Here is a 72,089-nt window from a genome sequence, read left to right as displayed (position 1 = left end):
ACAGAAGGAAGGAAACCAGGTGTGCTGGCATGTGCTGGCCTTTTGACCTGGAGCTGCTTTGGCAAGTGCTGGCCTTTGGAATAGGATCTGTACTATGCTCTAGATATTGGTGGATGCTGTGACAAGTGCTGGCCTTCGAGGCAGGAGCTGTACTATGCTCTGAATGTCGATGGAGGCAGAGAGCGGAGTGGCTCTGAAGGAGGAGTGGATATGAAGGAGCCTGTTAAATGTATGCTCTGCCTGGTAGCTCTTCTTGGAAGCCCTTCCCTGGGGGTGAGGAGGTTATTTCGAGTTGGTGGCCGCTTGCGGAATTGACATTTCTGTGGGACTGTGGATCTGTTCGGTTTGGGACTCCATGGTTATTATTCATTGGCTGTGGCTGCTGTGCGGCATTGACTTTCCAGTGGGGCTTTGACACTGTAAGGATTTGCAACCCTGTGGGCATCATGTATTGCCTGGCACTGGGTGGATGGCTTAGAAGCTCTTCCCTGATCTTGGAGGCCTGTGACTTTTTGGATAGTGATTGTTTTGGATATTTACACCTGATTGCAGCTATGGACAACATCCCAGGCCCTGCCATTGTTCTGTCCCAAAGTGGAGAGCCCACCATTAGATGGACAGACTGGAAGGAGGACATCCTCAAGTTCATGCTTGGCATGTATGGGCCCAATTATTCCATTGAAAGGAAAGATGCCCTGCTGTATCACTGTCTTGGTCATGGTGGACAGGAGATCTTATGCAAGCTTCCCTTAATGCATTTGAATTAAGCCTCACCAAGCTAGATAAGCATTTTGAGGTAAAAGAACACAACATTTAGGCCTGTTACCATTTTGCGGCGAGAGAGCAGAAGAAGGGGGAGAGCATAGAAGAGTTTCTAACCATCTTAGAGGGTTGTCCTTGAAGTGTCAGTTTACTCTGTGCTGCCGGAGCTACACTTTGGGGGCCTACTTGTGATAACGTGCTCTGACGACAAGGTGCGTGATGAGCTTTAGCGGGAGAAGGATCCCAATCTCGACAGGGCGATAGAGATTGCCAAGCAAGTTGCATCAAAGTGATATGATATGATATGATATGGCATTTGTAACGCGCCTATACACAAGTGCTATGTAGGCATGGTAGCAGGGATTCTGACAATTAATCAGATGTGAATGTTATGGACCATAAGAGCATAGCCAAGTTGGTGAACACACGGTCGAAAGATGCTTCAGATGAGAGGGATGTGAATGTGAGACCAAGGGACACGGATAGGGGCTGCACAACCACGACCCCTTCTATGTGAGATGTGCAGCATCCTCAGTGTGACAGAGACTCTTCATGCCCCTCAGGCTGACCAGTGAGATGTTGCTACCGGTGCAACAGCATGCAACATCTCACCATTGGACAGAGAGTGTCCTGCTGTTTTTGTTGAATGCAGATTGAGATGATGTGGAAGGAGCGGTCACATGGTCAAATGTTGTAGATTTCCGACATCTTGCTCTGGAACTGTGAGTGAGAATGTTGCAGATAGATGCAATTTGGAAGTGTATGATGGGTTGGAAGTTATCCAGATGGTCAACACTCTATGTGAGGTGAGGATTGAGAACCAAAGGCCAGCAATCTAGTTACTGAAGTGGGGGTGGAGATGCTTATTGATACTGTGGCTGACTACACCCTGATAAGAACGGAATCATGGGAAAGAAATTTGGCATGCAGTGCATTGAAGGAATCCGGGGTCAGAGCTAACGCCTATGGTGATAGCCCCTTTTGTTTTCATAAGGGAGTTGCAGTCAACCCTGATGTTTAAGGTAAGGCATACAGGTAGTCGGGTGTGTTTCACTAATATTGGTGTGAATCTTCTTTTGAGCTGTCCATTGGCACTCTGGTTTGAACTAGATCCTAGTGAGAGCATGTTTGAACGCAGTCTTGGAGGTCTCAGAGTGTTTATCTACAGGATCAGATTGAAGGGAGGGGCGTTTCATTTCGCAGCCAAGCTCAATTCTATGCCTCTATCACTTTGAAATTAGGTGAATTTGGAATTTGGAATAAAAGATATTTCTCAAGGATGGTGTCATAGAACCTGCAGAAGCTTCAGAATGGGTGAGCCCCATTGTAGTGTTATGAAAGGGCAACAGGACCATCAGGTTGTGCATTGATCTCAGGGAGATCAACAAGAATGTGGTGACGTAAATATTCCAACTGACAAAGATTGATGAGATGATTTTGGACTTAGCTTGTTCGAGGGTTTACTTCTTGTTGGATTTGGGGTTGGTGTGCCATCACATCCGCATGAATCCCAACTCTGAGAACATACTGACGTTTATTACACACATTGAGTTGTTTTTGTGTGCCAGAATGATGTTTGGTTTTGTGTCTGCAGCCAGTGTCTTCCAGAGAATAATGCACACCCACCTGGGTGATATCAAGGGGGTGAAGCTTTACCAGGATGACATTTTGGTGTGGTGCTGTGATAGGAATGAGCATGATGTGAGCTTAAGATTGGTTTTGCAGAGACTACGATTTGCTGGTTTAACTTTGACATCGGGGAAATGGAAATTTGGGAAGTTCTCAGGGGATTACCTACAACACTTTGGGGCAGGACATAAAGCCCAGGCTTAGCGCTGTCGAGACGATTGCTGATATGTCACCCCTCAAGACTGAGTCAGAGGTGACCTCATTGTTGTGGCTCATTTAATATTATTCCAAGTTTGGGAAGGGTTTGGTGGATAAGTCCATGGCTTTGAGGAGGTTCACTAGGAGAACAGTCAAATTTAAATGGCCTTCTGCCTGTGAGGAGAGTTTGGGGTGGTCAAGCAGGACATTTTGTCTTCACCTGTGTTGCAGGGGTTCAGAGAGAGTTGGAAGGTTATTTACACTGCTGCCTCTAAGTTTGGTTTGGGAGCGGTGGTCACACAAGAGTCAGGCACATTGTAACCCACAGTTGCATTTACCTGTTGCATGCTAAAGGATGTTGAGGGGTGCTATTTTGTTAAAGAGCAGGCGGCACCTGCTGTAATCTGGGCCGTTCTTAAGTTCAGAGTGTATTTGTTTGGCAGGCAGTTTGTGATACACACCTATCACAAGTCATTGGTCTCTATTTTCAACAGAAAATGTCTGGATGGGGTGTCAAGGAGGATTTCGAGACGGATCACGGGGCTTCAGCGTTTAGATTTTCTGGTTGAACATGTTAATGGCAGTGAAAACGTGACTGCCGATGCTCTCTCCATGAACCCGGTTAGTGACGAGATTGGGGGTGAGACCATGATGGAGGATGATGTCAGAGACATTTTGGTGGTGGATGACAGTTTACAGGAAAGGCATTGAGCATCAGCGTGTGTAGAGGATGAGGAGTACCAAATAGTCAAGAGACTGATTAAAGACAGGTGGTACGGTGACAATCACTCATTAGATGCCAATCTTGATGTCTACAGGAGAGTGAAAGAGGAGTTGAAGCTTGAAGGAGAATTTTTGAATTAGGCCATAGAGGCCACATGGGGATTTGTAGGACAAAATCTATCATTAGGGCAGATTTCTGGTGGCCAACCATGGATGCCTTCATAGAGATGCAGGTCAAGGATTGTGACACATGTTTCAGCAGTGACCAGGTATTGGAAACACGGGTGCCACACATGGTGGTTCCCCAGGTGGGGTAGTTGCCATGGGGCACCATTGCAATTGATCTGTTGGGTCCTTTGACTGTTGCTGGTTCCAGGGACAGCTACATAGTGGTGGTGATGGATGTGCTTTTGAAAATGGCCCGAGGTCGGGGGTCATGAGAGATGCCACTTCCAGGAATGCCATTACATTTTTGTAAAATCTGTTTTGTAAGGAAGGTTTGCCCTCAGAAATTCTTAGTGACAATGGACCACAGTTTACTTCGAAGGAGTTCCAAGAGTGGTTCCAGGAGAGGGGAGTGAAGCCCAAGGGGACTACGTTATACCACCCACAAAGCAATGGGTGCGTGGAATGCTTTAACCGCACCCTCATGGATGGGATACATTTGTCTGTACAGAACAACAGGGATTTGCAACAGGATTTGCTTGTGAGGATGTTCCAATACAGGGTGAAGCCCCCCCACCACAAGGGTTACCCCCTTCGATGGAATGAGGGGCCACAAGCCGAACACACCGCTGACCCTGGGTTGCCTGGACCACTCGAGGATGGTGGATATGAATGCCTGGGTGTTGGTAAGAAGGTGTAGGAATGTGGTTTAGATGTCAACGTGTGATATGACTCCAAGTATGGGTGCAAATTGAGGGAGACGATGAAAGGTGACCACATCAGGGTCAAACTGCCAAGGAAAGGGGAGAACTGTGCCTCAAAATATTCAGGCCTCAATATGGTTAACAGGCATTGTGGGAATGCGATCCGGTTGAATGGTGGGGATGCTTGGAACAAGAGGAGGGTGGTCAAGGTCGATTATAGTCATGGTCAACCTTTGACAACTCCAGCCAATTACTTTTAGTTTTGATATCACACTTACCTAGTATGTCTTAATTTTTCCTTGCCCCATCCTTTTCTCCCCTCCGTCCCACCTATCCCATCATCCCTGTGTTATTTCACCACCCAAGGAAGGGAGATGTGTTATATAGCTTAGTATGTATGCCATTGCACTGTTCCCCTGACAGCCTGAAATGTTGCTGCTTGGCTATTACATTGCTCCCCTGAAAGTCTGGAATATTCCTGTTTGAAGGCAGGGTGAAATCTCCAGAGTGTGGAATGAGTGGCCAGTGAGAGAGCGAGGCTGAATGGAAGGAGCAGTTTGCAACTGGCGTATTCTCTATCACTTTTCCTCAATGCAGTTTACAGTAGTTACCTTCAAGTAGAGTGGTATCCAGCTTTATTCCACATGCATTCTTGCCACATGTTACTGGATTTTGATCTCAGACGTCTGTAGCTCACACAATTTGCTAGTTTTTACAATAGCTTGCCCATATACATGCATTATATGGCAGGCATAGCCACCATTTGGCAAATGTTGACATTATATGCCCAGGTATTCGCACAACTAGATAGATAGTACCTATGCCCCTTTCCAGCCACTGATGTCTAATACTCATGTACTCTCATTACATGTCAGCTTTTGTGATTATATGACAATGTACTCAAACTATTTAGCAGATGTTATAACTTGCAAAAGTACTCACATGTATCTATGTATGTTTGAAATGTATGAAGTGCACCCCTCTTTGGTGAGCAACATTATACTGTACAGAGTGGACACACCCAGGGGGTTACAGACCGTGAACACAGCTAGCAGACAGAAGGCATCTGCAATCATTGTCCTTCATAGTCAAGTATCTAAAAATACTATGCAAATATTATGGACTTTCCCTTCAGAACTGCTAATAAAAGCTACTGATTTTTAGACAGTTTGTGTATACAATATCTTGTAAAATGCTATGTTTGGCCTCTATTTTACCTTAATATTTTCAGGTGAGAGGTCCTCGCTTTTATAAAAATTCACAACTGGTTTTGATGGGTTAACATATCAAAGTTGTGGGCTAATTTGGAGCAGTGCAGAGCTGTGTAAAGCTTTCTAATTATATCTATATCTTCTAAAACATATTTTAATCCCTGTGCTCAGATGTGCCTTGATAGGAATGGTTAGCTCTCTGAAATACACTGTTAAAACAGGAATGCACACTATCACCACTCCTGTTTAACCTCCTTGCAACTGATGAATCAAGGGCCTTGAAAAAAGTGATATTTGGTTTCTGTTCCATTTTGGGGGTAACAATTATGAGGGTAATTCATAGAATTTCGCAGTGTCGCAAGCGGCTGGCGCAGAGTGTCCGCGTGCGATTGTCTGCGCCAGGCACGTGCGCTAAAACTGATTTCCGTGCACAGCGTATTCATGGATTTTAGGCTCCCAAACCAGCCGTGGCGCAGAGTATCGCAGCGACCCTGCAGCAGCGCCAGTAACGCCCCCAAGAACGCCTTCGCGCAAGGAAAAGCCATCAAAATCGCTAAATCATCGCAAAGGGCTGCGCTAACCCTGGACCAGTTTACAGGGCTGCCAAACAAGGAACGCAAAGCGGGTAACGTACATATCAGGGGTACGCGGGAAGTTGTACACGCGATTAGCCAGGGTACGTGTATTACAGGGGTACGCGGGAAGTTTAACACGCGATTGGCCAGGGTACGTGTATTAGAGGGGTACGCGTGAAGTTTTACACGCGATTAGCCAGGGCACGTGTATTACAGGGGTACGCGGGAAGTTTAACACGCGATTGGCCAGGGTACGTGTATTAGAGGGGTACGCGTGAAGTTTTACACGCGATTAGCCAGGGCACGTGTATCACAGGGGTACGCGGGAATAATCACACGCGATTTGGCTGGGTAGGTGTATTACAGGGGTACACGGGAAGTTTTACACGCGATTTGGCTGGGTACGTGTATTACAGGGGTGCGCGGGAATTATCACACGCGATTTGGCTGGGTACGTGTATTACAGGGGTGCGTGGGAAGTTACACACGCAATTAGGCTGGGTGGGTCCTCACAGGTGTTCCCTGTACACCCTCCACGGCCCCTGCAGGCAGCCCACAAAACAGGGGACTACCCTGCACACCTGCTCATGTCCCCCTGCACCCCCACCCCCCAGCCACCAGGGGAAGCCTCCACCAGGCCCCCACCCATGTCTACCACCACCCCCGCCCCCCAGCCACCAGGGGCAGCCTCCACCAGGCCCCCACCCATGTCTACCACCCCACCCCCACCCCCCAGCCACCAGGGGAAGCCTCCACCAGGCCCCCACCCATGTCTACCACCTCCCCCGCCCCCCAGCCACCAGGGGCAGCCTCCACCAGGCCCCCACTCATGTCACCCACCACCCCCACACCCCAGCACTGTGGGGCACCTGCCAGCAGGCCCCCACCCATGTCCAACTCATGTCTCCCACCACCCCCACCCCCCAGCCACCAGGGGCACCCTCCACCAGGCCCCCACTCATGTCCCCCTGCACCCCCACCCCCCAGCCACCAGGGGCACCCTCCACCAGGCCCCCACTCATGTCCCCCTGCACCCCCACCCCCCAGACACCAGGGGCACCCTCCACCAGGCCCCCACTCATGTCCCCCTGCACCCCCACCCCCCAGCCACCAGGGGCACCCTCCACCAGGCCCCCACTCATGTCCCCCTGCACCCCCACCCCCCAGCCACCAGGGGCACCCTCCACCAGGCCCCCACTCATGTCCCCCCGCACCCCCACCCCCCAGCCACCAGGGGCAGCCTCCACCAGGCCCCCACTCATGTCTCCCAGCGTGCTACGTGTATTACAGGGGTGCGCGGGAAGTTCCACACGCGAATAGCATGGGCGCATGCATTTCAGGGGTGCGAGGGAAGTTTTACACGCGACTTCAGCAGGGTACGTGTATTACAGGGGTGCGTGGGAAGTTACACACGCGATTAGGCTGGGTGGGTCCTCACAGGTGTTCCCTGTACACCCTCCACGGCCCCTGCAGGCAGCCCACAAAACAGGGGACTACCCTGCACACCTGCTCATGTCCCCCTGCACCCCCACCCCCCAGCCACCAGGGGCAGCCTCCACCAGGCCCCACCCATGTCTACCACCACCCCCACCCCCCAGCCACCAGGGGCAGCCTCCACCAGGCCCCCACCCATGTCTACCACCACCCCCGCCCCCCAGCCACCAGGGGCAGCCTCCACCAGGCCCCCACCCATGTCTACCACCCCACCCCCACCTCCCAGCAGTGCAGGGGCACCCTCCACCAGGCCCCCACTCATGTCCCCCTGCACCCCCACCCCCCAGCCACCAGGGGCAGCCTCCACCAGGCCCCCACCCATGTCTACCACCACCCCCACCCCCCAGCCACCAGGGGCAGCCTCCACCAGGCCCCCACTCATGTCCCCTATCACCCCCAACCCCCAGCCACCAGGGGCAGCCTCCACCAGGCCCCCACTCATGTCCCCTATCACCCCCACCCCCCAGCAGTGCAGGGGCAGCAGGCAGTCAGGCAGCAGCAGGTGGGAGTGTGCTCGGGCTCTGGGGGGCAGTAGTTCGGCCTTCCGGGCAGGAGCGTGGTATTCCATGTGCGTACGCGTGGCCAGCTTGGTACGGAGTGATTTTGCACGTGAAAATCCTGCACGTCAGCGTGAAAACTGAGGAAAGGCCCTCAGCGCGTAAGCGCGTCTGTGACGTGACCCGCACAGGTGTTTCCCACACAGCACGTGATGACAGAGCACACGTGGAAAGACTGCACGTCAGAGTGTAATCGCGTGTGATTGGTGGAAATGGCCCTACACGCAGAAGTGACAAAGCGTGTGATTGGTGGAAATGGCCCTACACGCAGAAGTGACAAAGCGTGTAATTGGTGGAAATGGCCCTACACGCAGAAGTGACAAAGCATGTAATAGGTGGAAATGGCCCTAGCGCGTACACGCCGCGTAAGTGACGCTGGACGTGTGGGCCTGTATAAAAGGTACGTGTAGAACACGTTTTCCTTGTACGTGCTTTACGTGGAGAGCAAGTGGGTGAATTCTGTACTTCTTGTCGTTTCACACGCGATTTACTTCACGGCGTTTCTAGTTCGTATTCCCTGTTACCTCTGACAGCTTTTTCTCTTTTTTCTCTTTTACTGGTTTACCTGGGCCTGTTCCCTCAAACAGTTTTCCCTTCTACTGTTGTCCTGTCTCCTCAGACAGCGGACAAATCTTCTTTTGGCGGGGGTGTTGCCAACCAAACGTGCTCCTTTTACACGCTCGTTTACCTGGCAGACAGTGAGTCACGCACGTATCTAACATCTGTGCTAGCCCCGTGTGTAGCCTACCCCTTCAGAGGTCATTCTAGGCTGCGTGTGACACGCATACGTTCATTCTTGTGTTTCTGGGTGCCACAGCGTAGTGCAGGTTTTTCTTTCTGCACACGTGGTCTAGGAGGGGTTGCTTGCACGTCATATCCCTTTTTTGGGCCTCCTGTGCGTAGCGTGACCCGTCATCTTTCCCCAGGGGTTACATTCAGCCTTGCTAGAGCACTAGGGTACAATTACCATCTGGTACCCAACCCCTTTGACCCCCAATTGCCCAGGACAATAGTCTACATCCACTCCCATACGCACATTAACATCAGTGCCATGGCTGGGAGGCGAGGATTCCGTAAGGGTGGCAAAGGTGGAAGAGCCACAAGTGGTGGCCGTGGTGGATCCGGTAGGGGACGTGGTCGTAACTTGCAGGGTGAGCCTGTCCCCCCATGTGTGGAGGACCAGTCACGGGCACCCATAATCCCCCCCCCTCCCATTGAGGCTGATGTGGCTGACACCATCCATGCTCAGCCCTTGTTGGACCAGCCCATTGTGGCACCAGACCTGGCTGACTCCATGGCTGACTTCCAGGTCAGCAGGGCTACGACACGTGCGCTGGTGCACGTTGATGCCATCATGCCACGTGGATCTGGGGCAGCAAGGTCATCTGCTGCACCAAGGAGGCAGGGCGGAGAGGCTGCAGGGGCAGCTGCGGCTCCATCCACCCCAGCCCTCACACACCCAGCCAGGACAGTGTCGGTCCGAGTCCATGCTGCTGACATTTACCCTGACACCATCACACTAGAGCTAATGCCTGCACCAACTCCCATGCTGAGTGTGCAATCCCACACTCCTGATACAGAGTCCACCAGGGCTCCTGCCCCTAGTGTCCAGAGCGGCGCAGGACACTCAGGATCACCACCACCTTCCAAGCGGAAGAGGAAGAGTGCTCGTCAGGCACAGGCTGATGCCCCAGACACGGCTACACAGTCCGGCCCGTCCAGGAAGCCCAGCTTCACGGATGACGAACTGAATGCACTTGTCGAGTATGTGTCCGGACATGACAACGAGATGGTCATTGTTGCAGGATCCAAGACCACACCTGCACAACGCCAGGCACACTGGCAGACCGTTGCGGACATCGTAAGTGCCCTTGGAATTGTGAGGCGCACAGCCAATGATTGCTATAAGCACTGGAATGACCTAAAGCGCAGGGCAAAGAGTAAGCTGGCCTCAAGTCATGCCGCAACTCTAGTGACTGGAGGTGGGTCTCCAGTAGTAGACATGGAACTCACTCCACATGAGTCAGTCGCTGGGACCTACGTCACGGAGGAACAGATCCAAGGCGTGGGAGATCTGGCTGATTACGAGGCATTGTCCGGTGAGTGCACATGCATGTGTGTGTCATCCATGTGCATGGTGTGTGTGTGAGGGCTTCTGTTCGGGTGCCAGGTGAGAGTGTGTGCGCCTGAGTCGTATGGGTCAGCCATGTGCTTCATGCAATCCTTCCTGCGCAGCTGCATTTGGCCATAGCAGTATCCCTTCTGCCAACAGTAGACATCTAGCCCAACTGCATGCCAGTTGCCCTTGAAGTGTCACCTTGCCACAACATATTTGCTTCTTTTTCACTGTTCATTCAGTCAGTTTGTTTGCATTCCACCACTTTCACTAGGCATGTCGCTGTCCACTAGTCACATGTCTGACATGGGTATGGTAAAGTGGAGTGACTTTGTTACCTGGATATCATTTGTACACACATGTCCCTGTGCAATTGGACCATTTCAGACTGGCAGCTCCAGGTGAAAAATCTGACCTGTTAGAATTAGAAAAGCTATTACATGCGGGAACTGGACTGAATGAATAGGTGCTGCCCTCCTCTCCATCTTCACTCAATAGCAATGGCACATGCCATCTGTGTGATGGCATGTGTGTTTCACCTGCCAATCACAGGCCAATGTGTGATGCCACTGCCAGGCAGCATGCAGAAAATGTGTTCATCTTCCATCTTGGTGTCATCAGTGTGTGCCATTTGCCTGGACTTCATACGCAGTGAGGGTGCATGCATGGGAGGGTTTTAGTCATGTGGGACATGTGTCAATCAAGTACTGGTTCTCTTGCTTCTCAGCCCTCAATGTGTGCCATGGTGCTAATGCCTGTTTCCATTTCTTTGTTTTCATGTCTTTGCAGGGGAAGACGCACCTGATACTGCTGGGGTTGTGGAGATGGTGCAGACCCAGGAGGGGTCCGAGGGCCGACCAACCACCAGTGAGGGACGTGGTGTGGTGGTGGGGGAGAACCCACAAGTGCTGCAGGTCATGCTCTCAAGGGGTGTCTCTGGCTGCACCTCCCCCGAGCTGTACTCAGGTGTTGATTCGGATGAGACCTACGTGCCGTCGCAGGTGAGTGTTCCAGGGAGGGATTCTGTTCTGTCTCACCCACCTGCACCAGGGTCAGAACCCTCCATGGGGATGTCAGTGTTGGCAGCTCCGCCTTTGGTGGTTACGGATGCAGGGTCACACTCCGCGACATCTGATCCTGTTCCTGGGCCAGCAGATCAGAGGGGGAATGCAGTCCTGCAGCCTCAGGCAGTGCCAGCACAGCAAGGCGCAGTTCGCCTTGCCCCAGACAGGTGTGGTGCCCGCCGACGTGGTGGCCGTATGCCACCTGGCAATACCGCATGGGAGCAATCCATTTACGGTATGGCAACCCAACAGGCTGCATCATCCGAGATGATGGCTCAGGCCATGGATAGGGTGGCCACTTCCATTGTCCCCCCAGAAAGGCTGATGGAGCGACTAGAGCAGGCAACCGAGTCCATCTGCCAGTCACACAGGGAGGACATGTTGGGGTCCAACAGGGACAGGCGGGCGGCACTGGCGACTCTGCAGGAGGCCATCTCCATTGAGTCCCAGGGCCACAGGGAAGCCCTGAGGCAGGAGCTCCTTCACCTCAGGACGACTCTTGTTGAGCTTGAGGCTTCAACACACCAAAGGACAGAACAGCAGCTGGAACGTCTCACCCGTACACTATCAGCTGAGATGCAGGCAACGAGGGCGGAGGTCCGGGCATCCCGTGAGTTGTTGCATGGGGACCTCCGCACACTCATCCTCCAGAACCAGACCTACCACACCCGCATGCTTGCAGCCATGGAGGAGCAGACTAGGGCCTTGCGTGGGCTGCCTCCCATAGTGCAACCACCTCCGGATGCAGCTGCACAGGGTGATAATAGCGACAGCAGTGATACTCCCACAATAGGGTAGCCGTGTGGGCCATGAGCCCATGGAGGTGTTTTATCTTCCCAGGATCCACGCAGGTGGGTTCTGGTGTGCATCCTGTCCTCGGACCTCCTGGGTGGCCTCCTAAACCCCCCCGGGCCCATCAATGGCCATTTTTGATTGTTTCTTATTTTTATTTTTATTTTGATTTCTTTTATTCCCAATTTTTTTGGGACGATCTGTTGGCTTCCGTGGTTCCTGTGGGCATACGCTGCATTGTGGCTGGGCACATGCAGGCTTGTAATGTATTTGGTTCAGATGCTTGGGTTTGAGTCACACACACCCCTCCTGCTTCCCGTTTCCATGGGCTTGTAAAGGGTGTGCCCAAGTGACAGTGAATTACACAGTGACGTTGGACTCCCATGAGCTGTGTGGGCAGTCTGTAGTCAATACTGTGTATACATTCCTAGTGCATATTGCTGTTGTGTTGTACACTGCATGTTCCATTGATGTGTAACTCTTCTTCTGTGTCTACCTCCCAATTTGCAGGTCCCTTCCTCATGTCCACACAAGGACCTCTAGTCTGGAGATGGGGTACATGTTGGCAGCAGTGCACCTACAACTCTACATGGCGACAACACTGCACAGTTGGTAGTGGTGGGAGTGCAGGCATTTCCAGGTGGTGAGACTACTAATATGTAACATTTGTGATGTCATGTTAATGGTACTACGTGTCAAGTATGTTGTTGGTCCGGCATTGCTGTGAGCATTTCAGGTGTTGCAGGTTTCTAATAGTGCCACTGTACATAGTGAGACTGAGTTCATGTTGTGGGGATTACTTTGTTTACCTGCAATTAGCATGACATGGCACTGTGTCGTGTGGCGGTGCTAGGGTTGGGTTGGCTGACATGGCACTGTCCTCTTGTTGCATTTTGCAAGTGGGTATTCATTTTAGCTGCTTCAATGTGTAACTTCACAAAACTGCATTGGTGGTGTCTGTGTGGGTAGGGATGCACACATTGTGACACTTCCAGGTGAACAATCTCAGGCTGATATGGTTTTGACGGTTCATTCTCCAGACATTCAGGATCCGTGTCAGGTTGAGTCATCATTGATTGTCAGATGGAATGTGCCAGGGCAGTGTGCACTCCACAGGGGTGTGATTTAGCCACTAGCTGTGTACGGGCTGCCTCACCCCGTGCCCTTTCCCCTCCCATGCGCAGCGGCTGTGCATGTGGTTGGGGATGTGGGGCCACCACCATGTCCACGGCCAGGCCCCGGCGTGTTGCAACGTTGTGCAGGACACATGCTGCCACTATGATCCTGCACACTACTGGGGGAGCGTATAACAGCTGCCCGCCAGAACGGTCAAGGGAGCGAAAGCGTGACTTTAGCACTCCGAATGTGCGCTCCACTATGCCCCTGATTGTAATGTGGGCTGTGTTATATCTTACCTGGGGTGGCGTGGTGGGGTTCCGAATTGGCGTCATCATGTGGGGGCTGAGAGGGTAGGCACTGTCCCCTGTGGAGGTGGTGATTGGTATCATTGGTGGGGTTGTGACCTTGCTCAGTATCCAACATGCATGCATGTGCAGTGGCATACATACTCACCAAGCAGCCATGTATCGCCATGCCGCCCAGCTTCTAGGTCCCGGCTTAGGGTGGACATTCGGTAAATGAAGCTGTCGTGGGTGGAGCCGGGATAGTTGGCATATACTGAGGTGATGATTCCCTTGGCATTACATGCTACCTGCACGTTGATGGAATGCCAGTGCTTGCGGTTCCTATAGATGTGCTCAGATGCCCTGGGGGGACGTAGAGCCACATGGGTGCAGTCGATGGCACCTAGCACTTTGGGGAATCGTGCCACAGCGTAAAAATCCAGGGCGGCAGCATGCCTTTCTGCAGGTGTTCTGGGCAGGTATATGTGCCTGCGGACTGATGGCCGTGCAGTGATGATGTTCAAGACCTGGTGTAGGCAGCGTGACTGGGTGGCCGGTGACACCCCACCCACTATGGCACTTGTCCGCTGAAATGATCCAGTGGCTAAGAAGTGCAGTACATTGAGGACCTTCTCCAGGGGGCTGAGTGCTTGGGAGCACAGGGTGGGTGATGTGAGGTCATCCTCCCACTCACTCACCAGGTCCAGTATAATGTGTGGTGGAAACCTGTACCTCCCATACACCTGGTCATCAGGCATCCCGAAAAGGCTGGTTCTGGGTGTGAATATTCTGGCCCTGACTATCCTCCTCCTCCTCCTTTGGTAGCCCACTGCCACTGCTGCTAAGAACGGTATGTTCATCCTGGCGTCTGAGCTTGTTATTGTTAAAGTCCGCAAATTTATGCTTTGCGCGTGTTCTAGGCGAGCGTGTGACCCGCGCACCCCTGGAATCCAGTTCCCAGTCCAATAGCGTGTGGAAATTCACACGCACCACGGGATACAGCGTGTGACCCGCGCACCCCTGGAATCCAGTTCCCAGTCCAATAGCGTGTGGAAATTCACACGCACCACGGGATACAGCGTGTGACCCGCGCACCCCTGGAATCCAGTTCCTAGTCCAATAACGTGTGGAAATTCACACGCACCACGGGATACAGCGTGTGACCCGCGCACACCTGGAATCAGGTTCCCAGTCCAATAGCTTGTGGAAATTCACACGCACCACGGGATACAGGTTCGCTGACGTACTTGCGTGTGTAAGTGCCCGCGCACCCATCAAATACACGTACATAGGCCAATCGCGTGTACGCGCACTTTTGTCCAATTACACGCGATGACACTCTGACGTGCAGTATCTCCACGTGTGCCCCGTCATCACGTGCTGAGTGGGGAACACCCGTGCAGGTCACGTCACAGACGCGCTTACGCGCTGAGGGACTCTGGTCCAATAGACTCGCGTATGCGTGCTGACGCGCTTACGCGCTAAGGGCCTTTCCTCGGATTTCACGCTGACGTGCAGGATTTTCACGTGCCAAATCACTCCGTATCAAGCTGGCCACGCGAAAACACACGGAAGACCACGCTCCTGCCCAGAAGGCCGAGTTACTGCCCCCCAGTGCCCCGAGCAGCCTCCCACGTGCCATCTGCTGCTGCCTGCCTGCCTGCCTGCCTGCTGCCACCGTGCCCTGCCATTTGGTGCCTGCACATCAGCCATCTGCAGGGGTCCAGTTGCTGTGTCCACCCCTGCTGGAACTGAAGACTCCCGACTGGGATTACATCGCTCCACAGCCCAGCCCCAGGACCCAGTTGCCCACCCACACCTGCCTCTGGGGTTGCCATGTCGGGCACTTCCACATCTGGCACCAGTGGCAACCCCAGGCCAGAGGGGCAGAGGGGCACCAGCTTCACTGTCACCGAAGTTGGTGTCCTGGTGGAGCATGTCCTGGGGCAGTATGATGCCCTCTTTGGATCGTCCCGCGCCAGCAAGGAAGGACGGCAGAGGATCTGGGCCGACTGTGTGGTTGCCATCCATGCGGAGGGGGTGGCAACCCGCGACGTCCTGAAGATCAAGAAGCGCTGGGAGGACTTGAGGTCCAGGACCCTTGTGAAGGCCCGGCGCCTCGTGGAGGGGGGCCGGGGCCGCATGAGTTCCATCCAGATGAGGGTCCTGGAACGCGTACGCCCAGCGCTCCACGCCCAGATCCTTGAGAGGGAGGCCCGTCTGGAGTTGAGCGGTAAGTGTCCATGCATTACTGTGTGAGACAGGGCATGTTGCGGTGTGCTGGTTCTATGATACTTGCCTGTATGTGTGCCATAGGCCATGTATGCATGTATGTGTGCAGGGACATCATGGTAATGCATGTGCGACCAGTGATGTGTGACCCACATGGTTGTTGCATGTGTTGAAATGCCGCATGGGGAGCCCTATGCAGATTTAGAACATGAGAGCATGCCAGTCTCTGTACCTGGACATGGGTGGGGGTGAGGGATGGGTGCTGATGCCAGGTACATATATGGTAGCCATGTCTGTGTGCCTGACCTGCGTGTCTGTGACTTGTGCATGCCATGGATGCATGACACATGTGTGTGACAATGCACAGATTCAGTAAAGCAGCCAAATTACCCTTGTATCCGCTGTGTTTGGTGTGTTTGGGGCCAGATGGATGTGACTGAGGTGAAGTGTGTGCATGTGATAGGCATGAGCCATGATGCATGTGAGTTACATATCATTGAATGTTTCAAGAGTCCATTGGACATGCATGGAAATGTCCATGGCATGCACCATGCCTGTTACTGTGTATGTTTTGCCTGGACTGACCCATGTGTTGTGGAGGGACATGATGGAAGTGTACTTTGACAGTGGTGCTCATCTGCTATTGCTTCCTGTCTAGGGGACCATTGTACAGTGCCCTGATGCTTGTGTTCTTTGTCTCCCTCTACGCAGCGGCTAGTGAAGAGGAGGGCGGAGACGGCGCTGTGGAGCAAGGCGGCGGGGATGCCCCCACGGCTGCAGCGGAAGGGGTGGGTGAGCCCCCACAGGGGCCTGCTACGGTGGGAGACGGTGAGGAGCCATCCAGGTTGGTGGTTTGCACAGAGGAGGAGGAGGCCGCCACTGGGGCATATATGGTAGCCATGTCTGTGGGGCCTGTGGGGGCATCCCTGCTGGTGCAAGTGGTGCAGTCCAGGGCCAGGGGCAGGAGGCAGCACAGGTCACCGTGGAGGGGCCTGTGCATGTCGCTGTCCCTGACCCTGTGAGTGCACCACCATGCACCAGCAGGGATGCCCCGTCCCAGGCCTGTCCGCAGGTAGAGGGGATGTCCATGTCACCTGACTCCCCTCCACCTGCGGACGTGGGAACCCCTGGCTGTGCGGAGAAGGTCCTGATTGGGGTCGCGATGCGCATGGCTGTGATTCGTGATGCCGTGCGTGCTTCCCGGGAGGCGCACGTACGGCATCACGAAGTGCACCGTGCCGACGTGGCCCAATTGGGATCGGCCATGTTCGGGGGTTTCCTGCATGTGTTGGCCAATGTGGCAGCCCTCTCCTCCTCTGTGCAGGCTATCCACCAGTCGTTCTCCTTGCCGTCTTCCAGCCCAGATGCCACCAGGGCCCCCTGTGGACCTGCCCCGACCAATGCAGCCAGCTCGGTGGGGATCCCATCCCTGCCACAGTCGGGAGTCAGAGATCCAGCAGGGGTGGACACCAGAGCAACTGGACCCCAGCAGATGGAGGATGTGACGGCATCATCGGGCAGGGCACGTGCACGACGGCATCGGTGGTTTCCATCAGCCTGGATGCCGTTGTACTGGCACAGGCAGTTGCGTCGGAGGCAGCAGCAGTCTCAACGTGGGAGGCATCATGGCTCGGGGCCATCAACATCAGGGGTGCAGGCATCGGCCGGAGGGCAGGAGAACCCTGGAATGGGAGTGACTTCCGTGTGGGAGCGGTTGTGCCAGCGGATAGGTGCGGAGCGGCAGCGGGCAGAGGAGGAACGGCTCACGATGGTCAGGGCGGAGGACTCCATGCGGAGGGCGCTGAGGCGGGCTGAGTGCCTCGAGGGTCTTCGCAGGGAGTTTGAGCTTGACACTGCATTATCCCTGCGGGACCTCGGGGCCAGGGAACATGCCCGCCTCCAAGCCATTGACCAGGAGTTCGATGATGCCCTGGCCCATGACAACAACCAGTGAGCCGTCCGAATAGCCCGCTGCCTTTGTATATAGTTGTATAGTTAGGGTTAGGTTTCCTTTGTTTTTTTGATTTTTTTTGGTAGCGATAGGACAATGCACCACTTTTTTGTATATAGTTCAGTTTTTAGTTAGTAGTCATAGTTAGGTTTAATTTGGTTGGGCTCATGGACCCAGGATGATCTTCTTCATTGTTCTTCGTTGGCTTATTTTTATTTTTCAGATTATTTTCTTGGACATTCATCTTGTTTTGTTTGATTTGCTTTGTGTTTTTTCTTATTTCATTTCCATTCTACTTGCTGTTCAATACATTATTTTTTTTATTCTTCAATGTGTCGTATCATCTCATTGCTTTCAGGCATGTCATGTTGTGTGTTTTGTCATTCACTTGCAGCCATTGTGTGTGACAGACATGTGTTCAATTGCATTATTTAAATTGGGGGTGTAACATGTAATTGCCTTTGATATGTGGGTGGGTGTGATAGTTGGTTGGGCCTTTTGGCAGGGGAGGATGGGCATTACGGACATGATTGGGGAATGTTGGGACCCAGGTGCAGGGGGGCATGGATTGGACATGGGTGGGGGCCTGCTGGCAGGTGCCCCACAGTGCTGGGGGGGGTGGGGGTGGTGGGAGACATGAGTGGGGGCCTGGTGGAGGGTGCCCCTGGTGGCTGGGGTGTGGGGGTGGTGGGAGACATGAGTGGGGGCCTGGTGGAGGGTTCCCCTGGTGGCTGGGGGGTGGGGGTGGTGGGAGACATGAGTTGGACATGGGTGGGGGCCTGCTGGCAGGTGCCCCACAGTTCTGGGGGGTGGGGGTGGTGGGAGACATGAGTGGGGGCCTGGTGGAGGGTGCCCCTGGTGGCTGGGGGGTGGGGGTGGTGGGTGACATGAGTGGGGGCCTGGTGGAGGGTGCCCCTGGTGGCTGGGGTGTGGGGGTGGTGGGAGACATGAGTTGGACATGGGTGGGGGCCTGCTGGCAGGTTCCCCACAGTGCTGGGGGGTGGGGGTGGTGGGAGACATGAGTGGGGGCCTGGTGGAGGCTGCCCCTGGTGGCTGGGGGGTGGGGTGGTGGGAGACATGAGTGGGGGCCTGGTGGAGGGTGCCCCTGGTGGCTGGGGTGTGGGGGTGGTGGGAGACATGAGTGGGGGCCTGGTGGAGGGTGCCCCTGGTGGCTGGGGGGTGGGGGTGGTGGGAGACATGAGTTGGACATGGGTGGGGGCCTGCTGGCAGGTGCCCCACAGTGCTGGGGGTGGGGGTGGTGGGAGACATGAGTGGGGGCCTGGTGGAGGGTGCCCCTGGTGGCTAGGGGGTGGGGGTGGTGGGTGACATGAGTGGGGGCCTGGTGGAGGGTGCCCCTGGTGGCTGGGGTGTGGGGGTGGTGGGAGACATGAGTTGGACATGGGTGGGGGCCTGCTGGCAGGTGTCCCACAGTGCTGGGGGGTGGGGGTGGTGGGAGACATGAGTGGGGGCCTGGTGGAGGCTGCCCCTGCACTGCTGGGGTGTGGGGGTGGTGGGTGACATGAGTGGGGGCCTGGTGGAGGGTGCCCCTGGTGGCTGGGGTGTGGGGGTGGTGGGAGACATGAGTGGGGGCCTGGTGGAGGGTGCCCCTGGTGGCTGGGGGGTGGGGGTGGTGGGAGACATGAGTGGGGGCCTGGTGGAGGGTGCCCCTGGTGGCTGGGGGGTGGGGGTGGTGGGAGACATGAGTGGGGGCCTGGTGGAGGGTGCCCCTGGTGGCTGGGGGGTGGGGGTGGTGGGAGACATGAGTGGGGGCCTGGTGGAGGGTGCCCCTGGTGGCTGGGGGGTGGGGGTGGTGGGTGACATGAGTGGGGGCCTGGTGGAGGGTGACCCTGCACTGCTGGGGTGTGGGGATGGTGGGAGACATGAGTGGGGGCCTGGTGGAGGGTGCCCCTGGTGGCTGGGGTGTGGGGGTGGTGGGAGACATGAGTGGGGGCCTGGTGGAGGGTGCCCCTGGTGGCTGGGGGGTGGGGGTGGTGGGAGACATGAGTGGGGGCCTGGTGGAGGGTGCCCCTGGTGGCTGGGGGGTGGGGGTGGTGGGAGACATGAGTGGGGGCCTGGTGGAGGCTGCCCCTGCACTGCTGGGGGGTGGGGGTGCAAGGGGACATGAGTTGGTGTTCATTAGTTCAAGGAGACATGTGCCTTTGCTGGGGGGCATGCCCATGGTGGGTGGGCTGCCTGCGGGACATGACCAGGGATGCAGGGTAGTCCCCTGTGGTGTGGGCTGCCTGCAGGGGCCGTGGAGGGTGTACAGGGTACACCTGGGAGGACCCACACCGTCAAATCACATGTGGAACTTCCCGCGCACCCCTGAAATACACGCGCCCAGGCTATTTGCGTGTGGAACTTCACGCGCACCCCTGAAATACACGCGCCCAGGCTATTCGCGTGTGGGACTTCCCGCGCACCCCTGAAATACACGCGCCCAGGCTATTCGCGTGTGGAACTTCCCGCGCACCCCTGAAATACACGCGCCCCCTAGGCTATTCGCGTGTGGAACTTCCCCCGCACCCCTGAAATACACGCGCCCGGGCTATTCGCGTGTGGAACTTCCCGCGCACCCCTGAAATACACGCGCCCAGGCTATTCGCGTGTGGAACTTCCCGCGCACCCCTGAAATACACGCGCCCCCAGGCTATTCGCATGTGGAACTTCCCGCGCACCCCTGAAATACACGCGCCCAGGCTATTCGCGTGTGGAACTTCCCGCGCACCCCTGAAATACACGCGCCCAGGCTATTCGCGTGTGGAACTTCCCGCGCACCCCTGAAATACATGCGCCCAGGCTATTCGCGTGTGGAACTTCCCGCGCACCCCTGAAATACACGCGCCCAGGCTATTCGCGTGTGGAACTTCACTCGCACCCCTGGAATACACGTGCCCCCAGGCTATTCGCGTGTGGAACTTCCCGCGCACCCCTGAAATACACGCGCCCAGGCTATTCGCGTGTGGAACTTCACGCGCACCCCTGAAATACACGCGCCCAGGCTATTCGCGTGTGGAACTTCCCGCGCACCCCTGAAATACACGCGCCCAGGCTATTCGCATGTGGAACTTCCCGCGCACCCCTGAAATACACGCGCCCAGGCTATTCGCGTGTGGAACTTCACTCGCACCCCTGGAATACACGCGCCCCCAGGCTATTCGCGTGTGGAACTTCCCGCGCACCCCTGAAATCCACGCGCCCAGGCTATTCGCGTGTGGAACTTCACGCGCACCCCTGGAATACACGTAGCCCGCTCCCCCAGGCCCGATCGCGTGAGGAACTTCACGCGAACCCCTGTAATACACGTAGCCCGCTCCCCCAGACCCGATCGCGTGTGAAACTTCACGCGAACCCCTGAAATACACGTAGCCCGCTCCCCCAGGCCCGATCGCGTGAGGAACTTCACGCGAACCCCTGTAATACATGTAGCCCGCTCCCCCAGACCCGATCGCGTGTGAAACTTCACGCGAACCCCTGAAATACACGTAGCCCGCTCCCCCAGGCCCGATCGCGTGAATAACTTCACGCAAACCCCTGTGATGCACGTACCCTGCTGAAATCGCGTGTTAGACTTCCCGCGCACCCCGGTATACACGCACACATATTTTTAGTCAGCAGGTGTCCGTGTTTGTGGGTACCCCTTTGCACGTCATTTTTCCTGGAGGGCCACAGTATGGGACATTCATCATGGCAGTATATAGGTGCTATTTGTTGGCGCACCTTTTGGCGCACATTTCTTACAGCCGCAGAGACGCTGCCGCCTGCTTTCTTGTGGCGGTCGTGTTTGTGCCTGTGCGCTGGTTTGAGCGTGCGCTTTTTTGCACTATTCTATTCCATGAATACGTGTTGTAGGCGAGCGTGTGGGCGTTCCGCGCACTTGTGCCCTGTACTTCCCCCGTGACGCCCACGTTTTGGCAAGTTGTTCCCCATTCCGAGTGTTACGCCCGTGTTCCGCCTACTTTTGTTGCGTGCGCCGCGCTATGTGCGAATTTCGCTGTGGCCTGTGCGATTTTCGCTGTGACCTGGCGCACGCTGTTAGATGGCCTGTGCGCCAACGTGCGCCGCGCACTTTTTTATCGCACATCCGCTGGTTTTCTCGCGCACAGCCTTCCATGAATCGACGTGCGCTGCTTTTCGTACGATTTTCGCAATTGCACTGCGATTTTCGCTATTCCACTGCGATTCGCACGTTTTTGCCCACTTGCGCCGCGCTAATTATTCCATGAATCGGCCTGTAAATGTGATCTACTATGCAGATGGCGCAGTCTTCCTTGAGCACTCTCTAATCTGCCTTCAGTGATCATTCACGATCATCACATGGCTTACAGTAGTACTATGTCATGTGAGAACAAGTTTGACATTAAACCATGGGAAAACAAAAGTAATATTTGTTTACCAGCTGACCTATTACTAATAGTGTTACATTCATGGATGAAGGCTATTGTAAGTCTTGAGTCTAATGGAAATTGCATGACACACTTTCGAAATACAAAAAGGGATATGTCAACGTTGTACATCAACACCAATACTCTTCACTCTCTTTACATATACCCTCGAATCAACTTTGGAATACAAGACACTTTATCCTGTGTTTAGGTACTAGAGGAATTCCGCTGTTACCATGTGTGGACAATGTAGTTCTAATTGCTAAAACCGTTTCAAATATTACTTAGCACGTATTGTGAGGCTATGTTGGAAAAGTAAAAACAAAGAGGTGATGGCTGGAAGGTTTAGAATGAATCTTAACCACTGGCATTGCTCTGGGCAACCCTCCAGACCACCGTTCTTCGCCTGCCAAGCCATTACAGAAGGGGAAAGACCATATGCAAATCAGGCTTGGCCCCACCCCAAAAGGGGCAGTCCAGGCCGAATTGCTAGGTCACATCCCTTCTGCACGAGACCACAAGCATCCCCAAACAGGTTTCGCCCTTGTTGGGGCTCATCAGTGAGGAGTAGCTTGGGTCTCTAGGCCCAGCAGGCACGGGACCCACGTCTGGGCATACCCGTCCCACTCACGGTGACAAAGCAAAAACAAAGAGGTGATGGCTGGAAGGTTTAGAATGAATCTTAACCACTGGCATTGCTCTGGGCAACCCTCCAGACCACCGTTCTTCACCTGCCAAGCCATTACAGAAGGGGAAAGAACATATGCAAATCAGGCTTGGCCCCACCCCAAAAGGGGCAGTCCAGCCCGAACTGCTAGGTCACATCCCTTCTGCACGAGACCACAAGCATCCCCAAACATGTTTCGCCCTTGTTGGGGCTCATCAGTGAGGAGTAGCTTGGGTCTCTAGGCCCAGCAGGCACGGGACCCACGTCTGGACATACCTGTCCCACTGAGGGTGACCAAGCAAAAACAAAGAGGTGATGGTTGGAAGGTTTAGAATGAATCTTAACCACTGGCATATGTTGGAAAAGTGCCTAGAATAAATGTAGCTTACTCATGCACCTTGACTATGGGAAATTCATGAAAGAAAACACAACAATTTACATCAATACATATCTCCCTAATCAATGTAACCTAATTTAACTAACTTCAATCTAACTTCAATCTGAGGGGCGTTCAACATATCAAAAAAGAAGAACTCTCTCTAATACAATCTCTTGGCGGCATAGCACATTAAAGCACATTTAGAAAGACAACCTCTAGAGGACTTACTGAAAATGTATAAAGTCAAATTATTGGCTTTGGCTCAGTAATTTGGGGAATTGAGTCACCAGCTCAATTACAAGTGATGGAGAATATGTTCTGTAACCAACTGTTGGCACCTTCAAATGGGGCCTCCCATTTTGCTACGCACAGTGAATTATGGTGGTGAATTAGGTTTACCATACCTAGAAGATACATGTTGTACACCACTTGTATTATTGAGACTTGCTACATGGTCAAACTCACAGGCCATTCTGACGCACTCTATAATTTTGTATTTTAGTATTTTATTTTAACTAATATTGGGATTTACGCCAAAGGTACACCAAATGGGGACGCACAAGAAAATAACAAAATAAAACATGTTGGAGGAAAGAAGATAGTCTTCAAGGTGAGCACAAAAGACAGAATTTGAGGGAAGGAAAGAAAGATACAGTGGGAGCGCGTTCCAGTGTAGTGGATCCACAAGGTCAAAAGTGGGACTGAGCACATGGAGGATGAGGAACAGTACAAATCTAGAGAGACTGTGAACAGAGAGAATGGGAAAATAGGACACAAGAGAAGATAGATATGGTGGGGAAAGGTAATGGAGGCACTTGAAGACTAGGCTGAGAAAATGTAACTTGAGACAAGAGTGCAAGGGAAGCCAATACAGAGAAGAGAAAAGAGAGGAGGGGACATAGAGTCATGAGAAAACAGAGAGAATAAACGACGGACCTACAATTTATTTGCAGAGAGATCTAAGAGGACTTAAACGTGATACAGCGAAACCAAAGAAGAGACAAGAGAAGTAGACAAACAGTGAGAATATATTAAAATCTTCGCAGCGTGGAAAGAGAGAAAAAGTCTATCTTTGCAGAGGTGTGCTCTGCAGGAGTGAGATAGAGAAGAAATATGATCAGCAAAGGAAAGGGAGGAATCAAGATAGATTCCAAGATTACGAGCAGTTAGCAACATAGATGAAGCAGAGGGGGAGAGAAAGAAATAGAGGGCAGCGGGGAGGTGGAGGAAAAGTAGAAGCAGGAAAGAAAAAAACTCTCTTAAAGGAATTTAGGACCAGAGAGCGGTCAGCCATCCAGGATTGAATTACCAGTAGGCAAGAAGATATGTTTGCATGAATCACAGGAGAAAGGTTAGAAAAGGATAGAAAAAGCTGCGTGCTGTCGGCGTAACAATTGTGGGATAGCCCAAAAGAAGAAATAATAGAGGCAAGAGGACTGGTGTAGAGAGAAAAAAAGAGGTGACCCAGAACTGAACCTTGTGGGACACAGTGAAGAAGAGGTAGACTAGGATAGATATTGTCAGCCCAAGAAACAGAGAATGTGCAATTAGATATATATATAGGATTTCAAACCATTTCAGAACGGAACCAGGGAAACCAAGAGAAGAAAAGGAGGAAAGTAGAAAAGAGTTGTCAACTGTGTCGAAAGCAGCTGACAGATCAAGAAGTATTAGAAGTGAGGAACGCTTAGCGTAGCAAGCAGACGTAAGAGAGTTACACAGTGATTAAAGCTGTCTCGGTAGAATGATAGCAACAAAAGCCAGATTGGAAACGAGGAAGCAGTGACTTGACAGGGATGAAGGATGAAACTTGGGAATAGACAGCATGCTCTACGAGCTTAGAGAGGTAAAGAAGAAGAGAGATTGGACGAAAGTTAAATGGAAAAAAAGAGTCCAGGGAGAGTTTTTTCAAAATAGTGGGGCTAGTAGCATCTTAAAGGGAGAAGGAAAAACAGAGGTCTAGAAGCAAGTTTTAAACAGGGTGGTTAGGAAAGGAAAGAGAAGAGCATATACTTTAAGAATGAGAGACGAAGGATGAGGGGCAAGTGTGCCTTGGGCCGTAATGCAGCAGTATCAGTTTCTGCGGGAGCGATAAAGGACGACAGTGAAGTCGAAGATAAAGGAAAAGAAGAAGAAAACCGGAAGGGTACAGAAGTGGTAAAAGCAGAGTGAAGAAGAGCGACCTTGGAAATGTATGAGGCCAGATAATCAGCAGAGAGGGGTGAAAAGAGAGCCAGATCAGGAGATGCAGTGGAAACAATGCGAGACAAAGTTTGAAAAAAATGTTGGGGTTGAGACAAGTCGAAATGAAGAAGATCATAGTAGCAAGATTGTTTTTAGAAGAGAGGACAGGCATCATCAAAGGTAGAATGGAGAGAAGAAAGAGTTGAAGAATCTGAGGGTGCATGGGACTTAACCAGGGGCATTCAGCCCTGCAAAGAGTGCGCTGCGGGGACTGAAGCTGTAGCCTGAGCAATGACTGTGGGGGTATTTGAGTAGGTGAGAAAGGAGATGCAGGGTATAGAGAGTCAAGAGTCACAGATAGGGAAGGGGAGAGAGAGGTAGTGGCAGTGTCAGCTGAGAGAGAAACACAATAAGGTAATGAGGGGAGAGAGGAAATACACGTAGAAATAAAAGAAGGGTTGTTGAAGACAGGTGGCTTGCGTAAAAGAAAGGAATTGGCAGTGATGGAAGCAGGAACAATAGAGAGGTAGTAGAGAGTGGGGAACAAAGAATTAGAACAAGAGATATGGGAGGGAGTAGTCAGGACAGAGGAAATTATAAGAATTGAGAATAAGGGGGACAGTGGTCTGAGAGGAGAAAAGATGAAGATTAAAATCACCAAGAAGAATAAGAAGAACATCTAAGGGAAGAAAAACAGAGAAAAATCATCTTGGTGGTCGCATAATTTGTTAACTGGACCAGGAGGATGGTAAATCAGACAAGAAAGCCAAAGAAAAATGTCCCTGTAAAGAGGAGTATTGATACTCAAAAGACGAAAGCAAGGGAAAGCCGGCAGGTGGAGGAAAAAGTGAGCAAAACGAGTGGTAGAGAATACCAACCCCATCCCCCCAACTCCATGAGCGGAAGGTGTGCACGACGGCAGTAGAGATGGAAGAAAGAGCAGCGGGTGCAGAGGTGTTGACTGGGGAGATCCAGGTTTTAGTAAAACATAAATAATGTAGTTGAAGGTGGGCAAACATATCGAAGGCACAGTGGGTCTTGCTAGAAAGAGAGCTTGGGCCTCATTACGACCCTGGCGGAAATCGAAAAACGATGGCGGAAATGCAATACCGCCATCGAATAGCGCTCGGTGCGATCATGACCCGTCACCGCAAAGTACGATGCCATTAGCGACACCGTAGTGAACGCCAACGCTAACTGCACCAAGTACGCGCGCGCGCGCCATGCCAAACCGTAATTACCACCATGGCGCAACGGTACGCGAATTCTGACCCTAGCGGACATGCACCTAAAGCCATCAAGCACGGCGGAAAGTACCATTTCGCCATGGTGAGAAGTACGGCATCGCGAACCAACCGTAAACGGCCCTACTGAGTGCCTGTACACCGCTCCCTGGCCACATTGTACAACTCCCCGTAGGTGCAATGAAGTCACACAATGCAACCAGTGAAATGTACTAGTCATCCATGCCTGCCAACGAACAAATGAATCTCAAGAGGGGCCAATGGGAGCTGCAGGGCACAGATGGCACGAATACAGAAGCTATACAAATGGACATGACCTCAGTCTCCCACCAAGAAATGCACGCAAACACAGGCACCTGTGACCAGCCATATTCCGATAATCACATCATTCCACCAATCCAACTGGCTGACCGGCATCTGTTACACAAAAGCTAATCCCCCGCCCCTGAGCATGACATCATCAAAACAGTCATATTGGCAGCCCTTATCCCTGACCTCACTGGGCTTCGTAGGCAAACGCGCCCAGCACAGTACCACGCAACTATACTCCGAAGCTGGAAACCAATGCAGATCTCCTCACAATACATCGCTCCCCAAATAGGAATATGCCACATCACTTGCAAAGAAGAACGCTACACGGTTCATATCAGAATAGAAATTTAATGCACAACAAATTCACCAAGCCCATACAGCCATTAGGCCATGAACTCCAAAATACATTTCACCATTGTGGGCTGCATCCGCAATAAATGACCAGCTACTTCTTGTGTGACGCCCTGTTCCTTCATGGTACACAGGGGCTACATTCTCGTACGAAAAGGCAACATGGAAGCGCCTAGAACCGCAGGGCCGTCCCAATAGGGAGGCACTAGTCCAGCTGAAAGGCTGAAATGTTGCTCCTAGCCACTAGTACTGCGTAAGGGCATGTGGCCCATTGGCGATCGTCCCATAAGATCGTAATGCTGCTCCACTGATTAACACGAAGCAGCAGGTGTCGGGAGTAAAATCCATCTGCAGGAGTGGCATACAGATGGCAGTGGCAAAAGGGGAGGAGATACCTGTCAACCAAATGAAATGAAAAAGAATAGTATGGCCATCAGAACTACATTTGAATTACTCACTTCAATGATCACACCAAATCCACAGCCATATGCATGCTAGCCCACTCCAAAGGATCATCACCACCCAAAAACCACTTGCGAATCAAAACTATCTATATCGAGGTGAAAACACTATCACAAACGAGTGTACCTGTGCATGCGTCTGTTAAAACAGAATCCATCAGATGGGATTGGTAACGTGCATAGACACAAGTGTCTGAAGGCGCGTCGAGACAGGGAGGGCTCAACAAGGCCAGATAGACGATGGTCCCACTATGGCAGCCCTGCATCACATAGCGCAGGGGAGGCGGATAGATTCCAAGAAGCCCTGTACATGGCAAACTCTGTATCAAATCATCTGTCCATGCATCCATACATCATTCCCTCATCCCGTAATGAAAACGCCTGTTTCCATACTCACATAACATGTGAAATTTCCATTGAGTCTGTGCGTTATGCAGCCTGCAAAATCCACTGTGCCCCAGCCCGTAATTCCAGTGTTGTGAAGTAACATGTATTTGGGAACGTCCGGCCTCATCGCCCACTTCGCTATTGCGCATCCCAAACTATTCATATCAATCATTGCATCCTCGCCATGGCCCCTGTCCCAAGGACATTGAACAATAGAACGTTATATTTGCAGTCAGACCTGTGGGCATCTCCTCGCCGCTAGCTGAAAACCGAAAGCGCCGCCCTTCGAATTCCTCATTTGCAACATCACGTCGAAAAGGCATCTGTGGCCGCTTGAAATCACAAATTAATCCATCTAGTGCGGCTGTGTGTGAAAATGGCAACTGCCTTCACTCACAAATGGGACGCCCCGCCCGTCGGTGAACCTCGGTACAGTGTTGCATGAGGGTCCACCGTTACTCGAGTACTACGTTCCACTGACCCTTCACAAGTCTGTTCGCGACTGCAAAGATAGTATGTGAAACAATGGGACCATAGCCGAATGAACATATCAACCAATGTTACACTGCCATCGGGTACAAATACATGATTGTAATAGCAAGATGCCATTCGTCGAATTGCAGCGTTGTGTGCGGGACGTGCTCGCCCAAAGGGGAGAGCAGCTTGCACAGGTGGAATGAATAACCACAGGTGGAGGCCATACAGCCTGAAAACACATAAATTGCACACCCAGTCTCCTCCCACAACCACACCCACTCCGAAATGCTACCGGCAGGACTAGCTATGTTGGCCCTGGGGGACCTGATAGCACTGCAAGTACTCCAACTTCAAGAAGAAGACGAACACCAACTACAACCGGCCGCACGGAGGAGACGCAGGAGGAGGAGGAGGGCAAGGCAGGGCCAGCAAGGGCCGCCAGCACAGCCACTACCACCACGCAGGCAGCCCGCAATCCCACGCCTCCGAGCACATCGTTCAACCTCACTGATGAGCAGATCCACACCCTCTACCGTTTGGACCGGGACACCATAACCGCCATTGTGGACATGACACAGGCTGACCTTGTCAGCATGATAGATAGCCCAACCGCCATCCCACCCCTACTGAAGGTGGTGTCTGTACTCCACTTCCTGGCCACAGGCACCTACCAGCACACAGTCGGACAGCTGCATGGCATATCACAGCCACTGTTCTCACGGACACTATTGCAAGTGCTCGATGCCCTCCTGCAGCACGCAGACGACTACATCTCTCTACCACGCTCGGAGCAGGAAATTACCAACACAAAAGTGGGATTCCATGCACTTGCCGGCATACCGGGTTGCATTGGTGCCATCGACTGCACCCATGTGGAATTGGTCGTCCCACATGCCATGGAGGCCCAGTACCGCAACCGAAAACAATTTCATTCTCTGAATGTACAAATGGTGTGTGACTCCAACAGGATCATTACACATTGTTGTGAGCGATTCCCTGGATCAACCCATGATTCTATGGTCTTGAGGAACTCTACAATACCACGCTACATGGAGCGACACGCAGGGAACAGATCCTGGCTACTCGGTGAGTCTCATTTCATGCATGATGATGTGGGGTATGTGATGCGGCAATGACCTGGCAGGAAGGGGGGGGTGCGTACGTAGCAATGGCATTCCTCAAAATTCCTTTATTGTCCACATACAGGTGATGCCGGGTATCCACTGAAGAGATGGCTCCTCACACCAGTCCGGAACCCACGGGACCAGCATGAGGAGGACTACAACCATGCCCACTCACGTACCCGTGTAGTCATAGAACAGGCATTCGGCCTACTGAAGACTCATTTCCGCTGCCTCAGCAGGTCTGGCGGGGCACTCCTGTACCACCATGTGAAGGTTGCAAAGATGGTCATGGCATGTGTCATGCTCCACAACATGTGCGTACGTAGAAATGTGCCCATGCCCCCTGACGCAGAACTGCAAGCACCTGAAGATGGTCATGATGAGGGTGGGGATGTGGCAGCACCTCAAGGAGTCTGAGAGGCACAGGAGGGCCGTGACATTTGTCAGCATCTCATAGATGCATGCTTCTAGCACTCACGCCTGGTGGCTGATACATGGACACGGGACTCGTGGCACTGTGTGTGTCTGGAACATGCACAATATGGACTGTACGCCTATAATGGCCTCGTACACAAAGATCAATGTCCACACATCTCATTGGATGATCGTGCATTGTTTATGGCATATGTGATATCATGTTAAACACCCTATCGACCCGCCACCCAAGTGAGCCCAACACACCCCCTCCACCCTCCTACCTCCCCCCCGAACACCAGTGTCCAAAGATGCTCATTGTCAGTGGGCAGTCGCTATTGCAAGCCCCCTCTGCGGGTATCAGGGGCACCCCTGCCTGTGGAGCGCAGGTTCCTCCCAGATCTACGTTGGGGGCTGCCCTGGACGGAACTTGCAACGGATGATGTCTCTGCCTGCTCACGTCCATGCATGTCCCTAAGGGTTTGTGAGAGCTCAGTGAGCACACGGCGCACTGCGGCAAGTTCGGCACATACGTCTTTGGACGTCGCATGCAGTTCCCCCCTCAGGCTCTCGGTGCTTCTCTCCATTTGTACTCTCAGGCTCTCGGTGCTTCTCTCCATTTCTACTCTCAGGCTCTCGGTGCTACTCTCCATTTGTGCCCTTAGTGTCTCTGTACTTCTCTCCATTTCTGCCCTAAGTGTCTCAGTTGATGTTTCTATGTCTGCCTTAGTGCCCCCACATTCATCGGCATGGTCCTTGAGGAGCGTGGCCAGTTGCTGCTGTTGCACGATTACCTGGTCGAGGGACTGTTGCCTCTGCTGGGCCATGGCCATTTGCGGTGGTGTCACAGAGTGGCTGATCACCTCATGTTGCCTTGCCACAGGGCTTGTGGGGGATGGCCAGTCGTCGTCTTGTGGGTGCCCCTGCGTGGTATCCTCATGGTGTACGGGATGGAACAGACAGGGGGATTGAGACAGGTCATGGATGGATCTAACTTCGACATCCCCGTTTTCTGTGTCGGAGCATGCTGCCATTAATGCAGTGTCACCTATGGTGCTGCTGCCACCAGAAGCAGTGCCTACTGTGGCATCCATTGGGGGGACCTGTGGTGGTGTTGTTGTGGGCATGCTGGCTGCTGGGGTGCCTGTTGGAGTTCCCTCCTCTGTGCTGCCACTTGATTTGTGCTGCTTCCGTGTCTTGATGCGTGCAGCTGAGGTGGAGGGTCTTTGGCCGTTGGTCTTGGCCATCTTTGCAGGTGTGCTGGTAGGGGTGTCCTGGAGCTCGTCGTTTGGATCGGACCCTGTGGTGGAGTAAAGGAGGGCGAGCGTTATTAATGGGTCTGTGGGAATTGGAATGGCAATGTATCACATGCATTGGGGTGGTACCTGAGGGTGATTTGGGTCGGGGCCTTGGAGGTGGTTTCATTTGTGTGTGGAGTGAGGGTGCAGTTGTTTGGCAGCCTGCAGTTAGGGTGTGCCTGCTGCACGTGTAGAGGGTGTTTTTAGGATTTTTAATTATTTATGTATTTGATGTGAGTTTTAAAGTGTGCTATCAGGCCTATGTATGTGGACGTTCTCCTGGACATGTGTTACTGTTGCACTATGTGGGCACGTGGTACTTCACATGATTGGACATTGTGGTTTTGGCATTGTTTGATTTGGGCCACCTACCTGATTCTTCGGATGTCTGCACTCCTTTCTCCATCCCTCCGACTCCCTCTATGCTCTCCATTCCAATGGTGGAGGCACAGATTTCTTCCCAGGGGGTCAACTTGATGGGTGATTCCGATCCTCCCCCGGTAGCTGTGGCAATGTTGCGGTTGGCAGAAAGTATGCTACGGACGCGTATCCGCAGGTCGTCCCATCGCTTTCTGCATTGCTGTGGGTTGCGGGGTGCGGTCCCCACCGCACTTACCCGCTGTGCCACCAGGGCCCATATGGCCTTCTTGTTCGCAAGTGCCGTCCTGGTCATTTGCGTGGAGAAGACGGCGGCAGCATTCTCCTGGAGGGTCTCTGTGAGCACGGTGAGTTCCTCACGGGAGAAGTGGACCTGCCGCTTGCGGTCGCACGCTTTCTTCGCTACTTTTCCCATTTTTCTTGGTTTCACTAGGGTGGATGACGGGTTGGGATGTGTCTCAGGGTAGTATTTTTAATGGTTGTGTAGAATTTGTGGTTTTATAGGTGTACGGCGTGATGTTTCCCGTTCCGGGACCATGCTTTTACTTCCGTTTCCGTATATTTCCGGTCACCGTACTTTCCGGTTGGCGCTCACTGCGGTGTCCGCTAAGATGGGTGGCGGTATTGCACCTAGGGCGCCGTACGGCGGCGGTGTGGGCCGTTTTGGGGTCATTTCCGCCATCGCAGACTTTGCACTTCCGCCATGGTGTGGTGCTCGTGCCCGATGGGTCGGAATGAGCCGCACTTTGCTCCATCGTGCAATGGCGGAAACGCTATTTACGCTATGGCGGTCCGGTCGGTTGATTTCCGCCAGGGTCGTAATGAGGGCCCTTGTGTTTATAGGCAAGATTGATGCAGAAAAGGTAATATAGACAAGGAGGGTAAGTAAGATTTGATGGGTTTTGGGAGGATAGGTGCACGGGAGGAGGATGACTTTAGTACTGTGGGGGAATGGATTAGGGCATGGAGAACAGGAAAACCAAAAGAAAAGGCAGAAAAATAAGTTAACAAGGAAGTCTGGAAAAGAATGAGTAACCATGCACCAGGATGTACGTAATATAGAAACATGTCAGCAGAGATGCTTATAATAAACCTGAACTGATGGATACAAATAGCCACTTCAGAGCAAACGAGAGTATGGTTTTAAGAATCGTGAACTGAGAAATCAAAGAGAATTGCTTAAAGCCTCAAGCTTGGTATACATGAGCATACCATCTACAAAGGGTCTTGTGGGGTATATTTTATAGAAATTTTCATGCAATGAATGTTACTTCCTGATGTCATTACACATTCATTTGGTGGTAGGGATTTGGAAGAAACTGTAGTTTGGACATTTATTGTGTCCCTTCTGCCTGAATTATATAGAGAAGCGGATCTATGTTTTATTCTTTTGCCCCAGTTATTTCACTGCCCAGAGTCACACTTACATTCCCATTTAAAACCAAAGGAGCTTTGTGCCGTTGAGTAAAATGTACGATCAGAAAGTAATTGCTGTATTATATCGGAATATGAGCGGCTCAAATGACTGGATAGGTTCATTTTACTTCAATTCAACATTACGATTTCATAGGTTGGTATGTGTGTTACAGGATAGCCATATCTAAATGATAATGTTTTGCTCCTTCAATTTTGTTGGGATTTATGTATTAATGGGAAGGAATTCGCACAATTTTAGCTTGAGGAAGTGAGTTAATGTTATATTTTGTATGATGTCTGAATATAATTTAGTTCTAATTGTCATCATCTCTTGGCCCGTTAGTGCCCATATTTATCGAATTTGAGTGTATGTCTAATGAACCATTTGCATTCATCAATCTTTGCATTCATATAATATGAATTACCTTGCTTTTAGTGCACACATTGGAATACTTTATATTGGCTCATTCACTCATACATCTACTTTATGTCAAGGGCATTTTAATGGATTCTTTATTTTTAATGATGATTATATTAACTTAACAGAAATTACGGATGCCTAGATTACAATTAATTATGCTTTTCATTATTTAAAATTGTTTATTGGTTAAAAGAAATTCAACCTTAACGATACAAAGCACAAATAAATAAGTAGAGTAAAACAAAGTAATAATAAAAAAGAAAAGAATGAAAGAAGCACTTAATAACAATGTGTTATGGAACAATCATAAAACAAAACAGTTTCTTTTCATTTTAAATTTCAGAGATTCTCTTAATCAGTTATCCACATTAGTACAAGTAGTACAGAGTAACTAAAACGTATTCAAATTCAAGCAGTTAAAGACATGTATTACTGGAACCACTGTGGGGCCCTCATTACGAGTCGGGCGGTATGGGGTTAACGGCACCGGTAAAGGTGCCGGTGCCGTCAACCCCGTACCGCCCGATTACGAGCTGCCCTCGCGGGACCCGTTCTGCACGTCTGGTTTTACCAGACGTGCAGAGCGGGTCCCGCGAGGGGAAGAGGGAGCAAACAACGGGCCATCTCGTAATGGCCCGTTGTTTGCTCCCTCTCCAATTCCCATTCATCCCTATGGGGGCTGAAATGGGAATGGCGAAGGACTGTGTCCGGGTCCTTGGAGGGAGGAATTGCCGGGCCTTCCGAACTCGGAATGGCCCGGTAAATCCTCATTCCGAGGACCCGGACACGGACGCGATTTCGGCGGCAGCCATGCCGCCAATAGCGGCATGGCTACTGCCGAACTCGTAATGAGGCCCTGGATGTTTGCAAACCCAAAGTACCTCTGAGATATAAGATTTGAGCTTTCCAATAGTAGGTGCTGCAGTGTTTCAATCACATCTTCCCACTTGCAAAATCTGCAGTGAGCCTCATTCTCACAAACCATTCTCCTTCTAAGAAGGATCTCCTTGCTCAAATATTGATTCCACCTGAAGCCTGAGAAATAATTTCAGATTCTTTAGCAGGGGAATCTAAACAAGTCAGGGGCCAAAGTTCCTCTGTGCTTATGCTCAAATTGAAGTTGTTTCAGAGAGACATACCCATGCAGACTATTTGTGTTATTCAGCCAATCCTGGTCAAGTAGTTTACATTTAGTTCTGGTTAGATTACTCACCAGATCATCTTTCGTAAAATCAAGCTCATTTAATATATTCTCGCACCGATCATTAAATTCTCCCAGTGTTGGAACTTGGCCAAGGGTCATTCATGACCACAGCAATTTCCTGATACAAGTTTTTTTTCACTGGGTTGCAAGAATTTCCATTGAAGTGTCAGATAATCCAATGTTCAGTCACCAAGCACCAAGCAGCTCAACACCATACAGCAGTTTTGGGGCAATCTTACCCTAAAAAAAACTAATCTGTGGTATCATAGAGAATTTGCAAAACCGATAATTACTGTGTTTCAATTGGGGGATATAAAAGTCAGCTTTTGCTCTCAAATAATTCCTAAGGAATGCTCTATATGGAGAGGTGGTAAAAGGAAATCTGAGGTAAACGATAGAGTCAACTCTAGCAACATAGGTTGATCTTTATTTTTTTCCTAACGAAAGACATGATCTGTTTTATTCTATGTGGATCTTTATGTTATTTGCCCCTGAGAAGTCATCAAATGCAGCCAAGATCCTACACAACCCCATTTGGGTGTGATCAATTAGGACCAAATCGTCAGAGTAAGCCATCCAACTAATCACCAACTTCCCAATTTTAGGGTGAAAAAGGGATGCCTCTTCCAACTCTTTTCCCATGTCAGCAAAAGTACACCCCTGTCTCAAACCATTATACATGGGAATCTCTAGAGTAAGGGAGCCCTCCTGATTCATTCTTACATGAACCTTCATAGCTTTGTGTAATTTCATGATCAGTTTCAGTAAGCCTTCTGGGATACCCCATTTAGCAAGCTTATCCCACAGTTTTGATCTAATAACTTTGTCAAAGGCACTAGATACATCCAGTGCCACCAGATGAATAGCCAGGTATACCCCTTTATTAACCAAATCCTGAAGGCAGCCCAACAGAAACCCACTCAAATTGGTTCTGTGCGATTTCCAAAAACCTGTTTGAAAAGGTATGAGTAATTTTTTCCAAATATTTCAGTATCAGGCTCGCGAATATTTTACTTTGTGAACATAGAACAGTAATTGGATCATAGTTCAGAGGAGCTGATGTACTCCTCTTTTTATAGATCAGGATTATGCTCCCTTAAACAATTTATTTGATGTCTTATTGGGTCCTGGTGATCTTGATTCACTGGTTCCCTTAATTACTGAAAATACATCATCCAGGTCATAACTCTTGTCCCCATTAGCCCATTATCGATGTTCTGTGTACACCCTTTGATGCATCTGTCTAGTTGGTTCTCCCTGTATACATCACTGAAGTGCTTTACCAATTCTACATCTGAGTCTGCAATGACAGTACTTTCACCCAAACCTGTATTCTGACCATTCATCAATGCCCAGAAAGATCTAGAGTCTTTAGTTCCAAGATAGCCCAGCATTTCCTCAGCATCTACCTCTACCATCAATGCCCAACGGTTTTTGACCCAATGTGGGTTTTCTTATGATATGATATAGCATTTATAACGTGCCTATACACAAGTGTTTCAAGGCGTGACGAGGCAAGGGAAGGGGAACAGAGGGAAGACAGACAACAATCTTACTAGGCAAGGTGTTGTTCAGATCACGCAAGTGCAGGGGAAGGGGGAAGGAGGAAAGAGTGGGGGCAGGGGGAGGGGAGAGTGCAGTACATAGAATAGATAGAATAAATAAAAGTAATAATTCAAATGTATGGCCAGCTGATGGCAAGTGCAAGGGTAAGTGCAGACATCAGGTGTAAAGTGCTGCTGGGGACTGTAGTGATACAGAAAAGCAGTTCCCAAGTGTGGGGATTTCCCGGGAGGAAGTGCAGGTGTGCAAGTGACGGGGGAGGGATCTAGGCCCGAGATTAGAGGGCGGCCAGGCAACCCGTGCAGTTTCAGTTATAGTCAGTTATAGTCAGGAATTCAGCAGGGGAGAGGCAGAGAGAAAGCAGAAGCAAAAAGGTAGGTCTTTAGGTGCTTCGGGAACTGGTGATGGCTATCCTCAAGTTTCAGAGAGGCAGGAGGATGTTCCAGAGGGAGGCCCCAGCTGAAGAAAGAGATCTACCACCAACTCGTTGCTTGGAGAAGCGACTGACCCTGAGGCAGTTGGAGGCGGATGAGCAAAGAGTTTGAGGAGGAAGGTATTGAGGAAGAGAGAGTTGAAGGTATTGAGGTCCCAGGCCCCTGAAGGCCTTGTGGACAATGCAGAGGGTTTTGAACTTAATCTTCACCGCCATTGGGGCCAGTGCAGAGATTTCAGTCCTGGAGAGATACAATCCCTGGACGTGAGGCCAAGGACAAGTCTTGCCATCCTGTTCTGGATGAGTTGCAGAGGGCGGAGAGTAGCAGCAGGCAGATTTAGAAAGAGGCTGTTGCAATAGTCCAGCCTAGAGAGAACCAGAGCTCTGGCGACAGTGAGCTTCTGGGGGATGGAGAGTAAAGGGAGAATACCTCTGAGGAGCTTCAGCTGGTAGTAAGATGTGAGGAGAGAAGGAGAGTGTGGAGTCGAAGATGACCCCAAGGTTTTTAGCCCCGCAGGTGGGAGCAGGAAGAGGGCCAAGAGAGGCCGGACAGAGAGTGAGAGGAAAAGAGGGAGCGGCTGTGCCAATGAGGAGAATCACTGGATAGCAGAAAGACAGTCAGATGAGAGAAGGAGAAGAGGTGGCTGAAAGTAGCCTGAAAATGAGCTGAGTGTCATCCGCATAACACTGAAAATTGGAGCAAAGAGTGGCAATGTGGTAGGCAAGAAGTGCCAGGTATTGGTTGAACAGTAAGGGAGAGATAGTTATAGAGGAGAGGAAGGACCCAAGTTGGACCTGGGAGGGTTGATCAGAGAGGAAATTAGTCAGCCACGCCAGGGCCTGACCGGCGATACCCAGGTTGTCACGGAGACAGTTGAGCAGGATGGCATGTTTGACCATGTCAAAGGCAGAAGAGAGATCAAGTAAGATGAGGACACAGGGGGTGTTGGAATCAAAGTTGGAGAGCAGGTCTTCACGGATGTTCAGGAGAGCATTTGCCATGCTTCTGGCAGCTCTGAAGCCAGAATAATGGTCATGAAGACAACTAACAAATTCAGTGTGAAGATTAAGCTGAGAGATGGTCAGCTTTTCCAGAAGTTTGCCCAGGAAATGAGTGAGGGAGATTGGCTGATAGTTAGCTGGGCAGGGCGGGCCAGCAGAGGGTTTCTTAAGAAGAGGGTCCACAAGGGAGTGCTTCAGGGGGGATGGGAAGACTCCATTGGTGAATGAGTGGTTGCAGAAGTCGGTCAGAGCAGGAGCCAGGGAGTCGATGCGGTCCTTGATGGTTTTGGAGGAACAGGGATGAAACTGTTTTTACAAGACTTTCACAGATCAGACTTGTCTAGAGACCTCGTCTGGGAGAACAGGGGAAAGGCAGAGAAGGAGGGAGGAGAGGTGGCCGAAGAAGGGCCAGAGGAAAAGCAGGGAGTAGAGGCAGGAGGGGGAGAAGAAGAAGAGAGAGGACAGGATGTCCTGAGTTTTAGAGATGAAATGAGAAGCCAGAGCCATGCAGAGGGCCTGGGAAGAGACAGGAGAGGTAGAGACTGCAGCAGGATTGGCCAGTTCCTTGCAGATTTTGAAGAGTTCGGCCGAGTTGTTAGATGCCGCAGAGACACAGGCTTTAATGTGGGCTATCTTCTTGGTGAGGACAGAGAGCTGATATTGCCTTTGGAGCAGGATATACAGATCACAAGGTCTGACCTGCCGGATAAAATTAATCAAATGCCTAAGGCTCTTCTTCCTTTCAGCAACAGCAGTGTCATAAATATGTGTTTTCTTATTATTATAACACTTAACGTTACCGTTGCTCCATTCCGTTGCTGAGTATATACTCAGTTATCTTAGACATAAAGTCACAACAGTTGCCTTGCGTGACAGTTGACAACTTCCAATTATAATATGTGTAATTCACCAATTCTGTTATGAGCAGGATTGACCACGATGTCCTCCCCATAGATCTTACCCTCTGGTCTCAGATATCAATTAAATGTACATCGCAGTAAACTGTGATCAATCCAGTTATTTCTAACAATTTCACAGTCACTACAATTGGTCATCAAAAAAGAGTCCAAAACATTGTAGTCCAGAGCAGAGCAATGAGGGCCACTGTTCCATGTGACATACTCCCCCACAGCCCTTCCAGTGGACCCGTTCAATGGATACAAAACCAGATTATTCTTACCATTTTTCCATTTAGTACCATTAACACTTACTGGTGCAGAGGAAGTGTTCCACAACACCTCACCAGAAAGTGTGGTTTTCAGGGCGCTGACATCCTCTCCTGCCTCAAAACATACTGAATTGTAGTCCCCAAAACTATTGCATGGTCCACACTGTTTTGTTCCCATCCAATCAGTAATAAGATTGGTCAAAATGTTCAGAAAGGTGACTAACAAGCAAACTTCCTCATGTCAGTAAGCATTACAAAGTAGTACTTGCAAATTCAAAGACCCAGTAGAGCATTCCCACTCTGCAGTGAGTTCTCGGTGAGGACTCTCCACACTTCGCCACCTGAGAAGTTGTAGCTGACACTGAAATGTTAATATTGGTTGTATCCTTAAAAATAGGAAATGACCGCCAATTGTCAGCATATGTTGGGAAAGTACCAGCCTCTGTTAATACATTGTGTTGTGTGAAATTTTATTCAATTGATGGTACAAGTATAATTAGGGTGGGTTTAAAGGGTGTATCCTCCACCGGCTAGTTCTCTCTGTTTTCGAGCTACATACCTCAATGTCTTCTACTTCTGTGTCTTCCTTAACTTCCAACACACAGTCACTCAGAGTTGAGTTATCGAACCTTGATGACTGTGGGGATCTTTTTTTTGTTGTTGCCAGGAGTTCAGGGATTGTTAAATTACATTGAGGACAAGTAATAACCATTAACAAAGGGCTCTTCAGCCCTTTGCCTTTGTTCCTGTTCCGAGTTTGTGTCCCCCTTTTGCCCATCACATTCCTATTTTGCTCATTTCCCTTGCAGACTTGGGGGGCAGAAATGACCAAGCGGGGCTTAGTAGTTGCCACAGTAGGGTGTTGGCTGCTGTATTTACATCTGTAGCTTCATTTGCCTCTTGTCCAATCCACTCCTCCGCTTGTGGCAAGTCCGATCTCACAATTACCACAGCAGATTCTTTAACTTAGCAACATTTGTAGCTGCTATGTGTGCATCTCTGGCCTCACCTGCTTCTTGTTCCATTTGCGCCTTGACTTGTGATTGGTCCGACCCAACAAGGATGGGATCCTGACTACTCAAATCAGGATAACCAACCCTTGTATCCATGGAGTCAAGTTTAGATTGAATTGCGTTCAAAGTGGTTGTGTGGGACCGTACTTCTTTTATTTATGTCCTCATATAATCCGGCTAAGGTTGAGATAACCTGATTTGTTTAGGCAAGTGCGGCCTGCGCATGAGATTCACTTGTTGTAATAAGTCAGAGCAAGGAATAAAAGGAGCTTTGCCTTGATGCTGGCTGAAATGTAGAGACCTAATCCATTCCTGAGCCAGCAGCTCTTTCACCCTCTCCCTCAACTTCATAAGTATTAGTGTAAAAGGACAGAGGCAACAAATAGCGTTTTATAGTACCTTTTATAGTACCTTTTTCCTGGCAATCAGCTGCAACTCCTATCTTGGTGTCAGACACGTGCAGGTTCCCTGAATCAGGAATTTTTCATAAAAAAAATATGGTTTTAGTCTTTTCTATTCAAGTTACTCGCCAGGTCTAAAGCAACGGCACATAAGCTGGTTGTGACCCTGTGGTCCACCCCCTTGGATGGTGTAGTTATACTAATCCCTTCAAAAGGTGCAGGAGAAGAAGTGGGTAGGGGCATTTCAGGGGTCACTTACAGCATCTGTTCATGTAATGACTTATTTGACTCTTTAGACAGGCTTCGTTGGCCAAACATTGCATTTCTCTTTATGACGTGTGGCCCAGCAATATACTACGTGTATGACACGCCAATAAGAGTGTTTTTAATCAAGTTAACTTTGCCTTGTGTTCCCGCAGTGAACCAGAGTAAACCACTCCTGCCCCACTCTGCGCCGCGTTCTGCGCTAGAAGTGGATTAAGTAGCCAGCAACGAAGACTCAACTCAGTAGCTCCATCTACAGGCACCAGTAGGGGTAGTAGAAAGTCTCAGGCTCAGCGTGTGGTAAGGCAACACCACAGTAAACCACTCCTGCTTCACTCCACCATTTTGGTAAATTGTGAGTATTTGATAACTATCATGTTTTAGTAGAAAGATAACGCCACCATCTTGGCCATTCTGGAGTTAAAACGTACGGTGCATACATTGTATTTGATTATTGCAGGGGACGGGTGTACAGAGGTGTATAGAGATGGCAGACCTAGAGGTTAGGAGAATTTTTGTTTGCTTCGATTACATCAAGGGAATAATCAGGAAAGGCTGTGTGGCAACCAAGCATTCTCTGATTAAATTCATATGCCAATGGTGTGATACGAAATCAGAGACAATAAAACATGTACTGCTGAACTGTACTGGACCAAGAGGATTGGCACATTGATCTTTGTCTGAGGAAACAAAAGGCGGAAAGTGCAATGTGCCTCATACTGACTGCTCCAGAGAATGTAATGATGTTAGTAGTAGAGAAACGGCATGGGGGGCTTGTTAAAGGGAATAGGATGAGTTGATGATTTTTAACAAGAGACAGTGGATGTAAGGCAGTGGCGTAGTGGAGGCCCCAGCAACCCCCACGGTGCAAGGGGCCGCACTGCCATATGTCCTGGCAGGGGCTCCCTCGGACTTCAAAAAGAAATAATTTCCGATACGGTCCTGTAACAAAAATAATTTCTTTATGAACGCAGAAGGACTTCAAAAAGAAACTATTTGTTTTTGAAGTCATAGTCCACACCGTGACATGGAGGCTTCCAGGTTGGAAGCCTACATGTCACGGGGTGATAAAGTTTGGGACTCGCAGCATGCTTTGTGAACATGGAGAACCTTTGGTCAGCAAAAGCTGGGTGGCTGACTTCGGAATTGAGTGCTTGCCTCTCACATGGGCCCATCCTGAACAAGTTCAAATCATGCAGCAGGGCTGACTCAGCCTTTCATCTTTTTGAGGAAAATAACTTGAGTACCATTAAAGACAGGGGTATCAATAACATGTCTTATTACTGAACCAAGAAGTGTGAGGATGCATTCATGAATTACTAAATATTTTTAAAAAACACAGCATGGGAGAAGCCTGCATGAAAAAAGTGTAGAGGATAAGCCTTTTTCATGTGCACTCCTTGTAGTGCAGAAGGTGACCTGCACATTTCCGTGGGGGGCCGTACATTAGCGCAAAGATGTGCTTTCCAACACCCCTGCAGACATTAGAGTGTCTTCCAGAAACCATGTGGTTGCTGGGAGAGCATCTCACGGAGATTGGCCCTTGCTCAAAAGGAAATAAATAGCATTTCCATCCCTGTTTTGGGGAAATTAATTGCAAGTGTGACAGCTGCAATTAAAACAGCAGCTGTCACATTACAATATAAAAGCAGGATCAGGAAAGAACCTGTAAGCAAGGCATGCAATGCACATCCCTGCGTGTCTATTCCAAATAGGTGCTGGGAATGTCTTGTTTTTCTGCAGATTTAAAAGTGCAACACATTTGTGAATTAGGAATGCGCATTTAAATGGTAAGAATCCCCCCCTGATTTGCGCAAATGATCAAAGGGTTGAAAAAGGCCATTTGAGTGGGTGCTTCTAAGGTGCAGAAATTGAGATGTCCTTTGTGGATTGGACTGCTAGCACATCTCATCACTTGCACCTAAAAAAAGTTTGTGTATCTGGTTCAAAGTGTGTTATTTATGATTTCATACAGGAACTTTTTTATTCATAAAGGGCCATACAGTATTCACAGAGAAAATGCATTTTGAAACTTGAGTGAACAATATTAAGATCGGTATCAAGAGCAGTGTAGTTCTCATTGTCCTTACATTTCATTTGACTAATGTGTCTCAAATGCAGAGACCCATTATTTATTTGGTCTTGCTCCTACTGTATTCTACATTTGTAGTCCACATGATCATTTGAGCCCTGTTTAATAGACACGACAACATAGTATTAATGCTAAAATATACTTTAGCACTTTCACAAAAAGCAAAACGAACAGGCATGACATCATTCTAGTTTTGACTGACTATTGTAAACAAGAGGTCAGCAGAGCACCTTGAACACTATTAACACCCTGGTGAGGGATGCTGTCCAATCAGGCGGAATGGAATAAGAGCATCTCCAGGCACGGTCCATCTGTGTTCCTTGCCATCCTTCTGTGCCTCTCCCCCAAAAGTGGTCCTTGCTCCCTGTGACCTGGTGTGCTGGCTGCATCTCCTACTCACTAGCCCCCACCCCAGCATTGAAGTTCGTCTGGCTACTCTGCCTTCTCCCTCCTAAAGCCGCTTCTCACCTTCCTGTCGGTGGTAGGCCTCACCTTCGCTGAACATTGGACATGCCCCTTTAGTAGGGACGTAATTTCAACATTTTGCCAGGGGTGGTGGAAGTGACATCACATGACTCTTGACCTCTGATGACATCACAGGAAGTGGTGACATTTGACCCCACCACGAAAAAACATGGTACTAATGTGATATACATTTCATACAAGAATGGACCACCATATGTATCATTCATATCAGTGTGTATAGGCCCATATTACCAAATTACTGTGAATGCAAGCAGACATCCAAGGCCAAATGATTATGATACGTTATTATATCGCACTTATGCTTAAGCGCTTTATGTAGAACACATATACATACAATATCACCCAACCTGTGTAAGTACTCATTTATTGACCTCAGAAGGATGATAGGCTGAGTTGGCCTTGCCGGGATACAAACCTGGAACCTGCAGGTCACACACACAGACATCGCAGTATTGAGCACTCATCACACCTGCTATAGTAAAATGAGAAATTACATATCGGAAAGTTCTCAAAGTCAGAAAGCAAATGACACTTTGTAGTGTATACCATTAAACTGGTAACTGATATTTACCAGCAGGCCAAATCATCTGCCGGTCTGGTGCAAAGTTGGCTGCATGTTAAGCCTGAGTGGATCAACATTTCAGGCTTCAGAGGTTGGCAAAATAGGGAAAGCATCATACTCACATGACATGCCATACTCTAGGCACACATTACCCCATACATGCAAACAAACATCCTGGAGAGCATGCCACGGAGATGGGAAAGATAGACACATTACAGCAACATATTAGTGGCACAATTAAATCAATGGCCACTTGATGTGATATGGGACACAAGCTTTTAGGCAAAGGGATTTTGTAAAGTGAACAAGGAGACTGAGATGGAATGTCTTGTGATGATCGAAACAGAGACAACGGCCGAAACAACATGCTATAACTGCAATTTGCAAAATGCAAAATATGTAGTCCGAAATGGATGCGTATTCGACTCTAAATGGTTTTTGGACATGTTTGTCTGCATTGTGAATTTGGGGTGTTTAAGAACAGACTAAATCAGTGACTTTCCCCCTGAATTCTGCCTGAAATAAAACTTTAATGAGTCTATTTTATTGTCTAGAATTCCAGAAAGACAAATTATATGTTATTCCTATTCTTTCTTATTTAGGGTCACTGCTCAAAGTGCTACACTTATGGAACCCCCTGTTTTTTAAGAGGCCTGAACAAGAAAATCAGACACTCCAGAAACAAAGAGCCACATGGCGCTGGCCACAGCCCAGGAGCCTCCATTAAAAAAGGGAAAAAACGAAAAATAAAGTAGGGGTAGCAAGGTAGACCACAGGAGTAGCAAGGGAGTGCTCCAAATGTCATCCCGGCCTTTCAGACAAAGAAATGAACGAGAACCTCAGTATAGAACTCTTCATTCCGATGTCAGATTTATTTGTTCTAAAACAAAACAAACACACTATCATCCATGACATGTCAGGTGCTAATAGCCTTGTGCCCCTCATGATGAGGCAGGATTCGGATTTAGCAACCTGAGCCCTTGTGGAGGCACACGCATAAAGCTCAGGCGGGTACTGTTAGTGTCAAAGACCGCCCAATATTGTTGGACTTTTCACGATATTACAAGGATAGATATTTCTCTCCCAACATTCGGCTAAAATGCTCATTGTCTTCCTAAGCTAACATGCACATCTGAAGGATGATGGCTGGAAGGTTATGCATTAATTGTAACCACTGACAATTGCTCTGGGCAATCTTCCTCACCATAATGTTTCAGCTTGTCACCCCATTACAGAATGGGAAAGAACGTAGGCAAATCAGGTTTGCACAGCCTTCTGCTGCACTCCTATGTGTCCTACCTGGTAGGATGCGGGAGAAATAGGTCTTACACGGAAGGGGATACCATGTCTCAACTTCTGGTGTCCCACTTTTACCCCCCTCCGAGCACCCTTCATCCAGGTGATCCTCCCGCACTGGTCCACCCCCAGCCGAGGTAAGCTTATTTTCTTAATACAAAAATAATACCATTAGCACCACAACGCTTGGGCCCTTAACTTTGATAGTGGTCCATGACCAACAGGGTCAGCCTACCGCCGAAGGTCATATCACCTCAATACTCCACCTGGACATTGATCACTCTAAGATTCTAACCTCTTTCTCCAACCCTTTCTTTGTTTTTCATGATTTTGCCTGTTTTATGTGATTTTGCCGTATTATAATGGCATTATGGCCATGGGTGTGAGGGATGTGACAGGTGTTATCATCCCTCACTTTTGTTATGTGCCCTTGGCTTTTCCTTGGGCCCATAACTTGGGTGTGGGCTAGTAATATATGTAACAGCCATGTCCCCCCAGCCTGTGGTTCATCAGAAGGTTATTATAACTCGGCCAAACACTATTAACACTGAACATTAATGTCTCAAAGATGGACTGTAAACCATTGATTATTATTATGTATTATTATTTATTGATGATGGACACTAATTGTTAAACAATTCGTTTTTCATGGTTAACACCAGGTCAGTGGAGGGGGCTCCCCTAGCTGAATTTGCGGAGATGAGGAAGAAGAATGCAAGAAGGTAATCTCTCATACAAACAAGAATGGAGTGAATCGCAGCGAGCCGTATCCTCACATTACATTGGTTATTAACACTTTATTATTTAGTTCCCAAATTCTCTATAGTATTAATTGAATAATGTATAATGTATGTAAATGGCCTCTGCTGTACTTATGTATTACTTGGTAACTTCTATTTCCCCATTACACTTGGTGCCTTGAATGGTCTTGTTCAAAATGACATGGTATAAATCACCAATAAATAAATAATACATTTTTTCCAGAAGATATCTTTGCAAATTTTGATGAAACTGTGACGCTGTGAAACAAATATTATCTTACTCCTTTGATTGTGGTCTATACCCTACCAGGGATCCTGCCCACACAGCCACCTCCTCCATTATCCTTCTCTGCCCCTCCTCATACTGATATGGCCATCTCCACTCCTCCCCTTGCTCCGATTCCCTCTTAGCATCATTAAGCAGAGCCGTTTTTATGGGCGGGCAAACGGGGCACTTGCCCAGGGCCCCCACCCTGGAGGGGCCCACAAGGCTGCCTGATCTAAAGAAGTAAGATTCCTTTGTTCACCAGATGATTTAAATAGCACACATTAGGATATTGTATTGCATGGTGCTGAGGCTCTAAACCTATAGCATGTCTGTTTTGGCAGGTACATTCTGCCTCAATCAATTCATCATGTAATGCTTTCTGTGTTCACTGTGGTATATAGTCTGTGTGTTCCTTGTGGCACAACTCCTGTAGAATTATTCCTTCCTGTGGGAATTATGGTGATCATGTGCAATAGCCAAATTCGAAATGCATATTGATAAATTGAGTGCCACAATAGTTCAGAAGTTAGCTCAGTGTGTTAAGCACTCATTGCAGAGATATGTTTTTCTGTGCAAGATTAGAATAGCACATTCCTGTAAGGCTGGCTGATCCTTTCCTATGTCTGAATTTGATAAACCTGCCTGCATATGTACTTGGTCTTGCAGCACAACAGGTGCTATTATCAGCAATGTACCTGCACTAGATAGGGGATGCTATAAAAATGAACATGTCATCCTTATTGTGAAGGTCTAGAAATTGGTTTGTTCAGATGGGGTGTTTTAAAATGTAGGCAATCACCTCCAACTATGAGCATAAACTGTTAGTCCAAGAGATGAAAAAGTATCCGAATTTGGAACAAAAGCATTCATGCTTGTATCCTAGCTTTGCCAGCAGACAATAAAGTGATCCTGGGCAATCATCTAATACATCTTACATGAATGCACTGTCTTCTGTGAGGTTTGCCTCCCCTCATGCTGGTGGCATCGGTTAGCCCATTACTTGATCTTTCTTCTTAGGTAGGCCGTTTGAGTGGAAGGAGTGGTAGACAGAAGGGAGTGGACCAGATGGTGAAGGACTTGGGCAAGCATATTTTAAAGTCTGCTCATTTGACACAAAAAAAGCTTTGGCTTTTTGTAAAAGTCAAAGGTTTTTCTGCACGTTTATAAATGACAATTTCACAAGTGACTTTTTTGGAAGTATATAAAGCTTTAAAATACAAAAACCCAGATTACATCTGTTCAATCACACTGATTAGTATGCTGGTACTTAATATAGTTCTCTTGATGATGGCGAGAATGAAGCTAGAATCATTCTGTTTTACACCGTTCTATAATAATTTGTTTTTTTAAAATGCTCATGTTTGGGAATGTGATTGTTGTACTTCCCATGTCAGTTTTATAAAATTAGATTTTTCTGTTAATGGTAAGAATGGTAATGAATGTATTCAAATGCAGAAATTGCAGAGTTGGCACACATCTCAGATTCACCACTTAACCAGTGTGTGTAATACTGGGCATCTATTTTAACCTTCTATTGCCTAGACTCTCGAAATTGCCAGTCCCTAAACCTTTCAAATGTGTCAACCCTTCAGAGAGATTTCCTTCTCAGGGTGTGATCCTCAAAGCAGCCTAACAATGGTTGCTCTGGCTATAGTGTTGCTTTCAGTATAACAGTGAGCATTGATATATTGCACACCACAGGCACTTGTTCCTTTGATCTCTAATGGCAACATTATTTGAAAACCATGTCCCACTTCTAATCTCAGTCTGTCTGTGTCTGCATGCAGACACCATCCTGGTAGCTTCCAATCGGCATTCACTATACATGCTATGGTATGTGTAGCGTTCTCCTTCTTACCATTGTTCTCCTTTATACATGCTTGAGCACATTTGCATTCTGCGAGCCAGCAAATGTGAGTTCTCTGTCTGTTCTGGGTTACATGTACCTTTTATATACAGTCCTGTATTAATACTACAGGCTGCGTACCTTCCTGGATTCTATTGATAAAAAAGTCTCCAGCATCTATGCTAGAACAGAAGTAACCTCTTCGTAGACTGATAATGTTGGCCTTCAAATGGTACTTGTTTATCATTCTGATTAGAGCAAGAAAAGAAGAGGGAAAGGGGACTTAAAGGGAGTAAACATCCTTATTGTTAATGCTGTGAGGCAGCATTTCAATCTATGGGTTGTGATTGTTGGGGGGGGCAGTGAATATATTCTTGATCACTTAATTCCTTTGGTTTCGTGGAGGGGGGCCCTAAAGTTGTCCGTGCCCAGGGCCCAAAAGTGCATCAGATGTCGCTGCCCTTAAGCAATGTGCTTGCACGTGACACTTTACACATCATAACATAACATGAAAAAATAAAAACATCATGAAAGAAGGGTGCCCAGAATCACTCCCTGTTTCAAGTGGTTTTTGATGCCAGATCCTGCTTATTTTTAGAAAATCACTCAACTTGACGTCTTTAGCAAGTTATGCGAGTATTGCATTGTTTTTATGTGGAAAGACGGAAGGCTCTCAACTCGGTGACACACGAATCAGAATCCATGTATAAAGACTAGAAGCAGTCTTCTCTCTATTGCACTACTTAGTACTGCCCCATCCAGCTTATGCCTCGGAGCTGGCAGTAGCTCCATGAGAGTAAGGGCACATCCATCTGCCTGCAGTGCTGACGGCAAGCAACTCAAACCCAGGACCTGATTTACAAAAATGTTTTAACATGGGAATGTCATATTGAAAACATATTTGTAAATCAGGCCCTCAGTAACTCAATTTCACTGGTGTAGCAAGGGCCCCCCCAGCTGACGTGGTGCAGGGGGGTCAGCCACCACATGTCCTGGGAGGGGGCCCCGCCGGACTAAAACGAATAAAAAATTAAAATACAAAATGACTTATTTAAAAAAACAATGAAAAAGAAAGCTTCCTTTTGAACTCACTCTGCCTTCTTAAAGAAATAATATCTGTAACAGAAATAATATGTCAATGCAGGCAGAGTGACTACAGAAAGAAACTATTTTTGAAGTCAGAGGGCTCCTCCCACCCTATGACATGGAAGCCACCAGGCTGGAGGCCTCTATGTCATGGGGTATGGGGAGTCCTATCACTTCAAAAAGAAATACTTCTTTTTGAAGTCTCTCTGCCTTTATAAAGAAATGATGTCCATTACGGGTTCTTCCTTTAATGAAAATAATTTCTTTATGAAGTCAGAGTGACTTCAAAAAGAAACCATTTATTTTGAAGTAATAGGGCACCCCTCCAATCCATGACATGGAGGCCTCCAAATCCTCTGCAGATGACAGGAACAAGCGTCCTGGCTGCTGCAGGGAGCTGAAGGACTTGTTCCCCGGACCAACAGATTAAAGATAAGAACATGTATTTTCTTTAAATGTGTGGGTGTGCATGTAAGTGTGTGTGGATATATGTATATAATTTAATGTGCATAAATGAGTGAGTGCATGATGTGTGGGTGGCTGCCTGGGTGTGCCTGTGTGAGTGTATGGTGAAAGGGTGCACACTTAAATGTATGGGTGGCTACCTGGGTGTGCCTGTATGGTGAAAGTGTGGGCACTTAAATGTATGGGTGGCTGTGTGGGTGTGCCAGTGTGGTGAAATAGGGCACACTTAAATGCATGGGTGGCTGCCTGGGTGTACTTGTATAATTAAAGGGTTCACACTTAAATATATGGGTGACTGGGAGTGCATGTGTGTGTATGGTGAATGGTGTATATGCTTGTGTTAAGGGGCACAACGAAAAACCTAATTTCAGGGGGAGCTAACACTTCAAATGTTGAGAGAGGTGCAAACTTCACCCGGGTGGGGGAGGGGCAAACTTATTTGTGTGGGGGCATCTAACTTTTTTACACATTCTAATGAGGCTATTCTAGTGCAGCTTCAATGTTACACACAGTTAATTCTCTCCCTTAAGTTTGAACACACCCACTTATGGACTTCTGTGAGAATGAGTGGTCTCCCGTCCCCTCTCTATCCTTCCTATCACTCCCCTAGCATGCAAGTACTAAACCCACATCACAATTTCAATTGCTTCAAAAATTATGCATTTGAATGCAGGTACGTTCAGTGAAATGCTTTACTTTAGTAATTGGCAAGCCTTTGTTAATGGTGAATCCCAAGCACTGTTTAACATCTGTGTCCTCGCTGTACGGCAATGGCTCTGTAGGTCAGCCAGATCTTGTTAACATAGCCCAATACTTTTGGGAGGGGTCTGAAGCCAGGATTACTTATTGGTAATCTTAATTACTCCTTGTCCTATTCTTCCTCGTCACAGTACTTGTGAATAAGGCACTTTGCCTCATACACAAGAACTAGGATGAAGAAACGGGACATGGAGGTAATGCCTGGTTTAGTTACATGTAATCTTCACTACTCCTAGTCCCACCCTTCCTCGATCCAGTACTTACCTATGAGGCAAGGTGCCTCATACATAAGAACTTGGTAAAGGAAGAGGGACATGAAGGTACTTCTGATCAGATGAGCTGATTTTGGGAATTGGGGGTTGGAGCAAGGGGTGGGAGGGAGAGGGGATTTGTGGGGCTGGGCTGGTAGGGGATTGTGTGATAAATCGCAATGCTCATTGATGTCCTAAGCAGGCATGACATGTGGTATTAGTGGCTAGAGAGGCATTTTGGTGCAACCAGTCTAGTAATTTCTTGGTTTGGCTTCACTTTTTTTTAACTTGTCATATCTAATAAAGCAGTCCTCCTAAGTGTAATTGCCTGGCTAGACAGGCATTTGGGTGCTGCCAGTCTAGCTCTTTCTTACTGTGGCATTATATATTTTTCTGGGCATCTGTGTAAAACAACCATGAAACATGTTATTGCTTCATCTGGCATTTTAGTGCAATCCCTCTAGGTATGTCTTAATGTTTCTTGGCATGCTTTACTGTATTATTATTACGTGTCTAGACTGGTCTATATTGTGCAGCCAGTTGGACATGTTTTCATTGTGGCATGGCATTTTTAATTGCAAGCGTTACATTGATTAAAATGTTACAACTTTAATGTTTCTGTGCACTATTGGTGACCTGCATGCATTGGATGTTTGGATTGGTGTGACCCTACAAAACAATTGCAAACGCTCTGGCTTTTTAGCCAATTTTTCTCTGAAAGTGTGCTGTATAAAACATTAAAACACAAACATATATATATATATATATTCAGTAAAAAAAACTCAGTTAAAGGGATGTTATGGTTAAGTTGCACTACAAAAAACCTATGAAATTTAGTAAAACAACTTTGTTAAAGGGACGTTATGGTTCCAAGTAAAACTGAAAAACCCCTGAAATTCACAAGTTATGGTAAGCTGAGGAACCATAACTCGCGCCACCACCATGCATTGCTAAGACTAACACCCAGGACTGTGCGTATGTCTGAGGACGGATGCGGACAACATCAACACTACCCAAAAACTCACAGGGTATCTTAAATTGTTCTATCATGCCATATAAACACTGAACAAGTTAAAAAAGCAGCACATAAACACATTATATGACACATTATATGTAATAATAAATAAGAAATGGAACCTATATATGTAACACATCAACCATCCATTTAAATAGCATATGTACTAAAATGGAATATACCAAAACAAAAAAGATATGCCTCCAACATAATTACCTCACAGAAACTACACAGCAAGAAGCAACAGCAGACCTACACAACAGTAACAACAAATCTTACCAGAAATTAGTAAGTAAAGTTCATTGTTCCTATATATTTCTAAACTTTCTGTATTAGGTACACTAAAATTAATATATTTTCTTTTACACAGAAATGTCCAGTACTTTGGAATGGCTTGAAGAAAATATCCCACGTGAGGAAAGGAGTGAAGACAGTGTTACTAATGGTAGACACTGTAAGCAAATTAATAATCATTACTTTATGTGTACTTAACATATATATATATATATATATATATATATATATATATATATATATATATATATATATATATTTTTTTTTTTTTTTAACATACAAATATTGAAAATAATATACCAAAAGAGACATTACAAAATACTATGCAGCGCATGGAACAAAAAAATGGATATGCTTATGGAAAATTTCAATCTTTTAAAACATTTTGTGGAGGACGACATAAAAGAAATAAATAAATATCATTGTCCCACATGTACCTGTTCCGCCTCTCCATGTCCTAGTCAACTATGCCCAAACCCTCACCACCAAGAAAAACGTTATGATGAGACTTCCATCCCTCCATCCCCTCACATCCATCCTCTCCAAACTCCTAATTCCCCTGTATTTGTGTCAGTTTCTGCTTCCCAGTCTCATTTATAAATTTTAAATCTGTATATAATAAAAAAAATATTATGTGTGTTTTAATTCAGTCCTTTGTGTCTCTTTTTTCTTTAAAAGGCAGTTAGGGTGTCCGCGGACAATGCAGGTGTCCAGGATATCACAATTAACCAAAATGGTTGTGTCCTAAGGACACCATACCTGTCTGTACTCTCCACAAGCAAGATGGAACTGTCCTTAGAACACACTTGTTGTCCGGAATGTCCGTAATTAACCAACATGAAGGTGTCCTAAGGACACTATACCTGTCGGTACTTTCCGCAAGCAAGATGGAACTGTTCTTAGAACACACTTGGTGTCCGGAATGTCCACAATTAACCAAAATGGCAGTGTCCCAAGGACACTATACCTGCCCATACTGTTGACAAGCAAGATGGAAATGTTCTTAGAACACACTCAGTGTCCGGAATGTCCACAAGTAACAAAAATGGAGGTGCCCTAAGGACACCATACCTGTCCGTACTGTCCCCAAGCAAGATGGAACTGTTCTTAGAACACACTCGGTGTCCGGAATGTCGGCAATTAACCATAAGGAAGGTGTCCTAAGAACACCATACCTGTCCGTACTCTCCGCAGAACATCTACGCACATGCGCAACACACCCATAAGTCCTAAGAACATTGCGCCTGTCCGTAATTGTCCGTCTCATGTGTGTTGCACTCTTAATTAGTTTGAGGACCTGAACACTGTCAGTAAAACATCTGCACGCATGTGCACGACCGTTCCCACGCATTTGGTGTCCTGCAGACACCCGTCCCATTCGCGGACGTGTTCGTGATGTCATGTGACCGCATCCACGCTGAGCTTGTGTCCTGATTTGCGAACATTGTCTGGATCCCTGAACATTTTAAAAGTACTTTTTTGGACAATCCAAAATATTTTACAGTACAAAATTCACAATTGCACATGTCCCAGACAATGATCCTGGCTTTCTATGTACTTTTGGAACTTTATGAGCCTTTTTGGGGTGTTCGATCTGTCCGTGGACAGTGCGGCTGTCCGTGGAGCGCGCACCTGCACCCTTATAAAAGGCCACCACCCAAGCTCATTTTCAATGTGTTTCTGGCTCCCTGACAGAGCATTGTCTATTTTGGCTTTTGCTGCTCTTGCTGCTCTTGCTGCTTCACGTCATCAAACCTGATGGCATCTATGGTTGCTGCTGCTCCAGCTGGTGCTACTTGTGCCTCAGCACCACCTCCAACCCCTCCACCACCACCACCTCCCCAAGGGCCTCCAGAGGGGAACAGGCGTGAAGATGTAGAGGAGGAAGATGAAGAGGATAAAGAGTATGAGGTAGTGGAAGTCCCTACTACCAGCAATCACCGTGAGTATTGGGTGTGGCGGTTGTTTACCATTCATGGTGGAGTGCCAAAAGCACGTGCGAATAAGGTCACCTGCAACCAGTGCAAAATGGTGCTGAGACGTGGGAGGCCTGGTTTGTACAGCTTTGGTACGACATCCATGAAGCGACACCTAAAGTCGTTCCAGGGTGGGGCTATTCACAAGGTTGTACCTTGTGATAAAGTAGTAGGTTGAGTTCCTCTACACCATCCTCCGTTTCTGCTCCTGTCACCATAAGAGACACTCCTGTGGGACAGCGCATCCCTCAAGCTGCCTCACAGGCCATCCATGATGCTGTTGGCCCTTACATTTCAAGGGTCACAATATCGTGTATGTACTGTGATGCAGTACTCTGCAGGGGGGAGAATCTTCAGAATGCTTTCGATGTTGCGGTCACGGAGCATGAGAAGGTCTGCTACCTACCTAAATAAGGCCCACCCTACATCTTCCTCTCTCCACCTGCCCTTTCTTATCCCTGTGGTTATTGTCCCTTACAGTAGGTGTTCACCATTTGAAGTTTTTCAAACACAAAAAAACACCACCAAAAGGCTCTTTTCAGAGCCACCACTTCCTCCCACTGATTGCCAGCATAAGTAAGATGGACTCCATCTCTGCGAAAAAAAGTATGTGTTACGAAACATAATATTTTCATTCTGAAAAGAGGACATGCCAACATCTCTTAAAAAGGCACAAACAGCCTTATTGACATTGCGCCTCGCTTTCTCCATTTGTGGACCAAATGAAGAAGAACGCAGCCACATTACGTGAAAAAATTACTTGAGAATTTGGAAACATGTCAATAACCTTCCCAAGTCCTTCTTTCATTGCAAATTGCAAAGAAATTCCAGACACATGTCCTAAACTGTTCCCTCCACATTGAATTATAATTATGTCTGGATGTTGCTGCATCTCCAAAGTAGCACAGAGAGGTACCAAGTCCAGCCACTTCATTTCACGCACTCCATGCCAATGCACTTCCTCATGAGGGAATCCAAGATGTGCAGCTACTCCACAGCGTTCTGTATGCGCCTCCAACCAATGTATCCATGAGTCTCCAAAAATACAAATAATCTGTTTTCTGAAACACATCCATAGCTATCTGTTCTTCTCTCACGAAAAAGACTTTCTGACAAAGTATCTCCTTACACAACACACCCAGTAAAATTTACTGTCCAATCCCTTACTCTGCTCATTCTCATTTGCATGCCTCTCTGCCCCAAAATCCCTGTATGTAATATGCAGTGTCCGCGGACTACCGCCATGTCCGCGGACATATCGAAAATCTGAGCGTGTTTAATTTAAATTTAAATAGTGTGCCCCATATCCCCTTTGAGGTTGGCTCTGAAAAGAGCCTTTTTTTTTGCAGATGCTTGACAGAGGCCTGTTATTTGTATTGTTTTTTTTTTCTTACGTAAAATCTTCACATAACCTTCTCCAAAGCAACCCTTACGTTCCAGAAAAGCAAGGCATTTCCCTTAAGAGATAAAGAAATGCCATCTTCTTTCAACTAAACAGCATTACTGGAATCAATATTCTCATTATTACAGAAGAACATACCAGCTCTAAGCATGAAAGCACACATGCCTCGGTTGATTGCACACCTAGCAATGTTTTGCTGAGGACAAAAAACAGAACTATTGTCCCATATTGCCCTAGGTACTAATCCAGAAAAAATAAGTTTGGCATTTGGAAGGATGTTCATTACTGCTTAAACCAAGTGTGCCAAATCTGCCAACAAAGTAGGGGCACTGACATAGCCCACATGGAAAGCACCACAGTGCAAAACTACCACAAACTACCATCCTGCCCATATCTTCACAAACTTTTACAATTCCCTGTAGTTTGAAATCAGGCACAGTGCTCCACATCATCTCCACTCCTTTAACATCAAAATTGTTTGCCACATGCCTGCCTTCAGCACACTGCTGTAAACCATGCACAAACATATGCCCAAGCACCAACACCCTGACTTTCTCCACTCTGCCATCTTCACTGCACACAGCCTCTTTCAACACAAATCCACAACCTCAACACCTGATTGGCTAATCCCTACAGTCCCCTTTCCATGCTGGATTTGCTGGAAACCCCAGATGTGGCACACCCTGTCCGCGGACAAGGCGATGTCCGCGGACCGCGTAACTCTTAGACAGCCCTTCTACTCTTTCCACTTCACTCTCTGTGCCATTCCCTCATTGGATAAAGCTAAGCAGGCACACAACCATCAACCAATCACATCCAAGACCTCTACATCTAACTCCATCATCAGAGTTCAGCACTTCAAATGTACTGTTGATCACTCTGAGTACAAGTCTCATATCATTGGAAAGCACCTACTACAAAATCTACTGTACAAGTATCCAAGATTTCTACTTGCAGCTGCATGCATATCCACATGCATCAATACAAACCACAGGTATGCGTATTTTATGCAGAGTACATGTACAAATCCTATAAATGCATATAAACAGAGTAACTGCCACTTAACCTGTATAACCTATAAAATGAACATACTATTATTTTTCCCATCTGCTATAATCAACTGTCACTTCCAAACCTGTTCGCTATCTAAATTCTTTTTTACACACCAAACTATCTAAAAAATTATAATATTAAAAGATGGGAGAAATAACAGTATAATTGTAGAAAAACACTTAGTAGTGTAGTATAAAATTACACACAGCCCGGATAAGTTCATGCATCTTTATACACCCAAAGCTCCCAACTGAAATAACACCACTGCCTGTACAACACATCCTTCTGATTTATTACCCACACCTTCACAAACACATACATTCTATGCTTTTCTATACAGTTTCTGCCATTTACCTTACAGAAATTTTACAATTGCATTGAAGACCACTCTCCTGAAAAGCAACAGCATCTGAAGTACAAACAACAATTCAGAAGAATCCAAAAAAGTAAGTACAATACTACCATAATATTCTTACTGTTACTGAAACACGCTGTGGGGTTGATTCATGGAATTTGTGCACTGAAAAACAGGGATTTGTGCATGATTCTGCCCACAAATCCCCATTTGTTAAACAGGGATTTGCAGGCAGATTGGCGCACAAATCCCCATTTTTCAGTGCACAATTTCCATAAATCAGCCCCTAGAATGTTAGTATTGCAGAACAAAGAACTGTTTTAATTCTATACCATTAGATTTAGTGTTAGTGCTTCTCCTCACCACTAGCTTAGCCTGTCATCTGAACCCAGGTATATTAACACACAAATACAAGAATAGCTTTCCCAACTAGTTGTAGCTGTCCAATGCACAATCACACACCACCACATACATCCTTACCATCATACTGAGATACTCATGCACACAGCACACATACATTGCAGAACAGCCCAACCCATACCTTCTTTTTTTAACAGACCCCAAAGAATGCCTACCAAAAAGAAAGTCCGTAGAAAGCAATGCAGAAGTAGAGCAAATGAAAACAAAAGTGTCCAAAATAAGCATCCATCTCTAGCAGAATTTGTACAAAAAGTTCAAACAAAAGATCTAATAGATTCATTAAGCAAAACAAAATAAGCTGCCAGTACACTTTGCCACCTCTTTCAAAATGTAAAATGAAACAGAAAGTGATTAGCAAGAATTCAGCTACCACTACTGCTAACACTGCTCCTATAAATCCAAAATATGGATACCTGTCCAGTGCGTAAACACACAGGACGACAAGGACATTCATTAGCCTGCATTTCAGGGCCTAATTGCAAAGGCACCTTCCATCATAACAAAATGATATCAACACATCATTCAACTATAAGAAATCTAGTCCATAAACGGTACTATGCTAAACGTCCAGCTTTAGCATTAGACAGTTTAAATAACAATCTTCTACATGGTACAGTGAAAGACCTACTCGAAGAAATAGAGCATATGCAAAGAAAATATTTTGGAAGTGAAAGCCACTTACAAAATGCAATAGCTTTACAACAGACTAGGAAAAATTCTACAAATGGCAACCTTCTACTACACACATACAAAAAAGAAATACTAGAATTTAAAAGTACATCCGCTGAAGTACCAAACCATGTGTGTGTGTGTTGCTGCAGAACTTTTTATAAAAATAGCACAAAAACTGTAGACATAACATAAACAAATAGAAGACAATGAAGATTCCAAATGGTTTGATTTAGCTCTCTACCTTATAGCAGAAAACAAATACAAAATAAATGACCCCTTAATACTTTGCAGTTACTGCACCGCAAAACTTGACAACCAAACTCCTTCACGTGCTATCACAAATAACTTGGAATTATTCCCACTACCAAAACCCTTGCAACAACTCAATTTATATGAGAGCTTCATAATTCAAACAGTACATCCATTTCAAGCAATAATACGCCTTCAACCAAAAACAGCAAAATTACCTCCCTCAGAATTAGTGAAAAGCATTTGTGGCAAAGCAGTTTATTTACCATTAGATCTGAAAGAAAATGTGCACACTCTAGGAGTGCAATGTCCAATAGAGCAATCTTTAATAGTCGTAATAAATGGTGTACCTACAAAAGACATTGGCAACAACTCGTAGACTTACATAAACTTAGACAAGCCTTACACTATCTAAAAGACAATAATTAATACTACAAAGAAATTAATATTGAAGAAAACCTGAGGGAAACCACTGAAATAATTCAAAAGTCACCAGAAAATGGTCAATTTGAACTTCTAGATCCTGCTGCAGTATCCAATATTTTAGACCATTATACAATTCATCCATTACACTCTAAAGACACCATAGATGATGCACTAGAAACGTACCAAATGCGACACACCAAAGGATCACCAATAAGCACATGGGAAAAAAGTATAGAAGCGCATGCTTTTCCTCTACTCTTTCCTACTGGTAAAGGAGGAAAGTACGATGATAGACCCACTCAGATATCAGCATCAGATTACGAATGTATTCTGAAGATCCCAGATTTAGACAAAATGTGAAATACAGATTTATCGCTCCACCTTACAAATACAAACACATAGTAAATGCGTAATATTAATGCTTCCACGTTACAATGCAGATGGTACCAAAAACAACTGCTAGCTGACTGGATTCTCACATGGTCAAGTATCACTTAGTAAGAAAACCTTCACAACAATAGGTATAATCTACCACACAGGAGCCACAACCAATGCAGGTCACTACATGCATATATAAAAAAGAATTGTGGATGGTTTGAATGTAATGATAATACCATTACTCTAAAGCAGATATTATCAGCAAATCTTATAACCGCCTATTTAGTATTCTTAAAAACAAAATTTAATAACTAATCTGTACATAAACAATAATGAAACTTCAATTAGAAAACTATAAACAGTAAGAATATGCCAAGATTCTGCAACAACCAAACAGATAAATCAATACCACTAAATTATAAGAAGAAATAAACAGTTAGAATATGCCAACGGGTATCTAACTGCCTTAAGACTTTGCAACAACCAAACAGATAAATCAATACCACTAAAAGATAAGAAGAAATAAACAGTTAGAATATGCCAACAGGTATCTAACTGCCCCAAAAACCTACAACCACCAAACAGATAGATGAGTAACTTGAAAATATAAATAAAAAACTATAACCAGTTACAATATGCCAACACATATCTAACTGCCCTAACATTCTGCAACAACCAAACAGATAAATCAAGAAGAAATAAACAGTTAGAATACGCCAACAGGTATCTAACTGCCCCAAAAATCTTCAACAACCCAACAGATAAATGAAAAACTTGAAAATATAAATAAAAAACTATAACCAGTTAGAATATGCCAACAGGTATCTAACAATCTGCAACAAGCCAACAGATAGAACATTACCCAGAAACAACAAATAAACACTGAAAAGAAAGAAAGAAATGTATTGTACCATAACAAAAAAAGTTTTTCTTTTTAATCCAGCATGGATTTTTTTTTTCACACAGACCCAATGATTTAAGAAACAAACACAGAAACTGAGCAAATTGCACAGTACACTGGTTTGTAAACTACTAAATATGAGGGTCGAAATAATGCAGAAATGCCTATTATGCAATGCAATAACTCATTACAAAGTACTTACGCTAACATGATCTTTTCTTTTATCACAGAAATTGAAAAAGAATATCTGCTCCAGACAAAATATATCCAGTCACAAACAATCAAACAGTAAGTATATTATAATTCAACTCACAAAATCCACAAGGGCCACGGCACTTACCTCTCGAGTTCACACAGAGGAGCCAGGCCATCAGCACACCAGCCCAGATCCACACAAACCCTGTTCCCACAGAAGTCAATTTCCCTTCTATCCCTATATTGTAGCAGATGTCTAGTATCACATTCAGGAATGTGCCTGGCACAGAGCGTGAGGCAGTACCAGGCCCTGTGATGCACCCATCCATCTCCACTAAACTGCCATTGGGCCTCTGAGCCCAAACCAGCCTGGCCGGAATCAGCCACCCTCCGCCCTAGCCTCTACAAGGTGCCCACCACCGATCTACAAATGCACACAACTGTATATCTTCCCAATAGCAACACACGTCCCCATTAACATGAGTTACCAGGGATGATAAATCAAAGATCAATCCCCCAGGAGAAGCCCTGAATGTGGGGGTTTACATAATTACATTTTATACCCCTTTCTCTTAGACACCCCTTTCATATGAAATTCAGGTGCCTGCCATGATGAGTGAATAACTAGTTCCTGTTGTTTAGCTTAGATTAGATAGAGTATTTCTAATGTTCACCCTGACCTTCACCTCGAGGATGAGCCCAGCTGACCGACGAGCACCAAGATTGACTGGGAAGAAACAGCCAATTAGCGCCTGGCACCCCCTGTGGGGCATGCTTCAGTATATGTCCACACCAAACAGCTGTGTGAATATCTACTGCATATGATATCGTCACTGATGATGCATTTGGCCTTTTTACTGTGCTGCCCGTGTAATTTGGACAGAGCGCTCTCGGGCAGCGGAGCTCTTTGCTGGCAAGTTGTTCTATACAACTTTGTTATCCTTGCCAAATTATCTCTTTGAGTTATTCCCTAGCAGGTTGTATTTACTTTGAAGTGTGCGTTCTACACCTTCAGACGGACCCCCACATTTTGTGCTAGGCACTGCTAAATTCCTCTGTTTAAAATCAGTGCAGAGGTTGGAAGGCAGGTGTGTGTCAGTGAGGCTCAAAAACAGCTTTTGGTTAGCAGATTGATGAAATAATGTTATAGACACTTGCAGTTGGCTACATTGTGGGCAATTGGCATCTGCTTTCTTTTGACTTCCTCCTTCAGGAATTCTAAATTGGGCAGTGGTCAATTATCCAAAGATAAAACCTGATTTCAAGGGAGGAATTCAGCTTTATATTAGGGTAGGGCTAAGGGCTTGGTAACAAAGAAAAATAATGTGACGCAGAAAAGATAATAGGAAATATAGAAATAGAAAAAATAGGAAGAAAAATAAAAGGGACATGAAGCAGGAACAGGACTAGGATTAGAGAAGATGAAGCGAAAAAATTACTGCTGAAAAGGACACAAAGAGAGAAAGGCAATTGAAAGGGAAGCAGGGAAAAAACAGATTTAGAATGAAAAGATGAACAGCAATGAGATCAAATGTGAAAGATTCAAACGAGAAAGGACATAGCTGAACAAAGAAGCTCGGAAAACAAAACAACGAAAACTTTCTGGAAAGAGCTACACAAGGAATAGAAACAATCCAAAACAGTAGAAAAAGGAGTTCAGAAAATCAGAGGAAGAAATGTACAAAGGCTTGGTGGTGGAAGGGATGATGCCCAGTATTAGGATTACATTTGCATTCCTCCAACTGCCATCTAAAAGGATATAGTAAGTGACCCAGCTGTCACGTGATCTCAGGGCAAGCCTGAAGCATCATGCCTTTGTGTGGTCAACAGGCTCCTCAGTGTCTTGTAATATCTTTATAAGCTACAATTGGGGGCACTTTATGGCATGATTAAAAATATATTAACCTGACGGTCTTCACAGAATATCTACTACATGTGTACATTTCAAACCCCAACACTTCTGTGCGCTACACTTACAAGTGTATGATTAGGCAATATGTGTATTGTGTGGAAGAGTATAGGTGGCATATCCTGCATGATATGGGTGGTACAATGTCATCCCACAATGCTTCTTTGACTATGTTTTTTATTCATACTAGAGTCCTATTTATTATGTGCGGGTCTGAATGTTATGCCATCGAGTGCCACAGTATTACACAATATGGGTCCCGCTTCTGCAGGGTTAAAATGTTCTCATATAGACTCCTTTCCTTGATCAACACGGATGCGAAGATATTGGCGAAGATCCTCACGACTAGGCTTCATCCCAATATGCCCCAGTTGGTACACCCAGACCAATCTGGCTTTATTTCAATGAGATCCACTGCCCTCAGTCTCCGTAGGTTATCGGGGGATTGGTGCAGATATGCCCGAAAGGCAAAGGCAGCAGTAACCGTTTTAGATGCAGAAATGCATTTGATTCTGTATCCTTGGAATATCTAGTCTTGGTGCTTGAATGCATCAGGCTGGGTTCATATTTCATAATATGTGTTCGGCTCCTATACACCAACCCAGGAGCGAGAGTCCTCATGCACCACACCTCATGTCCTCGCTATTCCTTCTGGGTAGGGGTACCAGGCAGGGCTGTCCCTTCTCTCCCATACTTTTTTCCCTGACAAATGAACCAATGGTTGCGTTTGTGTGTAAAAGCCATGGACACAGGGGTATCAGATCAACTGGCCCATCTCAAATAATATCACTCTACGCAGATGACACTCTCTTTTATGCCTGAGACCCTGAAGTAAATTTAGAACCTGTTGTGAGAAACATACACGCATTTGCACAGTATTCCGGATGTAAAATCAACAAATCTAAGTCAGAATTATCACCACTCACACCTGCTACCGATTGCCCACCAAATGTCAGTGGATTCAAATGGGCGCAGGTCCGAGTTTGCTATTTGGGAAAGGGAAAGCCAAACACTGTATGCTGACAACCATGAAACTTTCCTACAGCTGCTACTAGTGAAACTCCAAATGTGGGCCAAACTTCCCATCTCTTTATACGACAGATAGCACACCCGCAAATGGTGCTCATTCCCAAACTTTTATTCTACTTTGGCAATGTTCCCCTCTGGCCAGGCAGAGTATTTTTTTTCAATCCTTGGCTACCTCGTTTGAGTGGGGCAGAGGGGCTGCGAGGATGAAATGGGATAAACTGGTGTAAACATACGTGAGCAGCTTCATCGCTGCACCGGATTTTGAGCTTTATTTCTTAACGGCACAAGCCCAGTTTGACAAGCACTGGTACAATCAGGATGTTACCGCCACACATATCCCAATAGAAAGATAGGCAGCAACCCCCGCTGATTTCCGCTCTGTCATGTTCAGTATACGCTATAAAGACTCCTGAAGATGTGTCACTGTCCATGCTTGGTCCATGATATATAAAAGAATCAACATAGAGGTACCATATGACCCTGAGGCCCCGTTTTGGCCCTTCCCTGGAATCTCCCACACTTTCAATGAAGCCTTACAGAGAACCTGGGACCCAGATAAACAGTTAAACATGCGGGTCATGTACCTGGAAGGCAGATATGTAAGTCTAGATGGCTTTGTGGGTACCAGTGGGGTGCGATAATCTATTTTACATAATACCGCCTGATAGTAAATGTTGGCTTAAGCACATTTGCATTGTGCTGTAATATCGCATTGAATGCACCAGAAACATGCTGACTATGCCACCATTTTGAGTTATCTGCCATTTTGATCAACTCCTGCTTTCTGTCCCATGTTCAGAATTTGTGTTTTCGGCCTCAGCAGAACAAAATGAACTTTGTGCAGTTTCATAATATCAATGTACATAAGAATGTTGAAGCTGCTAAGGTGAATTGTTTGTCCTATACTGAAGAACCTTCGAGCTAAACAAAAGCTGTACTAATAAGTAATTTAGATACCATCTGTCCCAACAATGCCTTCTTCGTTCAAACAGCAAAGGAGAACGATGAATAGCTGAATGTGATCTTTTACAGAAAACCTTGTTTTCTCTCCTTGAAATGAACTGATTTTAAGATCAAGAACAAATGGTAGAAAAATATAAGTAAGTAAAATGAGGAATGTTACCTTTGTGTCTTATATTTGGAAACACATATGAATTGTTTGATGAAAAACTGCAAACTATCCAAAGATGCTTAAGCATGAATTAGTTATGTAATTAGGTCACAAACCCTAGGTTATGTATTACACGAAGAGGGGCTGGACGATGTGTCCAAGATTGTGAAGAATTTGTATAAATATGTGTGTTTTTGGAATGTTCAGCAAGCACTCTCTCATCTCACAGTGTATGCTTGCACACATTGCGGGGTGTTGAGAGCCAAGTAGCTGTTTGTTAATAAAAGTACAATTGTAACTTTGACCTTGTGACTGGCGTATTTCTATTATGTGGTAGTAAGCCTTGATATTCTTTAATCTTTCAGGGGGAAGGCAGCAGATATTGCTAAAACATCATTGTATGAGAGCCGCTTTTGGTGGGAGATGGCCGATGTTCCCAGATGAACCTGTCACACACAAGTGTATATGAGCTATTACATCGGGGATTGTGTAAGCGAGGGGGTTTCCAAACTGTATGCCCTAATACAAATGCATTCCCAATCCCTGAACACCAATAAAACAACATGGGAAGCTAATCTGGCAACAGCAATAGGTGAAGATAAATGTCACAAATACTGGCAACTGACGAAAACAGTGTCTCTAAATGCCGGCCAATGCCTGATCCAGTTCAAAATCCTAAAACAACTGCATTCCACCCCTGTTAAAATGGCCAGGTTTACGGAGAACTGTTTGGGGGAATGCTTGAAATGTGGGGAACCACATGCAAATGCTTTTCATATGTATTGGGTGTATCCTCTGATTGCAGGGTTTTGGAGCAGTTTTGCTGAGATTATTGATAAAATAATGCAAATCCCGGTCTCTCTTACTCCCCTGAAATATCTGTTTGGAGACATTTGTAAGGTGGCTGAAATCACAAGAAGGTTTTTCAATGTGACATGCGCTGTCGCTAAAAGATGTTTACTGAAATGCTGGAAGGCCACATATGCACCCCGTACTATTTCCTCCGAGAGTTGACATTTGTGAGTGAATGTGAAAAACAATTTGTATTGTCCATGCCTGTAACAAGTCGCCCCAAAGATATATGGGCACCCTTCAGAAGTTATTTATGTGAAATGATATCCGATAATGACTTTTCCCTTGCTTCCACGCCTTGATCTCTTAATCCATACATGTGTATATACAGTTGGAAATGTGCTGCACTGTAAATGAAAATTATTGTATTTTGTGAGTATCGACATGACCATTAATAAACAAAGTTTGAAAAAAGAGACTGTCTTATTGAGGTGGTCATAAAGCAAATCTTTCAAGGTTTTAAAATGTGATTTATCTTCATATTAACATTTCTTGACGCGAGGGAAAGACAATGCATTTCCCTGGCCTCCAAAGAAATTACAGACTGTGGATCATGAGCCTGAAATGCTATGTGCCCTGTTTTCATGGTGAAGAACATTTAAAACGTATGACTCTATCAAATGACTCCTTTCCCCAAGTATGCATTTAGCCTGATTCTATTTGCTCAAATGTTAAGCAAATTCACAGAAAGATGAAAACTCAACTTTCTGTTGATCCACTCAGTGCGTGAGCCACATGGTTTGTTACCTTGTCCTCTAAAACACCATAAAGACCTGAAGAAAGGCTGCCTTTGAGTGATCCTTACCATCACACACAGCTATATTAACAACACCGCTCCCACCTACTTAGCCGAAGCTATATCACGAACCACTTCCACTCAGCTCAGTACACCAACCAGCTACACATACCATGCATCCAGAAGGCCACAGCTGGAGGGCTAGGTGTCTCATACATCGCACCAAAACTGTGGAACTCACTCCCTGCCACCCTCAGAGCTGAAACTTCCATCTCCGTCTTCCGCAACAACCTCAAGACCACTCTCCTCTATGAGTAATGCGACCTCCTACCGTACCTCTGTCTTGTATATTGTAACATAAACACAAATGTAATATGACTATATTATAAACCTGTATATATATTGATATCCCTGCTCAAACTGTTCACTATGTAACATATGCATGATTCATGACCCTGTAACTAAGCTTTGTACTGTAACAAGTGCCACAATGTCCTCGGACTGTTGTGTGCTATATAAATGCGAATAAAAAAAAAACTCTTAGTGATGCAGAATTTCAAAAGCAGGTGGTATCTTAAAATCACATATGTTTATTGTTTCCACCATAAACATAATGAAGCCTGACACATGCTAATATTACATTTAACACATCTGTGAACATGCTCCCTGGTGTCCATATTAATTGCTCCCCTACTTTAGCCCCTCCCCGGTGTTCTATAATTATACTGCTCTCTGTCACCCATTTGAGCAAAATGTGGGCAGGCCGGCACTGCCCCAAAAATGACAAATGGACAGTAAGTTGAAATGGCTATGAACTATCGCGTGCCGTCAAAGCACCCTACTCCCAGTATAGTCCATGGGCTCCCCCACCTGCCCCCATCACAGTCTCTGGACTCCCTCATCCCACTCCTAGCCCAGTCCCTGTGCTCTCCCAATCCCACCACAGACCCTGGGCTCTACAAACCCTGTACCCACCACTATCCCATGGCTCCCGCCCATCCTGATCCCACCACAGTCCCTGGGCTTCCACACCCTGCTACCAGCATAGTCACAGGGCCACTGGTGGCTGGTGAATTTTTTAAGTCGAGTGGCATAAATATTTCCATCAGATATGCCATATTGACCGAGCGCAGTGAGGAAGTCCGAACCAATCAAGATGGGGTTTGGGGGTTTTCCCCTCGTTGACATTTTTTAAAATAATGGGTTAAAATGGTGCATTTTAGAGCATACTTTTAAAACAAATGGGTAAAAAGCCAAACTATTTGCAATTGGCACTGTGGGCCCATCGGACAGGCATGATATTTTTTATTGGCCATCTATGATAGATATCCAGTAAAAAGATACCATCCCTCTCTCCTGGGCCACACAGTGCCTAACACAATCAACATAATTATGTGGGCATGCAAGGCGCTGGGGACAGCGGCGTAGACAGGGTAGGGCCTGAGCGGGCAAGGCCCTCCCAAAAATAGTAAATGCCTGCTTTGCTCTGGGCTGGAGTGGCACAGACGGTGCACAGTATTTGGGATTTTTTGCACCCCTCCTCCCTCCACTCTAAGTTGCTTTGCGAGGGAAGAGAACAGTGCTGCTCACATTTTTTTTTTTATTTGTTGGAGCACACGGCTATGCAACCACTTTTGTCTTGCAAAGGTCGGCCCCGGGACAACCATTCCTGTATAGAAGCTCCGGGCCACCCGTTCCGTGGTGCACTGGTGCCCTGTTTTTTTTTTTAGGAGAACAGGTCTCCAGATTGAAAAACCGTGTCAGCCTGTGCACCGACTGCCCTCTCTTTCTCTGGCAGCTGCAGCTCTCTGTGTGTGGAGCTCTGTGTCCAGGCTGCTGCTGCCACTGTGTTAGTGCTGACCGACCGAAGAAGAAGACTCTTCTTCTAAAGGAGAGCACTGCAGTGCCAGCAGCGGGCCCGGCATTATGTTATTGTTATCTTCATGTACTTCTGTGTATACGCCTGTGTGTCATGAAAGCTGGTGCGTACGTGTTTGTATGTTATGTTATAGTGTTTTATATGTCCATGTAAACACTGAGTGAGTGACTGAGGGACTGTGGTGTTGGTGTGTGTGTGTATGTTATTAGCAGAGAGTATAGTGTGTGTGTTCAAGTGTGTCTAAGCCAGTCAGTGTCAGTGAATGCAGGGTCGGTGGTTGACTGAATAAAGTATGCATCTACGCAATATCTATCGTTACTACTGTTGTAAGGGTAGATACTGCATAGATGCCAACCAACCAGGTGTACAGTAAGTGACCAAGCATTTCAGGGGTGAGGGGGCTAAGAGGCCTCACAGCCCATCATTCTACTTTGCAATCAGGGTGAGCACCTTCATGTATGCCCATTGCCCTCCTTCAGTCACAGCCCCGGGTGCAGGGAAGTATCCAGCAATGCAAGACTGGGGGAGGGAAGGGGTTGAGCCACGAAAAAAGTCCTGCTACAGAGCTAACCTTTCCCACAAATGAAGTGTGCGCAATTCCATACGGTCTCATTCACACCCCCAGACCGTCCATCTCTGCCCCAATCTACTTTTGTTTTAACATTAGTGGCAGATGGCATTTTAACACATAAAAACTAAGTTAAACGGCAGGATCATAACAGATTCAGGAAACTCATCTATTAGAGCTCTGTCCAGGCCCTCTGGGGCAAAATAAATGCAAACCTCCTAATTTGCATATGGATTGCACCAACAGATGTGACTTCATAGAAAAGGACATTACAAGAAGCATAAACAGTCTTTGATACTTGGACGCACCATGGAAGTGAGTTCAAGTGACTAAGTGGCAAATAACCTTGTGGTGCAAAATACCTAAATTGCACTTTTATCATATATGGAGCAACTCTATAGGCATTTGCTTTTTTAACTATAATACCATGACACATTCAAATAAGCTTGGAAGTGAATCAGAATCACTTACAGAGCTGCAGATAAGACACAGAGGGCCTCATTATAAGTATGCCGGTCAGGTAACAACGGTGCATACTCCAAGATCTGCGAGCGGGTGCCTTTCAGCCCACCAGGTCTGACCTGGCAGGCAGAACGGCACCCGCATCCAGACCTTGACTGATGCGCCAGCACCATTCATGATTGGTGCCAGTGAATGCATCGTCCCCATTCCCATTGAGTCCAATGGGACTCGAATGGGTATGGGGAGTAATATTGTCAGGAGCCTGGCAATGGGCAATTCCCAGGATCGCCATTCCCAGGTGCCAGAAAAAAATGACTCCTGCAGCAGCCATGCCATTTTTACTGACACGTCTACCACCGGACTCATAATGAGGCCCAGTGTGATTAAATGATTTTCCCAGGATCACACACTTTGGTTAAATGGTGAATCTGGGATGCAGACAATGTAAGCAACTAAGCACATCTTCCCATGATTTGTTGATATAGATGTTTATTAAGGGTTTGCTTTTCACTTAATGTGCTTAAATAATACTTTATTTATAGCAATGCCTTGGAAGCAAACCGCATTACATAATAAACTAGCCTTTCATATTAAACTAACTATCCACTATTTACATTCTCATAGAAATATATTTAGCACTACAATTATTGCTTTAATGTTATTTTCTCCATCCTGCATGCAAAGTCACAATATATTCATGCAGATTTTTGTGAGCCTAACAAATCCCCCTGGGCTTTTAAAGCCATCATCATTACTTCATAAAACATGCAACATTATCCACCTTTCTCACTTCTGATGACTCCTTTCCATTCCCCTTTCTAAAGGGACAAACGTCCCTGCTAATAGTTCCAACAGTTTTTTGGGGGTGCTAAATCCCGGCCGGTCTGCGCAACGGCCTTTGCGGTAGAGTATGGCGGTTTGGTTCATGTTGTCAGTGGTATGGGTGGTAATGAGGAGTGGAGGTAGGTGTTGAATGTGGGTGTCATTAATATCAGATGCTGGCTGCTTTGCCTAAAAAACTAAGTGCATTTTGGGAACATAAGAATGGCTGCCAATTTATCAAACATGTCTGATATTTATTTAAACATGCATTCCTTCTGAGCAATGCACATTCTGTATAATGTTTATTTGTTCTGTCAAAATATTCAACATGACAGTAAAATGTGTGCAAAGCACGCAACATGTATACAGCTTTGGACCATTTCATTGATTGAGTGTGGATTGCTCTTGTAAGCAATGGACAACTTTCAGATAAAGCTTGTTAAGGCATTTCCTATTGTCGCTCACTGCATGCATTGAGACTTCCAAAGCACAGTTTTCAGGAGACTTGGGAAGTCGGGAGCAGAGAGTTTCCTCAAGTTTGAGAGGGCATGGGCCACGGGTCTCCGAGGAACGGCATCTGGCAACACACTTATTGCCAGAGCACAGCTCTGCCTCTTTCCGGCCCAATTCCTTCCCTGCTTTGATAGGTATTCAAAAGTGATGGACTTGATTGCACTGGAGTGCTTTGTGATCTTGTGCAAAACTGTTCTGGGAATGTGTGTTCACTAGTAGTGACTTTGTAGATACTATTGAAACATCAGTGATATATTTAGTGATGGGCCACACAATTAACCCAACTGTAAACAGGTGCCTATCAGTGTATGTTTTATTTTAAGAAATTAGCATATTTTCACCCTAGCCCCACCAATAACTTATGTGCCTGACCCCAACGCATTTAAGTCAGATCACAAGTCGAGGGACCACGTTGGTGGAAGGCGTCTACCGACTTTTTTGAAAGGACGGATGCTGTCCCTATTGTGTATATTCAAAGAAAATCCTGCACTTGCTTTTGAACACCGGTCATGCATCTGGGAGGTGAGACCCTTCGCCGCAAGACCACATGAACAGCTCAGCACTGGCCCACAAAATATTTTACATTGCCATCCTGCAATACAGAATGTTGGGGAAGTTTATTAGATTTTTAAAGTGCATACGTTTCATAGTTAGTCAGCAGTGTAATAAGAAATATGTTTTTCTTGGCAAATGTGTATTTGGTCTACGCAATTTAAGTTGAATATAATTTAGCATATCTAATAAAATTTTAGGATTTGTTCATTTCCTTTAATGTCATGTCCCAATGCGTGCTTCAGAGTTCCTCAATTTTTAGGACTAGAGACCTGACTTGATTCATGTTTTTTTCAGAAATGTAACAGCAAGGCTATATATACACACTTGTGGTCTGTGAAATGTGAAAATAGTATGAGTTCATAGGAGGTCAAAGCTCTGTCATTGGCAGAAGTGGACCTGAGTTAAGACATTGTGTCACTTTAAATGTGATTTTGGTGGAAAATGACAGACCTCAGGGTATTGGCTTATCAACAACATGTTTTACATTGTTCTTTAATGTGGAGTAGGGAGTAGGTTTGGGGGGGAATAAAGATGGTCAAAGCAGGATTCATGTTAGGCACTCTCAACGATAATCCCAAAGAAATAACCCACTGCAGTTTTCATTAGGAAGCACCTCCATTATTATCTATGAACCACACCTCTGCCCCGGGAAGAAGACTGGGGGAATGGGTGTCCACCAGGAGCATCCATGCATCTTAAGCCAGTCTTCCAATTACTCTTGAGGGGACATGTGAGAAAGAAAAGGACCACAAATAGCACCAAAGTAAGCTAATTGGTACTTGGCATATAACCACAGAACATTTTGGTTGGGATAAAATCCTCTACATTAGCTCTCACTGCACCTGCACTAATTGTGGGCAGCATATTGGCACTGGATATATAGGCCTGGCACCACTTAAGAGAATGATTCACACTATACTTATTTGTTGTATATTTTCATAGTGCAATATGATATGTGTGGAAAGACATGTACTTTTATTGTGACTTTCTACTATTACTTACTATCTGTTTGTTGCTATTTATTTTCACATACATCCTAATTTTGTCATTAATTATGTATTTGTATTAATCTGTTAGTGATTAGGTTTCAGACATAAAGTGACAGAGGAAGCTCACTGGTTTCATAACTAAACCAGGCTGTAGTGCAGTTGCTATCAAAGAAGCTGGAGATCTGCCTATGTCTGTTCTAGTGATGATCACCACAGTTCTAATCAACCTGATAGTCCCAGCTGCATTAGAGAACTAACTGAATGTTCACCAGTTCCATCAGATGTAGACTGTGAAGTTATTAGAAGTACATGTGTGATAGGAAGTGCAGCAGTAGTTAGACAGTTTCCTAACGATTTGGGATCCATATTTGAGCAACCATTTCAACCACGGATAAAGTTTCCAATCACATTGCTAGGTCGAAAATCCAGTCCTTCCATGAAGCATTATCCGGCAATAGTAAATGGTTGGAGTATTCCAAGCAAATTGACTCTGCTTATTGCTTTTCCTGCCATCATTTTGCCCGTAACAGTTTTGCTGTTAAAACATGCAAATCCCCTTGTACTGATGCTGGTGAGTTTGATTATATTTTATGACAGTTAGGTAACACATCAGAATAGTTACGGTGATAAGCAACTATACCTACTTACAGCTTTGTGAGTTATAACAGCTTTTGTTGTATGGGAAAAACTTACAAAAATGCATGGAGAAATGTTTACAATTAAGTCAGCAGTCATATAGATACTTGCAGTTGATGTGCTGTAAATAATATTAAAATTAAAGAGTGGGATGACTTCAAAGAAAAACACAGTGAATCCAATTTAATTTTACAATGTTCTCTTTATCATTATCATTACTTTACTTATGGTCGAAAAGTAATGCTGTGATGCATTTAGAATTGTCATACAATCTACAGACCCTAAACTGTGGCACCAT

Source organism: Ambystoma mexicanum, chromosome 8 (genome assembly GCF_040938575.1).
Source record: "Ambystoma mexicanum isolate Mex_15411 chromosome 8, UKY_AmexF1_1, whole genome shotgun sequence".
Lineage (NCBI taxonomy): Eukaryota > Metazoa > Chordata > Amphibia > Caudata > Ambystomatidae > Ambystoma > Ambystoma mexicanum.
Note: the sequence above shows the minus strand (reverse complement) of the source record.